This window comes from Nicotiana tabacum, chromosome 13 (genome assembly GCF_000715075.1).
Source record: "Nicotiana tabacum cultivar K326 chromosome 13, ASM71507v2, whole genome shotgun sequence".
Taxonomy (NCBI): Eukaryota; Viridiplantae; Streptophyta; class Magnoliopsida; order Solanales; family Solanaceae; genus Nicotiana; species Nicotiana tabacum.
In genome coordinates, this window is record NC_134092.1 from 1881433 (window position 1) to 1953521 (window position 72089).

Genomic DNA, 72089 nt, shown 5'->3' on the forward strand with positions numbered 1-72089 from the left:
TGTGTTTTCACCATGTGATAAAGTAACTGAGTCATCAATCATGCTAGATAGCATGTTTAGGCTTTATGTTGATATTGTTTGTACCCATAGTGGTCGTTTCTTGCTATCATCTCACTGATTTTCATTGATATTTCGTACTCAGTCATATTCATGTATTCATATCATATCTCAGTCTCGGTTGTTTTTTATTGATACATCCTATCATTGTTGTCAGGCTAGTTTTATGACATTGTGAGCCCATGAGTGAGATTGATGACTAAGAGCCTGATTATGAGTGACAAGTATTTAGATCGGGCTGCACGCCGCAGCAGTATTTGGATCGGGCTGCACGCCGCAATAGTTTTTGGATCGGGCTACACGCCGCAACAGTATTGGATCGGGCTGCACGCCGAAGTAGTATTGGGTCGGGCTGCACGCCACAGCAATATAGCGCTTGGGCTGAAGGAGCCCCTCCGGAGTCTATATTACAGAGCCCCTTCTGATTCTGGAAGTTGGAACATGTCCGTAATGTCGAATGTGACTTGTGTGCAAAATTTGAGGTCAATCGGACGTGATTTGATAGGTTTCGGCATCAGTTGTGGAAGATGAAGTTTCAAAGCTCATTAAATCCGAATTGAGGTGTGATTCGTCGTTCCGATGTTGTTTTGTGTGTTTAGAGGCCTCGAGTAGGTCCGTGTGATGTTGTGGGAGTTGTTGGTATATTTGGACGGGGTCCCGAGGGGCTCGGGCATGGTTCGGATTGATTTCGGATCATTTTTCTTTATTTTTGGTACTGCTCTGTTATGCTATTTTCTGGTATCTTGGTTCTTCATCGCGTTCGCATGGCAAGTGTCGCGAATGCGTAGTGCATTTGGATGGCAGCAGCAAATTGTTCTTCACGATCGCGAAGTATGTCTCGCGTTCGCGTAGAGTTGGGGCAAGTCCTCTTCGCGTTCGCGCATGGAGGATCGCGTTCGCGTAGTGTTGAGGTTGGCAGCTGGGAATTTGAGCGTTCTTCTATACGATCGCGTAAGGTTAGCCGCGTTCGCGAAGCTTTGGCAGCAGTGTTCATCGCGTTCGTGTGGGTTGAATCGCGAACGCGTAGAGTCTTTTGTGGCAGTTTGCATTTTGTTCATCGCGAACGCGATGGTTTGCTCGCGTTCGCGAAAGAGGAGGCCTGGGCAGATTATAAAGTACTCTATTTCGAGGGTATCAGCCATTTTTACATTTTGGGAGTTATGGAGCTCGGATTGAGGCGATTCTTGAAGCAATTTTTACCATATGAATTGGGGTAAGTGTTCTCTACTCGATTTTGGTTATATTCCATGAATCTATCTTCGATTTTAGCTTTTGGTTGATGAATTTTAAAGAGAAAATTGGGGGTTTTGGCCTAAAGTTTCATAATATGATTTTTTGAGTTTTGAACATCAAATTGGGGTCGGATTTGAGTGAAACTAGTATGGTTGGACTCGTAATTGAATGGGTTATTGGATTTTTGTAAATTTTGTCGGGTTTTGAGGTGCGGGCCCGGGTTGGGCTTTTGGCCATTTTGGACTATTGATTCAATATTTGATCTTTTTCGATCGGGATTGGTTTCTTTAGCATTGTTTGATGTATTTGAGTTGTTTTTGGTTAGTTTCGAGCCATTCAGAGGTCGGAACGCGCGGGATGGCATTTTGGAGCATCGTTTGGCTTGCTTGGTATTGGTATTGGCTTGTTCGAAGTAAGTAACTCTTCTAAACTTAGTGCTGAGGGTATGAAACTCCGCATTACGTGTTATGTGATTGGTATTGAGGTGACGTACATTCTAGGTGACGGGCGTGTGGGCGTGCACTCTATGAATTGAGACTCTGTTGTTCTCATGGCACTGTATAGTGGCCCCTATTTTGTTGATATTTGTGTTTTCACCATGTGACAAAGTACCTGAGCCGTCAATCATGCTAGATATCATGTTTAGGCTTTATGCTGATATTGTTTGTACCCATAGTGGTTGTTTCTTGCTGTCATCTCACTAATTTTTATTGATATTTCGCACTCATTCATATTCATGCATTCATATCTATCTTAGTCTCAGTTGTTGTTTATTGATACATCCTATCATTGTTGTCGGGCTAGTTTCATGATATTGTGAGCCCATGAGTGAGACTGGAGAGATTGATGACTGAGTGAGACTGAGAGCCTGATTATGAGTGACAGGTATTTGGATCGGGCTGCACGCCGCAGCAGTATTGGATCGGGCTGCACGCCGCAATAGTATTGGGTCGGGCTGCACGCCGCAACAATATAGCTCTTGGGCTGAATGAGCCCCTCCGGAGTCTATACACCCCTAGTGAGCGCAGTCGACTATATATATATATATATATATATATATGTGGATCGAGCTGCACGCCGCAGCAGTTATTATACAGCACTGAGTGATTTAGTATGTTGAGTATTGAGCCTAGTGAGAGAGGATGCGAGGCAGTGAGATTGAGTACTCTAAGAGTGTAAGTACATGATTTATTTCTGAGATACATGGCATTTACATGCACACATGACATACAGGCATAGAGATGCATTTTTTCCTCATGCTATATAGTATCACGTCATTCATGACTTATTATACACATTGATATGTGGGTACAGAGAGGTATTTTATACTTGTTATTTGGAAAGAAAATGAAATATTATTTTTTTATCATGGAAAGGATATTTAGAAAATTTTAGTTTTCAAACTTACTCATACTTTTGGCATTTTCGGTAAGAGATTTGGGATTTTCTTTCACTGAGATATTTGAAAAGCATGACCATTTTCTGGAACTGTGAACGAGCTGAGTATTTTTACTTTTGGGATATCTCTTTTATACTTGCATTAATGTTGTTATGAATTGTTGTGGAATATTGGTATTGGACCCGACCCGGTGTTAGCTCGTCACTACTTTCAACCTAAGGTTAGGTCTATTACTTACTCAGTACATGGGGTCGGTTGTACTGATACTACACTTCTGCACTTTGCGTGCAGATGTTGGTTGTTGTTGTTGCTGTGTTCGACGGTTGCGGGACTTGAAGATGTACCTGCGTCCCTGTTGTAGCTGCCTCTTTTGTTCGGGGTAGCCTTAGATTATAAAACTCTGTTATGTACTTTTCAAACATACTATGTATTTATTTTATTTTCTATTTGTAAACTCTACTCTTAGAAACTCATGATTCGTACTACCAGTTCTTGGGGAATGTATAATATTCAAATATTTCTTTATTTAATCGCTTTATTGATTGTTAATGGAATTGGTAAGAGGTTAATTATCTTACCTAGCGGGTTGGGTTAGGTGCCATCATGACTAGTGGATTTGGGGTCGTGACATTATAACATAATATAAAAGTTAGTTCCGAAATTTTTTTTACTTTTATAATGAATGATTATTATATAGGATGTTGTGATAGAGAGGTATAACAGTAAATAGTGTATATTTAATAATGAGAAAAGTTGGTCTATATTTTTCATGGCATAGGTGGGATCAACCAACCGTGCATGGAGGGAAATTTCTTAAGAAAAAGGTACTACCTCCTTTTCAAATTAGATGAGATACTTTTCTTTCTAATTTGTTCCAAAATAATTGAGACATTTCTAAATTTTGAAATAATTCAACTTTAAACTTTTCATTTTACATATTTTATCATTAATGAGAAGCTTTTATAACCACATAAATGTCATAGCCCCACAAAGCTTTTACCCCTTAAATTTTTAAGATCACAAGTTTCAAAAATTTTCTTTTTTTTTCTTAAACTCTGTGTCGAGTCAAACTACCTTTCTAAATTGAAACAAAGTAACAAATACTTTTGTCGCAGCTCGTTGTTGACTTATGAGTTATGACTATTCTCTCCTGCCAAGTCTTCCTATATTGTTTTTCTGTTCTTCTAGATAAAGGACCAAGTCTTCCTTTCAATTAACATGGCAATCTCCAGGGACTTTCTCAAAACAAAGAAAACACACCCTTATGTATACTTGTTCTAAAGTGGCAACTTTTCTCTTCACTCTCTTTTCTGCTAGTATAAGTTATTCTCAATTCCAATTTCATAACAGTAGGACTATGCAAAAACTATGGTTGTTTGTTTATTTAATATGTCTGTTTGATATATTTATCAAATTTTGGTTTTACTTCTTTAATATTAGTTCTTGAATCACAAGTTCGTGTTGCATGAAACATGATGACTTCTTGATTTTATGGTAGAAAAGATTGAACAATAAACTTGATGAGTTCGACTTTTAAGGTTTTCAGTACTGAATTATAGTGTATATTTTAGTGGATTTTAACATATATATATATATATATGCTTGATGCTTCGCGATGAAATTACTAGGTTCGAATGAACTCACCGCTAATTACAACTATATGTATGCTTGATGCTTCGCGTTGAAATTACTAGGTTCGAATGAACTCGCCGCTAATTACAACTTGAGATTAACAAGATTAAGCAACAACTAGCGGAGGAGATAGTTTGAAATGAAAGACTTAGGAGCAGCCAAGCAAATGCTTGGGATGAGAATGTATACGATCAAAATCGGGCCTACCCGATTTTGCTGTTTGATCGAGACAAGGGAGTTGCATCGGAGCGTAGCCTCGTAATAAATCGGACCAGGGCTCGAAGATGAGACATCAAGCCTAGAGATCGAAGCATATGTTGAGACCGAGGCCACCAACAATCGAGATCAAGTATGACAGACTTCGAGGGGAGCATAATAACGGAATGGCGAGATATCAGTAACTGGTCGAGAATCACGGCATGAATCTCGGAACGGATATCCGTGATCGGTCGAGGAACATGGCGTGAATCTCGGAACAGACCAAATCAGAAACGAATAACTAGTTGTTTATACGGTTTCCTTCTGTAAGGAGAGACATACCATAATTAGGTCTCCTCTACTATATAAAGAGGAGGTCCAATCATTTGTAGAAAAACAATTTTTGACTGATAAGAAAAGACATATACGCTGATTTCTTTGTTTATCATTGTTCATCGCGATTTGTTCTACCCTATATTGTTCTTATTAGCTAACCTCGAGACCATCTCGAACCGAGGTCGAGGCAACGTTTGCAGACCAGTTTGATTTATTTTATTGTCCAAGTTATCTATTTAAATCTTTGTTTATCAATTGGTGCTGGTTTAAATCAAATATCCTTAAAACCACAATATAAGTTTAATTGTTACTCAATTTTTAGGATAAACAGTTTGGCGCCCACCGTGGGGCTAAGGATAATAGTGATTGTTCAGTACTGATTCTGGTAAAACACAATATTTTATGCTTGTTCTTGTCAAGTATCTTTGCTTTCAGGTTAAACATGTCAAACTCACAAAACGCATCCATATACGGTGACAATGGCCTCGGATTCCACGATGAAAACGGAAATGTGATTGCTCCAGGAGTCGAGGCACCACAGGTTAATCTCGGGGGAGCACCGGTTGCCAACCCAGTCGATGTCAGTTCGCACGTTGCTCTAAATGCGGACCTAGGCACAAATCTCGATGGGAGCGTACGCAGAGAAGGCCGATCTAATGGCCAAGGAACACAGGGCAGAGGAGACAAAAGAATCAGTCTCCAAGTGATATTCGAGATGCTTCAGTCTCAGCAAGCTGCTATTGCTCAGTTACAAAATCAACATAGAGCTCCGAATAGGGTCGAGCCGGAAACTACCCGCCGTACCGAGCCAGTACCGGAAAGGTCGAATGATAACGAATCAGGGACTGATCCTGCGGTAATGAAAATACTCAAGGAACTCACCAAAAGAATTGAATCAGGGAGAAAAGAATCGAAGCCAACGATAAAAAAGTGGAGACATACAACTCTTGAGTTGATCAGATACCGAGGGCACCGCCAATCTTGAAAGGGATGGATTCGAAGAAGTTTGTACAAAAATCATTTCCTTCAAGTGCAGCTCCGAAGCCTAATCCAAAGAAGTTTTGTATGCCAGACATACCCAAATATAATGGGACCACCGATCCCAACGAGCACGTTACTTCATATACATGCGCTATCAAGGGTAATGATTTAGAAGATGATGAAATCGAATTTGTGCTGTTGAAAAAATTTGGAGAGACCCTTTCGAAGGGAGCAATGATTTGGTATCACAACCTACCACCAAATTCCATCGACTCATTTGCCATGTTAGCAGATTCTTTCGTAAAGGCACACGTCGGGGCCATAAAGGTCGCAACGAGGAAATCAGACATTTTCAAGGTAAGACAAAGGGATAATGAAATGCTGAGGGAGTTCGTGTCCCGATTTCAAATGGAACACATGGAGTTGCCACCGGTCATAGATTATTGGGTTGTTCAAGCTTTCACCTAAGGGTTGAACAAGCGGAGTTCGATAGCATCACATCAGTTGAAACAAAATTTGATCGAATACCCAGCTGTAACTTGGGCAGATGTGCACAATCGATATTAATCGAAGATAAGGGTTGAGGACGACCAATTAGGAGCCCCTTCCGGTTCATTACATCCAAATAGGCCGGCAGTTAAAAACCAGAGGGACATCGATAGGGAGCCAAGATCGAACAGAGACCGATATCAATCATATACCGCAGATCAAAGGAACAATGGTTCAAGACGCAATGCTGCCCGGAGCGATCGAAGAAGTGATCAATGACAGAATTCTCGAGGACTTATGAGCAAAAGTGGTTTTGACAAGTATGCCGATCCCATAGAGGCACCCCGGTTATCGGAATATAACTTTAGCATCGATGCATCGGGTATTGTATCGGCAATCGGAAGAATCAAAGATATTAAGTGACCTAGACCCATACAAACTGATCCTTCACAAAGAAACCTAAATTTGATGTGCAGCTATAATGGCACGTATGGTCACAAGCCCAAGGATTGCAGACAATTAAGGGAGGAGGTAGCCCGTCTATTCAATGAGGGACACCTTCGAGAGTTCCTCAGCGATCGAGCCAAGAATCATTTCAGAGAAAGGGACGCCAATAGGAAAAATAAACAGGAGGAACCCAACATGTCATTCATATGATCGTCGGTGGGATAGACATTCCATAAGGACCCATATTCAAACGCACTAAGGTATCAATCATTAGGGAAAAACAAACCCGAGATTATGTGCCCGAAGGCACTTTATCATTCAATGACGAAGAAGCAGAAGGCCTCTCTCAGCCCCACAACGACGCTCTGGTAATTTTTATCTTATTAAATAAAGTTCAAGTTAAGCATGTTTTAGTAGATCCAGGTAGCTCAGCGAATATCATCCGATCGAGGGTCGTGGAGCAGCTCGGCCTGCAAAATCAAATCGTGCCCGCAACTTCGGTCTTAAACGTCTTCAATATGGCCAGTGAAACAACTAAAGGGGAGATTATTCTACCGGTTAACATGGCTGGAACCATTCAAGATACCAAGTTCCACGTAATCGAGGGAGATATGAGGTACAATGCCCTACTCAGAAGGCCTTGGATCCACAATATGAGGGCAGTCCTTTCGACTCTCCACCAAATGATGAAATTCCCGACTACGGCCAGTGTAAAAAATAGTATACGGTGAGCAGCATAATGCAAAGGAAATGTTTGCGGTCGATGAGGTAATGCCGATATCGACACTATTAGCCTCAAAAAGGTCGAACATCAAAGATAAACAGGAAGTCAAATAGCAATCATAGCCACCAGCCTCGACCGAATCGGGGAAGCAGGAGATAGAAGAAGAAGACGAGGATTTTCTGACCCCTCGAACTTTTGTTATTCCCGAAGATACTGACGCCACCAAATCAACGGTCGAAGAGCTGGAACAGGTTGTATTGATCGAGTACCTGCCCGAGCGAAAGGTAAACCTGGGAACGGGATTAACCCCCGAACTCAGGAAAAAACTTATACAATTTCTTATTAATAACATAGATTGTTTCGCTTGGTCCCATTTAGACATGACAAGGATCCCACCGGAGATAACGACGCATCGGCTAAGCCTGGACCCTAGGTTCCAACCGGTGAAGCAAAAGAGAAGACCCTAATCCGAGGTAAAACACGCATTCATAAAGGACGGGGTAACTAAACTTCTCAAAATAAGGTCCATTCGGGAGGTAAAATATCCCGAATGGTTAGCCAATGTAGTTGTAGTCCCTAAAAAAGGGAACAAACTTAGAATGTGTGTAGATTATAAGGATTTAAACAAGGCATGCCCCAAAGATCCTTTTCCACTGCCTAACATCGATCGCATAATCGATGCCACGGCTGGCCACGAGATCCTTACTTTTCTCGATGCCTATTCCGGGTACAATCAAATCTAAATGAACCTGGAGGACCGAGAAAAGACTTCATTTATCACCAAGTATGGAACATATTGTTATAATGTAATGCCCTTTAAGCTAAAAAATGCAGGAGCTACATACCAATGCCTAGTAAACAAAATGTTCGAAGAATAAATAGGTAAATCAATGGAAGTTTATATTGATGACATACTAGTTAAGTCCCTGCGCGCAGAGGACCATTTGGCTCATTTGTAGGAAACGTTCGAGATTTTAAGGAAATACAACATGAAGCTCAACCCTGAGAAATGAGCTTTCGGGGTCGGTTCGGGCAAGTTCCTTGGCTTCATGGTATCGAATCGGGGGATCGAAATCAACCCCGATAAAATCAAGGCCATCGTAGACATCACTATCGTGGACAGTGTAAAAGCCGTGCAGAGGCTAACTGGACAGATAGCCACCTTAGGCCAATTCATTTCGAGGTTGCCGGATCGAAGCCACAGATTTTTCTCTCTGCTAAAAAAGAAGAACGATTTCGCCTGGACCCCGGAATGCCAACATGCATTAGGGGAATTGAAGCGATACCTATCGATCCCACCACTGCTTCACATGCCAAAAACATATGAGAAACTTTACTTGTACTTGGCAGTATCGGAAATCGCAGTAAGTGGTATCCTAGTTTGAGAAGAGCAAGGTATGCAATTTCCTGTTTATTATGTAAGTCGAACCTTAGGAGAAGCAGAAACTAGATATCCACATTTGGAGAAATTGGCACTTGCACTGATAAGCACCTCTAGAAAGTTAAGACCATACTTTCAATGTCACCCCATATACATATTAACCACTTACCCACTTCGTAATATTTTGCACAAGCCCGAACTATCGGGCCGATTGGCCAAATGGGCCGTCAAACTCAGTGGGTACGATATCTAATATCAACCCCGGACGGCCATCAAGTCTCAAATTTTAGCGGACTTCGTGGCCGACTTCACATCAACCCTCATACCCGAAATCAAAAAGGAACTCTTGTTAAAATCGGGTACATCAATGGGGGTATGGACCATTTTCACATACGGTGCTTCGAATGTGAAGGAGTTCGGGCTACGCATCATTTTGAAGCCGCCCACGAGTAGCACTATTAGGCAATCTATCAAAACTTCTAAGTTGACTAACAATGAGGCCGAATGCGAGGCCATGATTGCAGGTCTCGAGCTAGCTAAAAGCTTGGGAGCAGAAGTCATTGAAGCCAAGTATGACTATTTACTGGTAGTGAACCAAGTAAACAAAACCTTCGAAGTTCGAGAGGATAGAATGCAAAGATATTTGGACAAGTTGCAGGTAACCTTGCACCATTTCAAGGAATGGACTTTACAGCATGTACCTCGAGAACAAAACAGTGAGGCCGATGCACTTGCAAATCTAGGGTCATTGTTCGAGGAAGATGAGATCAGCTCGGGGACTGTAATTCAACTCTCGAGATCCGTGATTGAGGAAGGTCATGCCGAGATAAACTCTACAAGCTTAACCTGGGATTGGAGGAATAAATATATTGAATAGTTGAAGAACAGAAAGCTCCCATCAGACCCTAAAGAGTCGAGGGCCCTACGAACCAAAGCTGCTCGATTCACATTGGCTGAAGATGGAACATTATACAGAAGGACCTTCGATGGACCATTGGCAGTGTGCTTAGGACCAGGGGACACCGATTATGTTCTTCGAGAAGTCCATGAAGGCACCTGTGGGAACCACTCCGGCACCGAATCACTGATTCACAAAATCATAAGAGCAGGATACTATTGGGATAGCATGGAAAAAGACAGTAAGGAGTTTGTTCGAAAATGTGATAAATGTCAAAGGTTTGCACCAATGATCCATCAGCCCGAAGAATAACTTCATTCAATATTATCCCCATGTTCGTTCATGAAATGGGGAATGGATATCGTCAGCCCTCTACCATCGGCCCCAGGTAAAGCTAAGTTCATTTTATTTATGACTGACTATTTCTCTAAATGGGTTGAAGCACAGGCGTTTGAGAAAGTGAGAGAGAAAGAAGTTATAGACTTTATCTGGGATCACATCGTATGTCGATTTGGGATACCTGCCGAAATAGTGTGTGACAATGGAAAATAATTTATCGGCAGCAAAGTGACGAAATTCCTCGAAGACCACAAAATAAAAAGGATATTATCAATGCCGTATCACCCTAGTGGGAACGGACAGGCCGAATCGACGAACAAGGCTATCATTCAAAACCTAAAGAAAAGGTTAAACGACTCTAAGGAGAAATGGAGAGAAATTCTACCCGAAGTCATTTGGGCATATCGAACAACATCAAAGTCCAGTACGGGGGTAACCTCGTTCTCCTTAGTATATGTCTCTGAAGCCTTGATTCCAGTCGAAGTCGGAGAACCCAGTGCCAGGTTTAGACATATAATAGAAGAGTCAAATCACGAGGCTATGAATACTAGTCTCGAATTATTGGATGAAAAATGAGAAGCCGCACTCGTTTGAATGGCCGTACAAAAGCAATGAATCAAAAGATACTACAATAGGAGAACCAACCTTCGCCACTTCAGAGTCGGGGACTTAGTCCTGAGGAAAGTCACCATCAACACTCGAGATCCTAATGAAGGGAAGGTCGACCCAAATTGAGAGGGAGCCTACCAAGTCCTCAACATCGTCGGAAAGGGATCTTATAAGCTCGGCACGATGGACGGCGAACAACTGCCAAACAATTGGAACATATCGTTCTCAAACGGTATTATTGCTAAGGTACGACTTTATTCCCTTTTTCGTTCATATATTCGACACTAACTCACTGCAGGTGTTCGGTCGAAGACATCGAGACCTCAAGTTTTAAAGCATGCGTTACACTCTTTTTTTCCTTAGATCAATTTTTGTCCCAAGTGGGTTTTTCCGACGAGGTTTTTAACGAGGCAACAATTATGTGCTACCTGAGGACAATTCAACAGTATCCAAGGCTTCTTTACAATCAACCTCGAATACTAAGGGGCATCACCCTCAGATGTTACACTTTTAAGGAAAATACTTCGTGTCAAAGGGTCTCGATAGAGAAACTTTGTAATGGGCCAAACGGTCGAATGAACTGTATCCGTATAGAGTAGTCGAGCCCCGATGGTGAAATATGTACGCATTTATAAATTATACAAAGAAGCATTATTTTTATATTAAACATCTTGTGTCTCAAAGAAAAGTTTCTACTATACAAGCTCAATACTTATGATTTTGTGAGAAATGACTCAAGGGCCAAGTGCAAATATACCTCGTATACTCGGGGACTGTTGTAGACGATCGACAAATTCGAGTAATCTAAACTCGAATTCATAAGACCTCAAAGAGGCACCCCTCGATCTATAGGCCAAGGCCATCATTCTCGGGGACTAACACTTCAAACAAGTTCGAAGTGTTATTGGGAAATATGCCCAAGAGGCATACCCAAAGGTTGCGGCCAAATTAAGGCGGCTTGGAGACGTCCGAATCCTGCAATAAAAATAGGCCTTCGAATTCTTTGAAAAACCGGTTAAAAAAGGGCTACCCTCGGCAAATAATGAAAAGGGTTTCGATAAAATCAGCCCACGAAAAACCTTAAGAGGTATCAAATTATCATAACACAAACGTGATAAGGCACAAAAAGCAAAGGGGTTTCAATCGACATCGAACCCTCAAAATACTCAATGGGTGAAGAATATGTGTTAAGGCATAAAGAAATTTTTTACTAAGTCTTCTAAGCCGAAAACGGAAAAACATAGCCATCTTTTAGAGGCCATATCGGCCCAATCTAAAGAGCCTAAGGGCCAATACACTTAGAGTTCGAGATTTTATTCTCACTCAATTCAGACCTAAGGGTTCCACTATTCCGAGCTCAAATAAAATTAACTTGAACATAGCTTGAGGATTCATCATTATTTGATATTAAACCTTAAGGGGTTTGTTACTGTGAGTTCGAAACTTACTCGAACTCGGTGCTTTTTTTTAAACAGAACAATTACGGCTCCGATCAAGCCGTCCGAAATCAAAACCCCGAACATATTGTTGAGCTCGGGGACTCGCCCTCGCTTAACTAAAAAACCTAAGGGTTTGTTCTACTCTGAGTTCGAGCTGTTGCTCACTCGATTATAGAGGCTACAGCAACCCGATTACAACAAAGGTCTCACAAGACACAGGCAAAATAGAATTGATCATAAATCAGAAATCAGAGATGAAACGGAAAGAAAAGGAATCTTTCATATATGCAAACTACACAAAAAAACAAAGAGAGAAAAAATCCTTAGTGCCTAGTCCGCCTCGAGAGCTGCATCTTTGGGAGCTTCATCTTCATCTCCTCCGCTCTTGGATCCACTCGTAGAGTCTTCATCATCAGAAAGCAAAGCTCCGGCCTCGTCCTCCAAAACTTTCGCACTCTCGATATCAGCCGTGAGGTCGAAGCCACGAGCATGTACCTCGTCAAGAGTCTCTCTTCGAGACTGGCGCCTAGCATGATCGGCAACACGGGACAATCTAACCTCAGAAGCATCAGAAATTTCCTTTGCCCGAGTTTTAGCAGCTTCAGCGTCAGCTCGGTAGGAGGCCACAAGCACCTCTGCCTCGGATGTGGCCCTTGCAAGCTCAGCGGCCAACCGAGTCTCGATCACTTTAACCTTCCGGGCTCGGGCCAAGTTCTCCTCCTTTACACTTTGGAGTTGACGCTCAACTGAAGATAGTTGGGACCGAACCGCATCTTTCTCCGAGGCGAGATGGTCCATGCTCTGCTTCCATCCCCAAAGTCTCTGCCTCTTTCATCTTAGCTTCCTTACGAAGCTGCTCAACCAATTCGGCCTTCTGTTGAACTTGTAGAATCAAAGTCTTAGTCGCCAATATCAAGTTCATACATAACAAGCTCCCAAATATTGACATTACCTGCTCAATGAGCTCAGTCTGATCTTGATGAGCTCTTGTCAGCTCGGCTCGAATGCTCATGATATCCTCTTCTTTGTGCACATAGAGGAGTTTGAGAGCATTTCTCTCCTTCGTAAGCTTTTTGAGATCGGCCTCGCATCGAGCCAGCTCAGCTCGGTACTTGGAAGACGCTTCTCGATGGAGCATTGTAGCCTGTACAGAAAGAAAGGAAATCAGACTTAGAGAAATAAGAACAAACGCAAGCATGGTAGCATGGGCTAAAACTCACTTGGTTCAGAAGCCACCAAGCCTCATAAAAAATGAGTGATGTGTCAAGGGAGGAAACATCATCGACCCCTGCGAAGCAGCCATGAAATATGTCATCACCTTCAGGGACCGTCCCCACACCGGGGATCCCCATGGATCAGGCATCCCGAAATTGCCCCTCGGAGAACGTAGGGACGGGCGGCGAATCGTCAATATTAATTGCCTCGAGCGAATCACTTGGGGCATTTTTCTCTTTGAAGGGCCTTAGAACTAGACCCTTCAGGCACACCCACCGGTTGCTCATCATGGCAGGAGGCATCATCAACACCCGATGATTCGGGGATTCTTCTCGGACCTTTCCCCGGCTGAACCCCCTCGACCGTCACCGGCTCAGCAGATTTCAAATCTTCGATGCTTTCCCTCTTCCGAGCCACCAGCAGGCAGGTATCTTCTCCCTCATCATCCTCATATCGTAGCATTTGGACTACATCGACAGACAAAACGGCGAGATCAGTCTTCGACTTTAGAGCCCTGCTTTTCTTGGGCCTTGGGGTATATGGTGGCGAAGCCCTTTTCCTTTTCTTGTCTTTGGTCGGCTTCGGGACCTCCTCTTCCCCGAGGGGAGGCGGCCTCATAACGACGCTATCTTCAAGACCTGAATGAGAAGAAATCAAGTTAAAAGGAAGTATTTCACATGAAAGCATCAAACACGGACGGGGGAACTTACCATGATTTTTGGCCTCCCATCGACCCTTGGCCAAATCACGCCACGAGCGCTCAGCATACGAAGAAGTTGAAACCAGTTGTCGAATCCAACCTACAAAGTCCGGGACTGCACCAGGAAACCAGGGGGAAACTGCACCATTAAGAAGAATATAGATGAGAAGAGGTAAAGGAAACATAACAAGTAATCAAACGTTATCGGTGAAGTTTTACTTACGCTTCATGTTCCATTCTTGGGGGAATGGCATCTTCTCGGTGGGGATTAAATTGTAGGTCCTGACTCGGACAAACCGGCACATACATCCTCTGTTATTGTCCTCATCTATGCTCGAGAATAGCACCTTCGTGGCTCGGCGCTGAATCCTTATCAGTCCACCCCGATAAATACGGGGGCTGTATAGCCTAATGAGATGATCGAGGGTGAAAGACATCCCTCGATCTTGCTCGAGAAGAATCTAAGCAAAATGACAATGCGCCAAAAAGAGGGGTAGATCTGGCCTAGGGTTACCCTGTATTAGCGACAGAAGTCGATTATGACAGGATCGACGGAGCCCAATGTGAAAGGGTAAGTATATACACTTAAGAACCCTTTCACATGAGTGGTGATGTCCTCTTCAGGGGTAGGAATCACCACCTGTTTATTCTCCCAGTGGCAGTCCTTTTTCACCTGCTCGAGATTGCCTTCGGATATCGAATAGATGTATATAGACATGGGCTCGCATCGGCCAGGAACCGAAGAGGGTTTTTCAACTTTAAAATCGGAAGTAAGTTCACATGGCCCGGGGATGCACTCTTCGATACGTGGCTCCACCGGTGTTTTGTCATCGGCCAGCCGCAATGAGGAGGCTTTTTCTTCTTGAGGAACGGTCTTTGATGTTTTTGCCATTGATATATGAGGTTTAAGGAAGAACAAGGCGGAATTTGTGTTTTAATAAAATATTGGTAAACGAAAACCGCAAAATTGATGAACTTGAAGAAGATAGAAGAGCTTTTGAAGATTAGAAGAAGTTTGAAACTAAAGTTTGAGAAGATTATGAAGGTGGTCTATTTATAATAGCCACTTTGACAGTTTGAAAGCACTAGTGGCCGACCATCAACTGGTGTTAATTAATGACTTTGGGAACTGTGCAGATGCGACGCTTCAGTCGCTTATGTCGCTTATGTCATGATATTGACGTCATTAAATCGAAGTCTCAAATTCGTTTCTTCTTGTTACACTTAAAAAAATGAGGGAACTATCTGTATACAGTCAAAATCGGGTCTCCTCGATTTTGCTGTTTGATCGAGACAAGGGAGTTGCATCGGGGGATAACCTCGTAATAAATCGGACCAGGGTTCGAAGATGAGACATCGAGCCTAGAGATCGAAGTATACGTTGAGACCGAGGCCAGCAACAATCGAGATCAAGTATGACAGACTTTGAGGGGAGCATAATAATAGAATGGCGAGATATCAGTAACCGGTCTAGGATCACGGCATGAATCGCGGAACGGATATCCGTGATCGGTCGAAGATCACGGCGGAAATCCCGGAACAGATCAAATCAAAGCGGCTATTAGTGCCAATCATGGGACCTATTTCCGTTATTATAGTTGTATCATAATTAGGTTTCCTCTACTATATAAAGAGGAGTTCCAATCATTTGTAGGGCATCATCATTCACTGATAAGAAAAGACATATACGCTGATTTCTTTGTTCATCACTGTTCATCGCGATTTGTTCTACCCTATATTGTTCTTATTAGCTAACCTCGAGACCATCTCGAATCGAGGTCGAGGCAACGTTTGCAGACCGGTTTGATTTATTTTATTGTCCAAATTATCTATTTAATTCTTTGTTTATTAATTGGTATTGGTTTAAATCACATATCCTTAAAACCACAATATAAGTTAAATTGTTACTCAATTTTTAGGGTAAACAGAGAATTAGCAAAAACAGGTCTGAAGAAACCTTAAACTTGTCTCAAGAAAAATGCATACGGAAGGTACTAAGCAGGTTCAGTCTTCATGATGCAAAGACCAGAAGCACTCCACTCGAAAGCCATCTTAATCTGTCAAAGGACCAATCATCTAAGACAGGTGAAGAAAGGAAGTACATGTCCAAAGTTCCATATGTTTTAGCAGTAGGAAGTTTGATGTATGCTATGGTTTGCACTAGACCTGACATAGCCCATGCAGTTGGAGTTGTTGATGTTCCCAGGTGCAGATGCTAAGGCGATGCCTTGGCCAGACTTCACTGCTAAGGGTGCAAAAAAATACGATTTTTCCTAGGTTGGACGCGAAGCATCCACCCTCTTATCCTATATCTGGAGCACCTTTTCTTCATATTTTTGTACTCCAAACACCCTAAATCATTACACACAACTCAATTAAATATAACACCAATAATTAACACATGTTGGGCACCTTAAAGATCAGATAGCACCAAAACGCGGTTAAAACATGAGTAAAGTAACATTAAAACATATAAGAATATGCCCAACATCACTACCCCACACTTAAACCTTTGTTCGCCCTCGAACAAACCATCACTATAGTAGACGAAACAAAATTAAGCTCCTATCATTCAAAGCACACCACACCTATGACCATGGTTGATAGCAACAATTAATCTCTAGCATATGCATTCAACACACACTTCCCTTTAAATTATGCCATATTTCAAAAATATTCTAAACAAAAGCAACATGCTTTTTTCAATCCTAGCCTCAAAACCCGACTCAATGTCACAATGCATTCATGGCTTGAACACCCAACATCATAGAGAAGTCTAATAACGTAACCATCCCTTGTGAAACCATGGGCCCTCACAACAAAATCAAGGAGAGTGATTTGAATCCACACATTCGAATCTCATGATCAAATATAATTGAAGGACCTCACATATATCAAAGAAATCACTCACTCTCACAAAGAAGTCACATGCATGCAATTGGTACCATAAGCTTGCTCATAATGTAAATCTCTACTAATGTAAGCTCGCTCGATCTAAAATCAATTAGGACTTTTTCATTGTTGTAATGTGGGCTAAAGGACGAGTAGGATATATTTAGGAATAGTGGCTCACCCTCCTAAGCACTTTAACACATCACAAAATTAACTTTTAAGCGTAAATTTTTCAATCCCAACTTCAATTTCACAACTAAAATCACCCCCAAAAATGTTCCATCTTTCTTTAAGCACTACTTTAATTTATACCCCACTAGCAAGAACAAGACAACAATTTATTCACCTATATTTTTTCTTCTCTTTTTTTCAGATTTTTTTTCTTTTTTTTTCTTTTTCAATAGTGGTGTATTATTTTACAAAATAATTACACCCTTCTTTCTTTCATTGGTTCCACTCAAAAGTTACCCCACACTTAGTCCCTTCTTACTTCTTTTAGTGCTTATTTTACAATTAAAGTTCTTTAAGAGGTAAAAGGATCAAAACAATGTCAATTAAGAACAAAAAGGGTATAGGCTTGCAATGTGGGTGCCAAATAAAATCTATAGGCTCAAAGGGGTTAACTAGTGATAATTTTTATTTATGGTAAGAAATAAGATCAACAAGATCAAAGAAAGCCTAAAATCATTTTTCAAACAGGGCATCATCTAAAATTTCGCTTCAACTCACATACCGGGCAAGTTCTAGACACAAGTACAATACATGGACTACACAAAAACCTTACCATACATGGCACATGACTCAGTAAGGACGGTCACATTCCGACTCTCAACAAATGCAAGTATTCACAGAGCCACGAGATATTAATCATTAAGCACAAAGTGAACATAAGTCAAGTAAATAAGACACATGCGTCAATAACATGCTATCTAGTCTGTACAGGCATCATAGACAATTTTAAAATATAGGGAAGATACTACACATGTCAAAGCCTAAATATGCTACTATCAAACAAGTCAAAGGTACCTAGGTTCATCATTCTTCATTCATTTATTCCCTAAATATTAATCTACTCTAAAACAAAATATTATCCGGTTCAAACTACATCCCATTGAAAAGAACCGAGGCAGAAAGAAAAATCACGGGGTATTATTACTGCCTAAAGAAAAATAATAGACATGTTTTTTAATTTTTCTGTTTTTTAATTATTTGTTTTGTAATTTTTTTGTTAGACTTTAATCCCTCAAAAAAACTGTCTAGGAGATCTATCGTGGGCAAAAGTCTAAATTTTTCAAAAAAAATCAATTTTTTTTTTATTTTCCACATTTAAAAACAAATTTAGCTACTAAAACTACTACTATAATACTACACAACTACAAAAATAAAAATAAGAAGCTAAAATCAAAATAAGAAGTTAATATTTTTACTAACATACTACTACTAATTATCTAAAGGAATTCTCCCACCCCACACTTAAAAGAGTACAGTGTCCTTAATGCACAAATAAAGAAAAAATAATAAGAGTAGACAAGAAACTCCCTGAAAAGCCAAAGGCCGAAGCAATAGAAGCTCACGGGGTACTCAGACTTCTCCCACGGATAGTCCTTTGTGCGGGTACCTCACACTAGTTCCAATAATCTGGCTTGCTTTTGCACACTTTCAATGGTTTTCTTTCTATGCTCATAATCCTACAAAATAAAACAACACTACGAAAATAATATTAAAAAAACAAAAATAAAAGAAAACAGTAAAGTTGGGTTGCCTCCCAACAAGCACCTAATTTAACGTCGCGGCACGACGTGAACCACTTTTTCCTCCACCTTGAATTGTACCCCTAACATGACATCCAGTCTGCGGCTATGTTCCAGTGGAGGGACTACAAAGATAACCAGGCCAAGTAATAAATTTTTCACTCTGCACTTCTCGGCCTTTAGATGAGGAATGTAATTTTTGCTTTTTAGCATGATAAATTCAAGAATATAGATACTCTCATCCTCACTCTTTGACTCCCCCATAGGCTCAGATGGCTCGATTACTATCTTACTATCTAAACACAATGTGAAAAAATGATTGGATTGAGGTCTAATGCATCCAAATGATTGGATTGAGATCTAATGCATCCTAACTCAAGAATTGTACTACAATATATATCCCCATATATACACATACTCAATTCTCCAAAAGTAATATTATCTACTCTCTCACATGACTCTAGAGCACTCTTCTCAATATTGGCTTCATCAAAAAAAATATGATCTAATGATTGGTATTCTTGTTTTAGCTCCTCAATTTGGTCTAGAAGATTTTTTTCAGCTTCACACAACTCATTATTAAATTGTTGGGAGTTACACACATCAATCGTTGCACTCAAATCTGCATCCAAGTTATGCACAGCCAAGCCAAGATTGTCAATTTTATGTGCAAGCTCAACTCTCTCCTTAGACCAATTATTCACTAACTCTGTTAGAAGACAACGTCGTTCCACATATTTCATTAATCGAGAATATTCGTCACAATACCAACCCTTACCCCCATATTCAAATTCAGATTTCCAAGAGGTCAGGTTACGACAAGACCAAAAAAGTGGGCCATAAAAATCTTCTGTCAACCAAGCGTCTTCATCAATAACCTTACCTCCGTATATTTCATCCCCAGATGTCATGCTGAGAGAACTAGAAACACACTAAGAGAAAAATCAAATAGTTATAAAAATAAAAATATTTCCAAAAAGAATAAAAACAAAATCTGTAAAGATAAAAGTAAAAGTCTAAACTAGAAAAATAGCTAATTCTAAGTCCCCGGCAACGGCGCCAAAAACTTATTGCGGCCAAACACACACGCAAGTATACGCGGTCGTCAAGTAATAAAGTGATAAGAGAGTGTCAAATCTATGAGGACTTGTTATCAACTATTAACTAGATCAGACTATCCTAATTATCTGAACAAGGATTAAACCCAAAAATATTGACGCTAAAATAGTTAAACTAAAAAAAAATAACTAATGAACTTTAAACAGAGGAAGAACAGATTTTTATATTATCAATGTGATGAAAACGATCTAGGGTTATGGGCTATCTAACATTCATATTGTATTCTTCAATTGAATTGACTAACTAATTTATTTAGTTTATTGGTTAACAAGGTTAATATTGCTCATAAGAATCTGTCGAGTTCTTACTCGCCTATTCAAACTAACCTAACACCTATATGTCTATGGAATTATAACTAACAAGAACACATTTATAATTCCTATAAATTAACCAAGCAAGGCAATTAGGTATATGTCTATCCTAACTGCGAACCCATTACCCGATGCCCATGTTCAAGAACTTGTTCTACTCAATCCTATATGCAATCTAGAATTTTCACTTTCGAGTTTAATTCCATATTCATAGATAGTATTAAATTGGTGATCAAGCAATCAAATAATTAAGTGCAAGATTGAATAAATAAACTAATACAATAAACTAAAAATTAAAATCAATATTCGAATAACAATAGTCATGAAAGAACCACAACCCTAGACCGCGAAGTTTAGCTCTACATAGACATGGTAGCCAAACAACAAATAATACAAAGAAACATAAAAATTACTAAGTTTTGTAGAAGAAAGATGAAACCCGGCCTCCACGGCGGCTCTGTGCTCTCCCTAGGTCGAATCCCCTTCAAAAAGTATGTTCGATGCCCTAAAAGAGGCGTTTTTGACTTATATATTGCGTACAAAGGTCGTTGGCCAAAGCTTCACTTTTCCTTTTCCGAATCAGCTTCAGGGATTGATGTTGGGGTGGATGCTTCGCGTCCGCCTTAGCTTCCACTTCTTCAGCTTCGCGTGCTAGAGTGGATGCTTTGCATCCACTCTTTGTTCCTCCATCTCTGCTGTCTATGGAATTCTTTTGGTTAGACTTTGTTCCTCCATCTCTGATGTGCCCAGGTGCGGATGCTAAGGCAGATGCCTTGGCCAGACTTCACTGATTAGGGTGCAAAAAAATATGATTTTTCCTAGGTTGGATGCGACGCATCCACCCTCTTCTTCTATAACTGGAGCACCTTTTCTTCATATATTTGCACTCCAAACACCATAAATTATCACACATAACTCAATTAATCATAACACCAATAATTAACACACGTTGGGCACCTTAAAGATCAGATAGCACCAAAAAGCGGTTAAAATATGAGTAAAGTAACATTAAAACTTATAAGAATATGCCCAACATCAGTAGATACATGTCAGATCCAGGAAATGAGCATTGGGAAGTGTAAAATGAATATTATGATATCTCAAAGGCACCTCAGGTATGACACTTTATTTTAAAAAGAGTAATATTATCTTACAAGATTTTGCTGATGCAAATTTAGGCGGCGATCTGGATACTCGAAAAAGTACCACAAGCTACGTGTTCACCTTGGGTGGTACTGCTGTTAGCTGGATATCCAGACTTTTGAAAAATATTGCTCTATCTACCACTGAAGAAGAGTACATGGCGATCTCAGAAGGTGGAAAAGAGATTGGATCAAGAATTTTCTTAAAGAGCTGGACAATTATGAGCTTTTCAGCGATAGCCAGAGTGCAATTCATCTTGTCAAGAATCCAGTATTTCATGCAAGATCAAAGCACATCCAATTGAGATATCATCATATCCGAGAGTTGATAAGTGAAGGAACTTTTTCCCTGCAAAAGATACCAGGATCAAAGAACCCGTCAGACATGTTGACCAAAGTTGTCGGTATTGACAAACTGAGGTTGTGCACTGCCTCAGTTAGCCTTCAAGACTGATACCGTGAAGGCGCCACCAGAGAATAGCAAATCTTTTTTTAAAATTTCTTTTTTGATGTAACATAGGTTTGAGGGGGAGATTGATAGGAGCAAACATGTTGTTGTATGTGAAAGAAAGAAAAGTAGACAAAACAAAAGAAAGAAAAGTCAAAGAGAGAAGAAAAATGATAGGCGAAAGAATTCATCTTTGAATTCTTTTCTTATGACGTAAGTGCGTACGTCGGCAAGTTAAATTTTCTTTTCTTATGACGTAAGTGCTTACGTCGGCAAGGCATTCAAATGCCTATAAAAGGGGTCTGCATTTTAATTTGAAGATCATCCTTCAACTTCTTCTTTCTTTTCAATTAATAAAGAGTTATTCTTTGTGTGGCCATGGAGTAGGCAAAAATTGCCGAACCATGTAAATTTTGTCTTGTCTTGTCTTATCTTGTGTAATTTATTGCTCTTCTCTTTTATATATTTTTTTCCTTCTATTAGCCTGACACGCTTCCCGATAGCCACATTATTTGAAGGGTTGTCAATTGACCACCATCCGTTGAAAAATTATACTGTGTATATAAATAAAATATTAAATTTTAAAGATGCATAACATATATTGAACACCCTTTGTCAGAAAAAAAATTTCGCTTCTTTCAAACTTGAACACTCTTTCACTCTTGGTCCGAGCAAAATAGGTAATAATGCAAGATAAAAGGGTTAGGAAAAAAGATGGCTCCACTGTTACGTAAGATTAGATCATCTTGTTTGCTTCCTTGTGTTTTTGCAGACTCGTACACAGATATGTAATAGAAACACAATGTTAGTGTTCATTAATTGAGAAAAAATAGATACTTATTGTTTATATTCATCTTGCACCCCCTACTCAACCCCCCAAAAAAGGACACTTTTACCTCTGTGAGAATTTTGTACTTTGATTATTTCACCAAAAATAATCACCATAAAATTTGAAAAAAAAGAGTATAAGATTGTGTTTACAATTGTATGGTTGAAGATCGCTACACGGCTTTCTACATAATGTGGTAAAGTAAGTCTAGCCATATTTTAAGCCAAAAATAAAAGTCTAAGTCATGCCATTGTTGTTGTTGATACTTATTTTTCTTCCTTTTTAGATGGAGGCTCGGTCTTGTTTATGATATCATAAGTACGTTGAAACAAATGCACGTGTATATCCATATGTAACCCATGGTAAATACTTTAATTAATTTCATGATAACAATGATAAATAAATAATCAACTAATTAGAGTTCCAATTTCATTAACACAAAAAGAAATTGGAAGTAAACGAAATATGATTACATATTATAACGTGCCGTGCGTGAATACTAGTACTCAAGATTCTGCAATATTTCTTTTAAAATTCTAAACAAAAATCAATAAATGATATGCTTTAGATAAAAATACATATTTTTATGCTTAATATTTGTATGTATTTTAGTAACCATTAAAAGTCGTTGGGCATTAAATCAACGATCTGAATACTTTAATCAAATGAGATCTTCGGTATCAACAAGTTGAGATCAACTAATCCGGACACTAATCAATGTAAGAACTTGTAATCTCAATTACGTAGTCTTGATATTTACTCTAAATTGTATATTGATATGACTTACCGATCAATAGTTATACTAATAGACAATAAGGGTAACTACTCTTTCTTTAGACAAAAGAATCAATATTAATTAAACTACATATCTCCATGTTGTATTTGTATTTACTTATGTTTATATATGTATATTGAATAATATCCTTCATTAGCTTAGTAAATTCATCAATAATACATTGATAGAATAAAACCCTGCAAGTCCTTTTAAACGAAAGCTTTTATCTTAGATAATTTTACTTCACTATCCGTTTACCCTAGAAACGGATAACAATTAAATTTATAAGTGATTTTAAGGATAAACGGATTAATTCAATACAAATGATGAATTGCGTTAGATTAAACAGATAAAGGACATAATAAATAGTCAAACCAATTAAGGAGAGTGATTCCGGACTCAGCAACAGCTTTAATGAAATGTCTGCCTTCGATCCCGGGCTCACGTTAATGATGAATGGATGGACAAAAGTAAGTACTTTGAATAACAGAGAAAATAAAAGTAAATTGCCTTGATATGCGTGTTACAATATTGCTAATGAATAATCATACTCCCCTTTATATAGTAGGGGAGTTTTACCCCAAGTACAAAAACGGTAAAAATCTTCCGTTTTGCTAATCACCGATTTTCTGCCGAGATTCACGCCATGACACCCGGCTGGTCACGAATATCACGGCCCTTTGTTGGTCATGTTCGATTATCTGGTAATGCTCTCCGAGGTTTTTGGGATTCGAATCGAACCAGGAGGTCGTACCTCCGATGCTTCCGAGGGCAGGTGTTTTGCCCGTACCCCGACTCGAGAGCTCCTTGCCTCGATTCCGGTTCCTTGCAGTCACGTCTCTTGCTCCGTTTACTTCATCGAAAACCGAGGCGTCCCACGGGCTCGGTTCCACACCCGTATACACTATCAATCTGATTTCCGGGGGGGGGGATGAGAAATGCAGTCCAAAGACCAAAGATCCTCAGTTGAGCCTTTTATCTGAAATTTATCATTACTAGGATTAAAAAAGATACGAGGTATAACGCTCATGTTTGGCAGAGAGAAATCGCACATAATTAATGCGATTTATTAGTCCTGTTAACCAAATACGACTATGATATTTATACGGTCACAAAAGTCGGAGTTGTCAGGAAGTCAGAATTGGACGTGTTTAGTATTCAAAAGAAGTTGACCTTTTCTCGATCAAATGACAAACAATGGTTTCTTATCTCTAAGAATAGGATAAAAAAGATCCCTTAAATATATTTTTAAGCAGCTTTGGTCTTTCAAGTTTGTCAAAAGTAAGATCAAATATTTAACAAAAATTGGTTGTTAGATTTAACAAGAATGGTGATTGAAAAAAGATTTTACATGAAATCATATTTGAAGGTGCAGTTTTTGCAACTTCTGCTAATTTTGGTCTATTTTTAAGAATGGTACACCTTTTAGAGTTGCAGTTTCTGTTACTGCTTCCAATCAGAGGTTTTTTTCTTCTTCAACAGTTTGCATACTTATGTGAAGCGTATACTCAAGTGAGTAGGGCATTTTTTCACTCGAGGGCGAATGTAGCATTTTCGCTACTGAACGTTTGAACCCATAACTTTTGATATCGAGTATAAATTTATATGTAAAAATCTACTAAAATTTTAATAAATATTAGATTTGAACCCATAATTTTAACAGTACAATTAGTGCAATACTAAAAATCATAAAATTGAACTCATTAAAATTAAATTTTGAATCCGCCTCTGATTTGAGTCGTCTGGTTTCCATTGTTTTAGTGTAAACAGGTTCCAGAATAAGCATCATCCCTTTTCAAGATGTGGGAGAAGGTGATCTAACATAAATATACAGAGACTAATTGTAAGAGGAGTATCTTCTTGGACAATCCAAATGTTGCATTGTCTACTAATCAACCAAACTACATTTTTTAATACAAATACAGGGCTTGAACCAAAGTTGTTGGTACTACTGACTCGTAAATTCTAGGCCTATTTGATGTAACGTTCAGGGAAGTTGAGTCTCGCATTTTTCCCGTAGAATCTATAGGCGGCAGCATCGTAAGCCACAGCAGCATCATGAGAATTCTCAAAACTGCCAAGCCATACGCGAGCACGGTTGGGCTCGCGGATTTCAGCTGCCCATTTCCCCCAAGGACGCTGGCGGACACCTCTATAGGTGCACCTAGCATTTTCAGGTGCACTTTTAGATAAGGTAGTGAGACTAGTAGTATCATCAAGTAACAGATTGTGGTCTGAAGTTGGTGTGGAAATGAAATCGACACCTTTATAAGTGCAGCTCACATTTTCAGGTCCATCATTAAGTAAAGCAGTGAGTCTAGTAGTATCATCAAATGACAAAAAATTCCAATCTGGATGGGGTGAAGAAGTTGGTGTGGAAATGAAGTCAGAATTGGCGATGTTGAATAGTGAATTGGAATTGGAATTTGATGAGAATACAACACCTGTTGAGGAATTGTTGAATGAATTATTTGGTGTTGAAACCATATCAGCAATATCAGCAGATTCAGATTGTATTTCTGTTGTTAGCACAGGCTCAGGTAATTCTTCATTTTGGTTTTTGCTTTCTTGACCACAACTGTGACTTTCTCCATAAATAACTTCAAAAACTGGCGGCTCTGTGTCACTTCGCTTGACCATCTTAGTAGCAATACATTTAGATAAATGACGACGAGCACATCGATAATATTCTCTGCAGTGCCATAGAAAAATAATTGTTAGAAGTTAACCTGGAATTCAATGATCAATATGTGAAATTAACCCGGATAGTGTATTACCATCCAATCCTTTAGCCAATTCATGTCACAACAAATGAAGTGGAACTTCGTACACAGAGGCGGACCCAAGATTTGAAGGATGGGGATGTGCTGTTGGATTTAACTAAAATCTGCTTTGTATATAGGGTGCTCACCACTAATATATCACTATTTTCTAAAGATATACACGTATACATGGAATTTTTGCCGATCTTTACAGGTGTTGGTGACCCCTCTCTATATAGCATAGGTCCTCCTCTGTTCGTACATACATGAAGACAGAGATATCCAGATTTTGGTTTCTGCTGAGCAAGGAACATAGAGAAACAAATTCTCACCTGGGATAATTTGCTCCTAAAATATGTTTCTGTCCATATTTTCTCCAACTGTATCCATCCTCAGGTGGAACCTCTGCTCCAGATCGAGCATGTACGTACTCTGTCCTTCGCGAGATCATCTTCCTACAATGATTAATTGTCTCACAAATATAAAAGTTCCTAACAAGAACCTCCATCAAATGAAAGAATAATCCAATTTCATTCATATAAAATCTTTCTTTAAATCATCACTTAACCATATTATATCAAGATTAGCTAGGTATCAAGAGAGCCAGAGTTTCCAAAGCATTGAATTTACCACTAAGATCTAAAGCAATTCGCTACTCTTTGAATGTTCTAAAGATCTATAAGCTTAAACGTAGCACATATCACTTCCAACAACAACAACAACTAACCCGTTGTAATCCCACAAGTGGGGTCTGGGGAGGTTAGAGTGTACGTAGTACCTTACCCGTACCTTGTGAAGGTAGAGAGGTTGTTTCCGATAGATCCTTGAAAGCACATATCACTTCCATTTATACTAAATTTTGTACTCCAACCAATTACAAGTGAGAGGATGCGGTTGTGGATGGTAAAGGTTTCTCCACCCTTAACAAGAGGTCTTAGTTTAGAGCCCTCGAAATGGAGCTCCCTTTGGAACTCTCCATAGTGGGCTATCTACGGCACAAATCTGGATTAGTCGGGAAGTTGGTTCGGATACCAGATGATTAAACTAAGAAGAGGGGAAAAAAGAGAGGGATGAGAATACCTCTTCCTGGAGTTAGAAGGACGGTCAGAACTCTTCGTGCTACTATCAACCGGAAGATGAGGAGATACCAGCTTAGCAGTTGATGAAGAAGGTGCTGAATTGATAATCTGTTTTCCTTTGCTCATTACTGATAAAGCTGTGCCATTTAAGAGGGACAATGCTTTATCATAAGAAGAAAGTATTTCCACAGATAAATACTGGCATACATCCTGTTTCATTGGATTAAAGTGCTTTTGCAGCTGATACATCAATTCCCTCCCCTTGGTTAGCTCAGTGATTACAACTTCTCTCTCCCAACAATTCTCCTCTCCCATTTTCCGCAAAATCTGAACGCTAAGCAAAGTCAAGAAGCTGGCTGACTACGCTCGAGTAGAGCTCAAAACCAGAGATGATGGTTGAACTTAAACAAGGCTAAAAATATAGCCAACAGAAAACTTGCAGATCTGAATATGAATTTTAGCTTGATGAGAAAAAGTAATTTTGCTAGTGAGAATAAAAATGAATGAAAAGAGCATATTCAAAGAAATGGATGGGATGGTATACAAATTAGAGGAAATGAAGTGTGAAGACTTGCTTATTAGTCTTCATGCCCTTAACAAAGGTAATTGACAGAGTCAACGCACATTGCATTAGTTGACTATCAAGACATTCTTTTACATTCACGATAGGAACTCAGTTCTTACATAGTACCTACTACTTCCTTCTTCTTTTATTTTTATTTTTTTCAAAGGGAAAATAGTCAAATTTTCTTGGGCCGAGGGGCTACCGAAAACATTCTCTCTGCCTTCCTATAGGTAGGGGTAAAGTTTGCGTACACACTACCCTCCCCAGATCCCACTTGTAGGATTTCACTGGATTTGTTATTGTTGTTGTATTATATTTATCCTCCAAATAAGATTTCGAATAAATTTGCCTTTAGCCTTTGGATGATATATATCAAACTAATTTCCTTTTCAAATTAAAACTTTTAAACTACTATTACTTCAACATTCCAGACCTCATTAGTGGGATTTTACTGGGTTGTTATTATTGTAGTAGTATTACTTCAACATTCATCCATACCTGTACAAATCAAACTAATGATGTAAAATGAAATAGAAGAAATATTTTATTTCTAATTTTTTTTCCACTGAATGGAAACTCCATTACTGCCAACTCGAAATTGGAGATGAACCCTGTTCGAGACATTAAATCTGACCAAAAGTTAACTAGATAGAATTATACGATTCAAGCATCAGGTTTTTCATTACAAGAATGATCACCATAAAAATATTTTCCCTATAAAAAATGAAATTATTGATGCAAAAGACTACCCAAATTTCCAAGAATCTCCAATGCAAAGTGTAGTTCCACAGCAAATGGCACTGGCAACTGCTTCCTGTTGGAGCTTCTTTCTTCTTCAACAGTTTTGCACACTTAAGTACAAATGTATACTCACCCCCAATGGATAACCAAAAAGAATTTCTAGTCATGTGACTGACCAGGTACAACAACAACAATAACAACATACCCAGTGTAGTCTCACAAGTGGGGTCAATGTGACTGTTCAGGTAATATCCGCAAATTCCCAGAGCCTATGCCAAGTATAACCATCTTCTTGGGTGTGAAGTATCAATTCAATTGTTTTGCTCTGAATGTTTCAACTGTGTAGGGATTAATTCAATGTCTTGTTTCCACTGTTTCAGTGTAAATAGCATTCCAGAATAAGTATCATCCTTCTTCAAGATGTGGGAGAGAACATGATCTACCATAAACATATAGAGACTAATCGGAAGAAAGGGGTGTTTTCTTGACCGATTCAAATGCAGCATTATATACTCATCGAACAAACTGGATAAGAGAGTGAAACTCATGCAATTGCAGTAGTGAAAAGAGCCACGCTCAACAGTGCATGTTTACAAAATTAGACAACACCCGGGATTTCACCAAAGAAAGAAATATTCGATCACCCCTTGCTATTGACAAAAGAGAACAATTTTAAGATCCTCACTCTTCCCAAAAAAAAAAAAGGAAGACGGATCTTTTACAAGAAAAGTGCAAGTGGAGTGAAACTGGAAACATAGAGCTTCTATTGATGTTACAAATCTAGATTCAGAAACTAATCCGCAACAGATGTACCACCAAAGTTTCTTTCTACTATTCAATTAAACAAATGGAAATGTAAGACAAGGCAACAATGCCAAGTGAAGATTAAAATACTACAAAATATCAAAAAAGTATTCCGGACCTTGACCAATTTCCCAAATTGAAATGCCTGCCCCCCATGAAAGAGCTTCCTCAAGCCGCACTGCAAGTGACATGAGCGACGGGTAGAATACAGCATGCTGGACTTGCTGATTGTCAGAATACAAGAAGAAATGCTCAGCACTGTCCTCCTCCCACTGAATTACAGGCTTGTGTTGCTCCAACAAAGAGAGATACTCGTGTGCTATGATAGGCCCCCCGCCTAAATCTGTGCACGTAATGATCCTTCGCAAATGATGAACAGATACAAACAACTAAAGAATCATTATGCTCTTTACAAATTGTTATTAGTGCCACTTCATGGAAACCCACATAGGATGAAATAATCACCCAATCGTATGGTTAAATTATTTTTGAAAATTCAAATATTAGAGACGTTTAATCACTAATACTTGAATCGACTTTAAAGGTTGTTTCATTGCACTTGAATCATTAAAATTTATCCTTAAATATTCTGCTGATGTTACTCTCATAGGTCAAGATCTTGAAAATACATCCTTGCATTCACCCATAGCCAACTGAATATTTTAGTTGCATTTCCTTCCAGCAAAATATATATCCCAAGATTTCAACGGAGATGAGTGATCAACTGGAATCATTTAAAATAAAATTTAGCAGTCCTTTACATGACATGAATGTTAACTTGGTCTCTACATCTATAATTTCAGAACGTTCATATGTTCTTTGTCAAAACTTTACAGATTAGGGAAAGTTAGAATTCCATTTAGCTATTTGTTGGTAAATTTCAGTAAACCTTGCACTTTTAGCATTTTATATAAGGCAATCCTAGATATCATTAGAGGTTCTATTTCTTCTTTTTCCTCAGGGGGGAAGGGGTATTGTTACTACATATAGCACAGCAAGATAAATATATACATACCTTTTGACAGGACAAAATCATTGCCATAGAAGTTGAGCCCGACAAAGATCTTTTCAGCCAATCTCCTACCTTTGCAGCCAGCAGCGGCAAGAAGATGCAAGGTCGAGCGTATCCACTTCAGAGGTGCATTGGGACCTGGATTATAAGGACTTGAATAGTCATACGTCATAAGAGAGAAACCATCTACAGCATCACTCAGGGCTTGTAAATCTTCTGGTCCAAAATCATGCTCCTGCAGCTTATCTGTACGTGGTGGACCTATCACATACACTAACTGTAGATTTGTTTTGCCATTCCTGTCTAAGAGCACAGAATGCATAGCTTCTCCAAGTTGCTTTATAAATTGTAATGCCTACACTTGCAAACCATCAAAGAAGTTAAGAAAGACCATCAGCAATCTTGTAAACTCCTTTCTCTAAAAATCTTGTGAACTACTTCTCCATATAGCCAAATTACACTCACCCATGGAGAGTTCCTTAAGTTTAAGAAAAGAAATTATAAATTAAGAAGGTTCAAATCATCTTACCAAAAGGTCAAAAATGTATATTTAAATGTCAAACTCCCCTGATCCTCTAAAATCTTTTAACATACATCTCCGTGTCCATTTTGTAAATTGACTTATACGAACAAAGGAAACAACAGACAAGAGTGGGCTGCTCTAGCGGTGAGCACCCTCCACTTCCAACCAAGAGGTTGTGAGTTCGAGTCACCCCAAGAGCAAGGAAGGGAGTTCTTGGAGGAAGGGAGCCAAGGGTCTATCGGAAACAGCCTCTCTACCCTAGGGTAGGGGTAAGGTCTGCATACACAATACCCTCCCCAAACCCCACTAGTGGGATTATACTGGGTTGTTGTTGTTGAACAAAGGAAACAACAACTGACACCTGTTTTAATGAGGAAAATAATGTGTGCCTTTAGAACCTAAACTTCATTGTAGTTGTGTTTCACATCCAATCTTACCGTTGCAGTGCATGTAGCCAAACATCTTAGGCACAGACACCAAACAGAAACAGCAACTCGGGGATTTAGACTTTTAAATGTTTTTCATCATTTTTATTATTTCTTTATATAGAGAACTTAATTGTTCTTCCAGAAGGATGCACCACATTCTCACAAGCCAATTAGTCAAAATAAAATGGATAAATTACTACAATTGACTTATTGTATAATTATTTTTATGGACGAAGCTGACTTTTGTTTAATTTACAGCCAGAAGATAAAAAGTTATTGATAATAAAAGTAGAAATTTTATGACATAAAAAACGTTAGGAGACTATTAATTCTTTACAAGACCCATTATACACCAAAAGTAATGTGGGCTCAGATAATGCCAATTCGGACCTCCTCAATGAATGATTGTTCCAAGGACTGATTAGAACGGCATTGTTCAAAGGGGCAAGGCTCCTTGGCATATATTTGTAACCAGCATACTCACATAGCCATTTAACAAAATCAAAAGAAGAAAGAAACGGCTAACTATACCTATTTGAAGCAATATCAGTGGGCAACCTGAACCATTGTTAAGCTTAGATTTGCAAAGGAACTGATGGGCAAATATGTTTATTCGTAAGCGAGTGATACGTAAATAATATAATAATAATTATGGAGTCTAGTACATCTCCAAAAAAAAAATTTGATGAAGGAAATTTCATTAAATGGCATCAAGAAGATGCATAGCAAAAAATATATCTCCAAAACTTTAGGGCTTTTGATATTTATTTCCCAATAATTGAAGGCCTTTGGCACTTCAATGACAATTAGAGGGGTTGCGTAGATTGAAAGAGTTGGGAAATAATGTTCCACCTTGTATTTACTACTCCCTCCATCCCAATCTATATAGCGGGTGTTTGACTGGATACGGAGTTTAAGAAAGAAAGGAACACTTTTGAAACTTGTGGCCTAAAACAAACCATAGACATTTGTGTGGCTATAAATCTATTCATTAAGGGTAAAGTAGGAATTCTAAAGATAAATTGTTTTTGTATACAAAAAGGTGACATTCTTTTTGGGACTGACTAGAAAGGAAAGAATGTCATATAAATTGGGACTGATGGAGTAGTAAAGAGAATAGACATTTCTACATAGGTAATAAACTACTGATTTTACCGGAAAACCAGTATCAAGGTAGTGGCCTAACTGTAAATATTATGATACATAATGTTTGGCATTTACCTCAGTTGGGAAGGAAAAAATGATTCTCCCCAACCAAAAACAGAATGAAAATGTGAAGTCTTAGCGTTGCATATGCTCTGTTTAGTGTGACATTCTCAAATCACTGATGAAACCATTTTGCGATTAATGGGAAAAAACTTGCTTTCTTTAAGAGCACAAGTCAGTCAATTTTCCTTACAACTCTCTCTAGTAAATAATATTTTTCACTTTTGCAATCAAACGGCGCCTCAATACCAAATAAGTTGGGTCGGCAAGAGATACAACAAGAGGACTTCCCAAGGATGTCACATCATAGTACTCTTGGACAAACATGTATAATTCTGGAGTTATTATGGATCCGATGCAATCCAAAAATGAAAATTGAAAAGTATAAGATAGGATCTTATAAAAATTAGGGGTCAATTATTTTGGAGAAGTTAGAACCACACACCATCTTATAAAAACAACAAAGCGTGTTATTAGTTCAGGCTCTAAGTGTATTACTAAAAGGAAAAAGCCACGAAGTAGAAGAAAGAAGGTAAGCACTTAACCATATTTCTCTTATCTGAATCATGCAAGATGCCATAAGCTACCCATCTTGACCAGGATTCAAGCACAATACCATCATACTCCAGTTCCCTACATAAGATAAAAGGATCCCAAAGTATCTGGATGAAGAAATTGTATAGACAGAAAAGGTATAGTAAATTTGTAATTGCATTTCCAACCACTGAATGAAGGTTACTATTTGTAACAGTAAAGGAAGTCAGCAATCATTATTGGTAGGATAAAGATATTAAATCAGCTACAATATCACTAAGCAAATTTAACCAAAATAAGTAGGTAATAGAATGAAAATCATTAACAATCACTCACCAGATACACATTTGGAAAAACTTATCTCTATAGTCCAAACCACGAACAAAACTATCCGATAGAGCATACACTTTTTACTTCATAATACTATGCATAAATTATTCATACACTATATTTGTGCACAGCACAGGTGGCAGCAAATAGCACCAATTTAACTTATTCAACTTGCAAGAGTTGAGTACTCACACCATCCCCTTCCTCCCACCTTCAAGGAAAAAGTCAATAAAGATAAGAAAATTCAAGCAGACAGCTAAAACAGAGACTCACTTGCACTCCGTTATGATAAGGTTGATTGCTTTCTCCCTAAGCCTCTTCTTCTTAAGCAGGTCCACTGGAATTGCCTCCAGGACAACTCTAGGTAAAATCTATAAATTGAGAACATGAAAAAGAAGACCATTAGACAAGTTGGTGACCCAACTAAAGGTTAAAATTAGAGGATTAGTTAATTCTCAGTTGTTAGCATCATCTCTATAGGCTTCTCTATTGAGGGGACCTGTTAGGCAACGGCAAGCCGTACCAAGAAAAAAAGCTTTCTTGGGAGCAAGTGGTAGAACAAGTACTAAACAAACAGAATTCCAGATGCCTTTGACCCCCAGCCAACCCCAACCTCCCTCGGCTTATCAGAAATAAAATATAGTGGTAAAAGAACCAAGTCTAAGCAGTAAACCAACACTTCACCCTAAATTTGACTCCTGATGAAATCATGTTTCCCCCTTTTGTTCTCTTCACGGTGTTCCAGCTGTATGAGTGCCATAAATTACATAATATATCTGCAATAATTTACATTTCAATGTGGTTCGCTACCATACCAGAGAATTTCCTTTCATTCGAATGTCTGAAATCCATCCTCTATCAGCATTATGTCTTCCACTCAGAACTAATTTACTTCCTTCACTGGCATCACAAAGTACAAGAGGTAATGATATTAAACAGTGGAAATGCTTATACTACAAGCAGTTCTTTTGTAATCATAAGATATTGAAGAGTATTCCAGATATTGCAGCCCCTCGAAATCAGTACCCATTCCTATACTAATAAATTTTGATTCATTGCTTTCATTTATTTGATAGTAGCAAGGACCTGGTGTTTGTAGAGAAAAACAACAAAATAAAAATATATCTAACAGCTTAGCCTCTGTTCTCAAGAGAAAGATCAGGCTTTAAAAATAATCATCTCATGGAGAATGTCACGGAGCCAATTGAAAAGCATAAAAACACATAGTTTAAGATAACTGCATTATGCTTCAATGTATCCCCAAGGTACTTTGATTATTCGACAGTTAAGGTAATCATGAGTTCACTTACTTCTTCAGTTCATACCAAACAGGTGACAGATGTGTAATTTTAGAACTGAACTTCTTCGCCAGGTCATAGCCTTTTGAATTCCTGCACCATTGGTCATACCGTCATGAACTGTAGAATCCAAAGCTACATCTATCACTGTCAAAACAATTTCTTTTAGTGGGTAGTTCCGGCAGAGAAGGGGTATTGGAACATCTAAGAAATTTCTATTCAGCATTCTTTCATGCTAAAATGAACAGAAACAAGCTAATAAAAGGTTCCCCCTTCTCAAAGTTTTAATTTTTCCACATTTATCCATCACTTGAATCCTCACCGATTGAAGAATTTTCCTGTCACGAAATAACCCCTTTGCTTAAAACAAAAACAAACTACTACTATAACTCCTCCTCGATCCCAAAGTAGTTGGGTCGACTATAAGAATCCTCTATATCCATTCCACCTATGAAGACTCATCATAATTTAACTATTTTTAGATTAGCTATCAACCTACTGCAACCATCCTCCAGCTCAACAAACCTCAATAGCCACATAACTGGAGTTCTACACTAAAAATAATTCCTGTTCAAGTACATGACATTTTGAACATTACCTAGAGCAGGTATTATAATCTAGTACTCCCTCCATTCCAAAAAGGATGGAACTATTTTTGTACTAGTCTATTCCAAAAAAGAATGGCCCTTTTCCAAATTTAAAAACAATTCAACTTGAACTTCCCGACTAACCCTTAATGACAAAGCTTTTAAAGCCACACAAATGTTATGGCAGGTTTAAGACCACAAATTTCAAAAGTCTTATAAACATACAAACGTTATGATATATCTAAGACCATAAGTTTCAAAAATCTTCCTTTCTTAAATTTCATGTTAAGTCAAATAAGTTCACAAAAATTGAAATGGAGGGAGTAGGATTTAGCGTCTAAATCAGTTTATATTCTCTTATCCTTTCCAACCACCAACCACCCAAAAAGATTAAGAAACAGGTGGATTTGACATATACAAATTAATACTTCCTTTGTTCCAGTTTATCTGACACCATTACCTTATTATTCCATTCCAAAAATAATGACATATGTCTATATTTGGAAACATCTAACTATAAACTTCCCAATTATTCTTAATGAGAAAGCTTTTATAGAACACAAATATTATGGCATGTTTTAACATCACAAGTTTCAAATGTCTCCTTTGTTACTTACAACTCTGAGCCGAGTCAAATTATGTCATATAAATTGAAGCAGTAACAATTAAACATAATTCAACAAAGAGTTAAACAAATGCAAATACCATGGAGTAATATAAGCCAGGACATGATTCCTAAAATGCCGCTGACTTATATTTTCTGAGACTTTGGTATTCTCCTGCAATTCTTAAAATTCACCAAATAAATCAAAAATAAATAAATATTTTTTTTACAAAAGAAATAGAAATTGGCGGAGTAGAAAATGTACAGTGAGAATTTCACGGTAGGTTAAATCGGCTTTAACTCGGCCACGCTGGTAAACATAGGGTCTGTTACTATCAACATCACGAACAGTAGTAGAGAAATAGTAATTTTGACGGTAAATAAGTAAAAAAATTGCAACGAAGAGAATGCAGAAGGTGGTGAGCCAACGATGTTGATTTGTGTGAGATTTTACTGAGCCGTGGGTCCGGTGGTTCTGGGATGAGGACTCGACTCTTTCGGACCGGTGGCTCGAGCTCGGACCTACTCGTCTGCTTCGCTTCTTAGCCATTTGTGATCGACACTGATATAATTCGAATTGGAGTTGAAGGAGAGAGTTGATTAATAGAGTGGAAGTTAACAATTGCACATCAGTTTCTATTTTCACATTTTGGGGTGTGTTTGGTAAGATGGAAATCATTTTATGCAAAATGTTATTCAATTTTTTCATATTTTGTTGGTTTAAATGTTTTGTAAAATATTTTTTCTCACAAACTTATTTTTCTCTTTTATAAGAAAAATTAAATTATGGTAGATGTCTACTTTTCCTCGGTGATCTTCTCAAATGCTTAATGACATATTAAATGACATATTTCTATGCTTAATGACATATTTTTTTCACTTTTCATGCATATATAAAGGTCTTGTAATAGATAGAAAAAGACACACAATTGAAAAATAAAATCTCTTCTTCTCTCTATCTCCATTTCTTGTTCATGTTTTACTAAATTATTTTTATTTCATAACATGTCTAGTTCATGTTTTATTAAGTTGCTTTTATTTTATAACATGGTATCAGCACGAATTGCTCATTTCATGATCTTCTACGTCAAGACTATGTAAATTATAAGCAGACAATGAGATCAAGTACAATGAAAAATATCTTGGATGATAATACAAAGATAAGTTTTACATCTATCTAAACACATTCATACTTTCATATCTTTGCATTAACTTTATGTGCAGTATTTAGTTAAAATATTTTTTTTAATTGTATCCAGTGAAATAAAGAACTGGAAAGGTATGTCTTTATTTGCTACATCTCTTGTAGGACAAAGATAATATTCCAACGTATATATATGTTCTGACCTTTTACATATTATGATAGATAATTATTAAGGTAATTTAGTAATTATACTTTTACCATCACATGATGTATTTCATTGAAAGCAAAATTGGCATATATCCTAACTAGCATTTTTGTTGCAGAGGAACTGTTTCAAGATTAAAATAGTTATATATGTCTTCTTGAAAGTTAATTTACTTATGCCTATAATTATGAAGTAATAATATTTTAAAGGCTCGAGTGCGAGTCCTAGTGAATTTTAGCATATTATGCCAAAGATTGAGGGTAAGACGATGGGTTCACGTCCCAACGCACTATGTTGATGAAAAGACGTTGGATTCAAGTTCCAACGCATTATGGCCTAGCATGCCTTTATATGGGTAAGACATTGAGTTTGAGTCCTAATGTACCATAATGATAATAATAATAACTAAAGAAAAAATAATGTAATTTTCATGAAAAAGCATGAAGTTTGTCCCACTTGATTTGCTCTATTCTTGAAGTGAATGTGATAGCAGTGCATGATAAGTCTAAATAAAAACAAGTTGTTACCCAATGAATATGGACGTGCGAAAGGTCAAAATAATAATAATTATCAGTTATCACTATGTTAATTATAAAAAGGGAGAAATTCTTTGAAGAGAATGTGACTTGTGATAAACATTGAGATTGCATACTCATTCCTGAAAGTGAATGTGAAAATATATATGTGATAAAGACTATGCATAATAATGTACTTGTGCATGGTTGGATAAATACTACAATTTACCTCTAAGGGAGGTTTGAGACAAAGAAAGATAATAAATATTATTGTGTAGTTACATGAATATATCATTGGTCGCATACATGTGATACGCCAAAAATATTTTGTCATGCCTTATGAAAGTTATTAAAAGTAAAATTAAAGCAAGAAATTATTTTGCTTATGATGATTTTGAACATGACAATTATTATGATATGATTCTCTTTGTAAAGGAGACATTCATTATATGGACGATGTGACAAAAGATCTTGTAGTGCAAAAGCAGTTAAGAGCTCTGAAAGAACTAATTTGTTACTACCCGGATGAATGAAATTGTTCATGACATTAATATTGTAGTAAGTCTCAAAAGAAATATTTTAATTTACAAATATATTAGCCAAAGTGGTTGGCATATTGAGACTATAAATGAAAAGAAGATTGAATATCTTTATATTACTATAATCATACCGGGTAAATATGAAAGGTTACTTGACTTTTCTTCTATTTGTACTACACAAGTATAAGCATGATGATGCAATCACATGCCACAAGTAAACTAGAGGTTTACTGAAATAAATATTAGTTGGCATGACCGGTTGACCATCTCAGTTCAATTATGATGCGAAAAAATTAATTAAAAATTATATTGGCATATATTGAAGAAATATAAGATTGTTCAAGAATTCTCTTGTGCTGCTTATTCTCATGATATACCAGTTAAGGTTGGGATTGAATTCCTTGATCTCTGGAACGAATAAAAGGTGATAAATATATGGGCTCAGTCACCTTCCATGTGGACCGTTTACTATTATATGATTTTAATAGATGCATCTATTCTATGGTCACATGTGCATTTGTTATCAACTTGCAGTTTGGCTTTTGCAAGATTGATTGCTCAAATTATTAGAGCACAATTCCAGAATATAAATTATGATGATTTATCTTGATAATACTGGTTTAAATCCAGGTTGGTTTAGCAAAAATTGTATGCCTCCAATTATATCTAAACCATTGGTTATGAGAACAAAATTGCCAAAATAAAATTTGGTATGTGATGTATTATTTAATATACAACAGCACGTGTACGCATCTAGCCAAGTTATGATAAGTTATCCCTATCACAATCGGTTCAGGGTCAGGAACCAAATAATTTTCATCTAGAAATATGAATGTGATTTAATTGTTTCACCACAATGCACAAAGATAGATCTTTAAATAAGGCTAGGGATATGTGTTGGTGATCCCAACAATAGGGGAAGAAATGGGCAGCTTAAAAAGTAATGCATGTAATGAATTATTATGAGTACATCGAGATCCTCATACGAGAAAATGTGAACTTGAAGTTCAAGTGATAATTCATTTGCAAAATATTGTCAGGCATATTTGCTAATCCAAAACTAAATGTCATATTCAGCTGCTAATGCTCCAAATAAAATAAAGTTCATAATGAATAGAGTCTATGGCATGCATAAAGCATAATAGACTAATCGGTTCCAAAGATAAAACTCCTTGAAGCAGGAGAGGAGCAAATGTTCAATATGGTCATAATAAAGAGGCAAGTGCTCTAGAAGAGCACCACGACATAACACTTCATAAGACCTCATGGGAGAGGCTCAGGTACCTGAAAATAATAAGATAAAGAGATCTCAATAAGTTATGTCTTTATTGGGTAATAGTAGAACCGATATAAAATAATCGTCGGCGATATTGTTAATATAATGTAGTGCTCAATATTATTAATATTGACGAGGATCTTGAGTTCAAATCTGTCATGAAATTTGGACAGATAAATGATTGGCCAAATGAAAAATACGCAATGAAAATTGATTTCACCTGAAAAATATGAAGTTGGACGGATAGTCCCAACACCTGAAAGTATAAAGCTAGTGGAGGTATAAATGTGTTCTTGTGCGGAAAAATAAAGGTCAAGTCGATAGATATAAAGACGACTTGTGTCACAAGAAGATTTGTAAATATCCTAGCATTGATTATATAGAGACATGTTCTCCTGTGGTGGATGTCGCCATTTCGGTTATTAATCTGGCAATACAAGAAAAACGTGATATGCGTATAATGAAAATCATTGAAGGATTTAAATTGTTCTGAAGCATATTAAGATTTTCAAGAAATTTATTAAATAAAGCTTCAAAAATACTTATACGTATTGAAATAATCAGGGCGCGTGTGGTATAATCGCCTGAGTGAGTACTTGTTGAAAGAAGGGTACATGAATGATTCAATTTGTCCTTGTGTCTTTATAAAAAGATCTGGATCTAAATTTATTATAATCACCGTGTATGTTGATGATTTAAATATCATTGGAACTCCTGGGGAGCTTTCTAAAGCAGTAGACTATTTAAAGAAAGAATTTGAAATAAAAGATTTTGGAAAGACAAAATTTTGTCTTGGTCTACAAATTGAGTATATGAAAGATGAAATTTTTGTCCATCAATAAGCATACACTAAAATAATTTTAAAGCGATTTTATATGGATAAAGCACATCCATTCCGACCTCATGAAAATAATGAAGAGCTTCTTGGTCCCGAAGTACCATATCTTAGTGCAATTGGTGCACTAATGTATCTTTCTAACATTACAAGGTCTGACATAACTTTTTCAGTTAATGTCTTAACAAGATATAGCTCTGCTCCTACAAGGAGATATTGGAATGGAATCAAACACATATTGCGGTATCTAAAAGGGACTACCAATATGGAATTATTTTATGGCAATGATTGCAGTCCTGATCTTGTTGGTTATGCCGATGCTGGGTAATTATATGACCCACACAAGGCTCGATCTCAAACAGGCTATGTGTTTACATACGGAGGCACTACCATATCTTGGCGATCGACTAAGCAATCAATCGTGGCTACTTCACCTAATCATGCTGAGATAATTGTTATTCATGAAACAAGTCGAGAGCTCACCAAATCTCTACTGACGTCAACCTTCAAGAAACTAGTGTACAAGATTGGGATGCGAAGGCTCAATGATGTGAATTGATGCTCTCGTCAGGGGGAGTTAATACGCGTTGTACTCTTTTTTCCTTACAAGGTTTTGTCCCACTGGGTTTTCCTTGCAAGGTTTTTAACGAGGCAACCAAAATGCGTATTTCTAAACATGTATACTCTTTTTCCTTCACAAAGATTTTTTTTCTCATAGGTTTTTTTTTTTCCTCATAAGGTTTTAACTAGGCACATTATCTATGGACATCCAAGGGGAGTGTTATAAGAAAAATCAAATTATGGTGGATGTCTACTCTTCCTCCATGATCTTCTCAAATGCTTAATAACATATTCAATGACATATTTCTATGCTTAATGACATATTTATCTTCACTTTTCATGTCTATATAAAGGTCTTATAATATATAGGAAAAAACACACAATTGAAGAAGAAAATCTCTTCTTTATCTCTATCTCCATTTCTTGTTCATGTTTTACAAAATTGCTTTTATTTCATAACATGTCTTGTTCATATTTTACTAAGTTGCTTTTATTTTATAACATCTGCCAATTATTTGAAAAAGTTAAAATATTTTCCAAAACTCTTTTCTAACCTTTCTCCATTCTCCATCCCCATCACCCCCACCCCAACTCCACCCACCCCCAACCCAACCCTAAATAGAAATATTATTAATAATACTTTCTTTTCATGTTATAAATGAGCTATTTTTTTCATTTCAAGAAATGAATATTTTCTTTTCACGATATAAAAAAAATTACTTTCTTTTCATGATGTAGAATATTTTTTTTCATTTCAACAAAATGTAGTAAAAAGTATTTTCTTTCATTTCAACAAAATGATATAGTAAAAAGTATTTTTTTTTATTGCAACAAAAAGAGTATTTTCTTTTCATGAGACAGAAAAAGTATTTTCTTTCATTTCAACAAAATGAGTATTTCATTTTCATGATGTAGAAAAAATATTTTCTTTCATTTCAACAAAATGAGTAATTTTTTCATGTTGTCGAAATAGTACTTTCTTTTTCAACCAAAAAAAGAGTATTTTTTTTAGTTATGGAGCACAAATTTCAACGTTGTTTTTGCGTGAAAAAAAAAATTGCAATGCATTAGTTCCTTTGGGTTTGTGTGAATTTTTTAGAAGAATAATTAAATTTTTGAAGAAAATAAAGTCCTAAAAACATTGGGTATTTGGAGGGGGAGGAGGGGGAAGGAGATCACAAGAAACATGGGGACTTGGGGGTGAGAAAAGTAGCATAAAAAAATATTTTTTACTCTTTAACCAAATCCTAAAAACTTTTTCGGAAAAAGGTTTTCACTCACCAACCAAACAAGGGAAAATAAGTGACAAAATCACTCATTTTCTAGGAAAATATTTTCTTTCATACCAAACACACCCTTGGTCTAGTTACTTTTTTTAAAAATAAGTTATACTCCCTCCGTCTTGTTGACCGTGATTTTTCATATGACTTTTCAATATTTTAATTTATAATTTATTTTAACTTGTAGTATTTTTCACATAATTTTCAAATATATAAATTTTATTTTAAATAACTTAAAGATTCTTTATCTGATATCGGATGAAAAGTATTGGATTAGTAATTATCGGGCAGTGATCGAACGGTTTAATCAAATAAACAATAAAAATTACATAAGTAAGCAAGACAATAAACAATAGATAGACGATCCAATCACAATAATACTCCAGTAGGCTAATGAAGTTCTCATTGTTAATGGCAGATTCTTCTTCTTTAATTCTTTAACAATAAGCAAATTAAAATACAAATTGGGAATCCTTAATAAGTTCAGTTAACATAAATTCTGGATACAGTTTTGCTTCAATTATCAAGTAAAATGCTCATTTGAGCAGAAAGGTATCAAGAACTATCCACATCTGCCTAGTCCTACCCCCTCCCCTCAAACAAAAGTTATGATAACGCTGAAACTCAAGCTGCTAAGAAGTTACTTCATAACGGGTAAAAATATAAATAAATAATTTTTAACGGGTTAACGGTTTATCCGTTAAGAAAATTGAGTAATCCACCCCGAACCGATAAACCGTGAATTATAAAATTTCAATCCGTTCATCAACCGTTAATCCGATAACCAGATACCAATAAGCCAATACGCCACTTTTACGGTTCAGTTATCGGTTACAGTTCGATTTTGAACAACCCTAAATATAGCCTTTTAACCCCTACTTCAATAGTAAAATTATGACAGTGAAGCCATGTTTTTAAATTTCAATTAAAGAAACTTAGTAAATAAATGTATATATAATGAGAAAAGTTGATCTATAGTTTTCATGGCATATGTGGGACCCACCAACCATGCATACAGGGAAATTTCTTTAAACAAGTAACAAATACTTTTGTCGTAGCTCTTTGTTGACTTATGACTATTCTCTCTTTCAAAGTCTTCCTATATTGTTTCAAAGGACCAAGTCTTCCTTTCTAATACATGGCAATCTCCAGGAACTTTCTCAAGACAAAGAAAACACACCCTTATGTATATATACTTGTCCTAAAGTGGTAACATTTATCTTCATTCTCTCTTTTCTGTGTCAGTGTAAGTTTCTCTCAATTCCAGTTTCTTAACAGTTGGACTATGCAAAAACTATATATATGGTTTTTGATATATTTATCTAGTTTTGATTTTACTTCTTTAATTTCAGTTCTGAAATCACAAGTTCATGTTGCATGAAACACGACGGCTTCTTGATTTTGTGGTAGAAAAGATTGAGCTTAAGATTTCCTGGATAAACTGTTATCTACAATAATTTTCATTTTGCTGGTACTTGTACTGTAAACTTGATGAGTTCGACTTTTAAGTTTTTCAGTATTGAACTTATTGCGTAAACTTTAGTGGATTTTCACATAGATATATCTATATATCTATGCTTCGTATTGAAATTACTAGGTTTGGATGAACTCGCCGTGATAACAACTTCAAACTTTGACTATTGACTTTCACATTCAAGTCTCATTTGTTTTTTTTTTTTTTTTTCTTTTTCCCTTATATTTATTTTTGTGGTTAATGTAAGCTGGTTGATATTATGTTGCAGTAAAGAATGGGCTTTATGCTAGGAGACTAGAGAGAAAGGGAGGAAGGAAGTTCTTGTTGACCATTCTGTTAGAACAGAAAAGCTGAAATTCTGAGCATAAGTTTAAGGCTGAAGCTGAAATGATGAATCTCAAACAAGATAAATATGTAAGGTTAGTTCAATCAGCCTCCTATTACCAAGTTATAATGTGCAATTATTTTTATTTTTATTTTTTTGGGTTGTTAGTAAACTATGAAGGAGAGTCTTGGCGTTGGCAAGACTGATCGCTCTGTGACTAATAGGTCACATATTCGGGCAGGGAACCCCGGTGCACAAGGCATCCCGCGTTCACGCAGGGTCCGGGGAAGGGTGTGATGTAGACAGCCTACCATTATGCAAGCATTAGTGGCTGCTTCCACTGCTCGAACTCGTGACCTATAGGTCACACGGAGACAATTTCACCGTTGCTCCAAGTTTCCCCTTCAAATAAGTAACATGTTTAAATAATAGAAATAGCCTTATACAGAAATGCAATGAAACTAGTCTAATCCTTTTAAAGACTTGTGTATAGCCAGAGCTTAGTGCGTCGAACTGTCTTTTTTAGATGTAAATGATACATTTCTCAATGGCTCTACCTATGTTTCATTAATATTTTTCTTGCTTTTAACTTTTATAGGTTTGAGGACTGGAAGTCAGAAGAGTCATCTTTCAACTCTCCAAATAACAGGCCATTTCATATCAGAAAACCATCATTTAGTTTGTTGATGAGTAACATTAGAAGAAGGCTTGAGAGTGGTTCTGAAAGAATTAGTAGTTGGAGAAAATCAATACGCGTCCATCCTCTAACCGCTAAACCAACAAAAGATCAATCTATCTCGTCAAAGAAACAAATTCTTGATCCTCAGGGGCGATTTCTTCAGCAATGGAACAAAATATTTGTATTGATTTGTACAATTGCAGTGTCATTGGATCCACTATTCTTCTACATACCTGTCATTGATAACGAAAACAAGTGCCTTGATTTGGACACGACGTTAAAGATCACTGCTTGTGTTCTACGTTCGATCACTGATCTTTTCTATATCTTTCACATTATCTTGCAATTTCGTACTGGTTTTATCCCTCCTTCTTCTCGAGTATTTGGAAGGGGTGAGTTGATTGAAGATTCCTCTGCTATAGCCAAGAGATATTTGAAATCTTATTTCATTGTTGATATTTTAGCAGTTCTTCCACTTCCACAGGTTTGTGTCCTCAAAATCTTGTATTTTTAACATTCTCTTAACTTAAGAGAGTATGATATTAACAAATTAATCTTATTTTGTTGCAGATTGTGATATTGATTATCAGTCCAAGTGTGAATAGCCCGATTTCTCTAGCGACGAAAGAAATCTTGAAGATTGTCATTTTTGTCCAATATGTTCCAAGAATATTTAGAATTTATCCATTGTATAAAGAAGTAACAAGAACTGCAGGCTTATTTACAGAAACGGCATGGGGTGGAGCTGCTTTCAACCTTTTCCTTTACATGTTAGCCAGTAATGTAAGTTACTTTTCAACTAATCGATTAATTAACATCACCTAATAGATTAGTTGCAGGTAACTATCCATAATAAGTGAAATCAGTAACCTGAAAAATAATGTAAGCAACCAACTTCAACACGTTAAATTACACTGATAGTATAAATATACACTGTCAATATATATAAGTTATATTTCATCTTATCGCAAATGTGATATGGTTCTGAAGGATGAACTCGATATGGACAGTTCAAATAAGATTTCATTCTTGAACAAAAGTTCGTTTTAATAGATGCAAATGTGTTATCTCAGGTAGTCGGAGCCTTCTGGTACTTGATCTCAGTAGAACGCCAAGATACATGTTGGCGCGATGCATGTGATAAGATTGACTCATGTTCTTTAGACAACTTATACTGTGGAGGAAACAGAAACGGAAACGCTTTGCTTCTAAATTCTTCTTGCCCTCTCCTGAAATCAGAAGATATAAAAGATCCAAATGACTTTGATTTTGGAATATTTCTTGATGCTCTTCAGTTTCGGATAGTAGAAAAGCAAAAATTCTGGTCCAAACTCTTCTATTGCTTTTGGTGGGGACTGAGAAACTTAAGGTCTGTTTCCTTTTACTTATTTCCATATACATGCATTTGGCCTTAGTTTTGCTTATTCAATTGTTAATGACATTTTGAGTATTCTTGTATTTAAAAAAATGTCTTGTTTTATATTTCAGTTCTCTTGGCCAAAACCTTAAGACAAGCACCTTTGTTGGGGAGATTCTCTTTGCTGTCTTCATTTCAATTATTGGGCTAATCTTGTTTTCCTTGCTTATTGGCAATATGCAGGTTAGCACAGTTACACTTTATTATACAATCTTGAACAAGTGAATCCGTTTAGATTGAAATTTCGAATTGCATATGACCATTTATTTTGTTATACATTTTCATTTACAACAAATCTGCCTTCAACTAAGATTTTCAGTGGCGACAAATATAGTCGCCACTAAATGTTCTAATATATGTCGCTTAGATTGTATATTCACCTTTTTCGGTGGCGACTTTTTGTCGCAACCACTTTACTCGAAATATGTCGCTTTTGTCCTCTCCCCACCATTCCAACCTATTATTGATAGGGATTTTACGGATGCTGAAGCCTGTGTTTGTTCCGATATTTTTTGGATGCTATAATAAAGTGTTGTTATAGATAACATATATTATAACATAACATAAAAAATCGGTTCCTAGAAAACTTGATTTTTATAGTAAATGACTGTTATATAAGTATGTTATTATAAAGAAGCCTTTTCGACCTTCTGTGTCGCCACTAAATGTTGTGATATATGTCACTGAAAACTTTATTCCCTAGTGTCATTCCTCAAACAAGAAAAAACTGAGACCTCTCAAAAAGGACAACTTTTACATTTTAGAACTACGTTCAAGTGATTTATTCGCGTTTGTTGTTTGATACAGAAATATTTGCAGTCTATCACAGTAAGAGTAGAAGAGATGAGAGTGAGAAGGCGAGACGCAGAGCAATGGATGTCTCATCGCATGCTTCCTGATAATCTGAGAGCACGAATTAGAAGACATGAACAGTACAAATGGCAAGAAACCAGGGGTGTAGAGGAAGATTTACTTATTCATAATCTTCCTAGAGACTTGAGAAGAGATTTAAAGCGCCATCTCTGTTGGTCTTTGGTTAAAAGAGTAAGTATATATAACCACATTAAAAATTTTCCTTTCCAACTTTACTTGATTTTTTCACAGCTATTTGTGTTGTTTTTAAATAACATACTATTGGCACATATCATATGAACCTAAAGAATTTATAGCCTTAAATATGCCATGACATTTCTACGGCCAGAAGAGTGTATTGTTAAGATAAAATGGAAAGTTTCAAGTTAAGGAGTTCTAAACATAGAAATGTGTAGTCCTTCTTTTGAAACAGACTAAAAAAGAAAAAGAAAAAGAGTGTCGTATAAAATGGAACAATGAGAGTATTAAATCTGAATGAAACTTTATTGAACCACATTAAGTATTTTTAATCAATCAATCAACTATACATCAAGCTCAAACAAGTAGGTAACCACAGCAAGTCTAAAAGGTAGCTCGGTGCACAAGGCATCCCGCGTTCACGCAATGTCCAGGGAAGGGTCGCACCCAAGAGGTGTGATGTAGACAGCCTACCCTAATACAAGCATTAGTGACTGCTTCCACGGCTCGAACACGTGACGTATAGGTCACACGGAGACAACTTTACCGTTGCTCTAAGGTCCCCTTCGACCACAGCAAGTCTTGTAATATACAAAAACAAAAAGTTTGTTCTTTGTTTTTCCTCTAAATTTTGCATTGGTATGGTAATGCAGGTTCCAATGTTTGAGAAAATGGATGAACAATTACTAGATGCAATGTGTGGTCGACTTAAACCAGCACTCTACACAGAGAAAAGTTTCATAATCCGAGAAGGCGATCCAGTAGATGAGATGCTCTTTCTAATGAGAGGTACTCTAATAACTATGACAACAAATGGTGGAAGAACTGGTTTTTTCAACTCTGTATCACTCAAAGCTGGTGATTTCTGTGGAGAGGAGCTTCTTACTTGGGCTTTAGACCCTCACACTTCCTCTAGTCTTCCTACTTCAACAAGAACAGTTCAAGCTGAAACTGATATAGAAGCTTTTGCCCTCACTGCTGATGATCTCAAGTTTGTTGCCTCACAGTTTCGACGTCTTAATAGCAAACAGCTTCAACATAGTTTCAGGTATGTTGTTTAAGCCTAGTTCCATTTCATAACATGCTTCAATCTTGCTTTGTTTGCTTATTCGATATACTAAGCTAAACAAGCTTCGGAAGGGGAGCCTTGACGTAACTGGTAAAGTTGTTGTTCTGTGGAAACAACCTCTCGCAGAAAATGCAGGGTAAAGTTGCGTACAATAGATCCTTGTGATCCGGTGCTTTCCCGGACCCCGCATGCACCGGGCTGCCATTTAAGCTAAACAAGCTTCAAACAACAAACTGGTAGTATATATGTTTTGGAGGAAAGAATGATGCATAAGTTACTGGTATAAATTTTGGTGGTTAATTCATATATGGTCATCCAACTTTTAGTTTATTATACCAACGTCATAAAACTAATTTTTGTAGGAGAAGTAACTCCTATATCTGACGGAAAATTAAGGAAAAGGGCTAGAAAATGCTAAATCTGGTTGAAAACACAAATTGTCACTTCAACAACTTACTTTAATAACATCCATGTGGCGCCACTTAAAAAACATAATAGTAGCTTGTTTTCCGACCAACTAAAAAACAAATAAAATAAAAACCACGATATGACACATAAGGAAAGACATAAGATATATTTTAGGTTAATTGGATCAGAAAATGAGTTATTTTATTTTATTTTTTTAACTGGTACCACGTAGATAGGATGTAATATGAGTTGCTGGCATGACTATATATACTTACGTGACAATTTTATACATGTGACAACCTACTTGAGTTTCTCGCGACTAAATATAGCATTTCTTTTGGTATACATTTTATCTTCTATAACATATAACAATAGTTGAGCTATTGTATGTTCTATTACAAAAGTTTAATTTTATGACTTTGATACACTAATTTGAAAGTTGAGTGATCATCCGTGAAACTAACCCTACATAAGTTACTGGTGTATAATTTTGGAGGAAGCCATTAACACTTGGTTATTTCAGGCTCTACTCACAGCAATGGAGGACATGGGGTGCATGCTTTATACAAGTAGCATGGCGTCGACATTGTAGGAACAAGCTTGAGAAATCTTTAAGAGAGGAAGAAGATAGATTGCAGGTTGCATTAGCAAAAGAGAGTACAAATGCACCAAGTCTTGGAGCTACCATTTATGCATCAAGATTTGCTGCTAATGCGCTGCGCGCCTTGCGACGCAACCATACAACTGGTGCCAAATTATCTCCCACACTACCTCTACTGCTTCAGAAACCAGCTGAACCAAATTTCAGTGAGGAAAATCATTCATGAGTTGGGGAACTAATATACTAGAAATGCTGGAAGATGTTAATCCATGACACGTCGATCGATTTTTTTTTTTTTTTTTTTTTTTTGTAAAGCAGCTCTTTGCGTAGTACCTGGTGAAAGAGGATCATTGGCGTAACTGGTAAAATTACTTCCAGGAGGTCACAGGTTCGAACCGGAAACAGCCTCTTGCAGAAATGCAGAGTAAGGCTGCGTACGCAAAAGACCCTTATGGTCCGGCCCTTCCTCGAATCCCACGCATAGCGGGAGGTTAGTGCACCGGGCTGCCCTTTTAACTCCTTTGAGTAGTACATATGCTATGTACCTTGATTAATTAGGATTCTTGTATGTAGAAACATGCATACAATTCTGTTTTGATCTAAGTTTCGTTTGAATTCTTATTAGTTTAGCCACTTAAACTTGAATTCGTAAGTCTACTTTTAAGGAGAGCAGGGCAAATCAACCAAAAAAGTTACAAAGTTAGAATATAGTACTTGGAGCTGAATAAACATGTCAAAAGGCAAGTCAGGTCATTATCCCCTTACACTCAGTCCGGGTTGTTGCTTCCCTTTGATTATATTTTATTATTACATTAGTTCATGAATCATTGTTTGGATACATTATATTCTTTGTTGTGGCTGAATAATATATTTCTTGTTAGGTTTGATTGTAGCATAATGTAAATAAATGATAAAGTTTATGTTTTTTTTTTTTGAAGTTACAATTGTTTTTCTAATTTTAAAAACAACACGTGTCGTTCACTGATTTATCCATTTTACAAGCCATCTGTGTGAGTTCTGCTGGACCTGGGGTATCCACGAGACGACTTGTGCCAAGTAGAAGTTTCTATTGTTGGAAAACATGTCAGGCTAATAGAAGGGGAAAAATATTTGAAAGAGAAAAGCAATAAATTGCATAAGATAAGACAAAAGAAGATTTACGTGGTTCGGCAATTTATGCTTACTCCACGGCCACACAAAGAATAACTATTTATTAATTGAAGAGAGAAAGAAGAAGTTGAGGGATGATATGCAAATGAAAATGCATACCCCTTTTATAGGTATTTGAATGCCCTACCGACGTAAGCGCTTACATCATAGGAATGCCGATGTAAGCGCTTACCTCATACGAATGCCGATGTAAGCGCATACATCATAAGAATGCCGATGTAAGCGCTTACATCATAAGTTCATCTCTTTTTGACTTTTTTTTTTCTTTCACATACAACAACATGTTTGCTACTATCATCTATTTGGTTACTGTCATAGTTAAGGTGACGTCTAACTGGATTTTAATGCCAACTTTAAGCGTATCTATCTACGTTTCGCCTTAAAAAAAAAGACAAATCAAAAGAAAATAAGGTCTAAAATGAAACAAAACATTTATTTAGGAATGACAAGACAAAAAGAAATTAGGTGTTTACACACTGTTTAATTCATAGGATACATAGTATAATGAGTTTGCATAATAGTTAAGCAAAGTAGCGCAGCAGCTACAAGTAACGCGATAATTGACCATGGAGTGCTAAAATAAGTCCAGTAGCATTCTGCCATTGATGTTTTAGCTTTGCAGCTAACGTGGCTCTGAATATCTTTTATAACATCAACAAGAATACCGCCATGAGAGACCACATCATAAGTAGTAATATCTTGGAACAGTTTGGCTGCTTCTTCATCTGTTCCCAAGTGGTTACAGATTACTCCTTTTTCTCGTAGTTCTTTCACATCCTCTGGACATACTATAAGTGATTTCATAAAATTCACATAAGATGACACCTCATATCGAGTATTCGTGTTTGGACTCATCTCATAAGCTATCATGTTTGAATAGATTACCTTGCTATAGATGTTCATGTGTTCCTTTGGAAGATCGAGTTTCCCAAACAACTTGTAGGATTTGAATTTTATTCCATGGATAGAATTTATGCTACTCGACCGAAAGAAAATGCCCTTCTGTTTGAGGTCTCTAACTGATCGAAAGGGATAGATATGACTCTTCGATTCCGTTCTGAAAAAATTATAAAGTAGAGAAATGGATATAACTCATGCTCAAGCTTTATTAGCTATAGGAATGATAAGAATTATGCAAATTCAACAAGTTCAAGCAAATTATATCTAACGTATACTCCAAAAAGGGTATACTCCAAAAAGGGTAGCTCGGTGCACTAAGCTTCCGCTATGCGCGGGGTCCGGGGAAAGGTCGATCAGATCACATGGGTCTATTATACGCAGTCTTATCTTGTATTTCTGCAAGAGGCTGTTTTCGCGGCTTGAACCAGTAACCTCCTGGTCACATGACAGCAACTTTACCAGTTATGCCAAGGCCCCCCAATTGAAATCTAACAAGTTCAACTTTTCAAGCTTTAGTTATATTTGTATTATGCAGAATAGCCTGGTAGATACTTATACTTGTTCGCGTTTGTCATCCCGGTCCCCTTATACAAAGTTTCATCAAGACACTTATAAGTGTTCAAAGTCATTATTTTAAACCCCTCTAATTGTTGACCAAGTCTATGTGGCAACTTAACGACTGAATTTGACAAAATACGCGTATTGCACGCGTATAAGGAGCGTGAATGTTAATATTTAAACCGAAAATAATTAAAATAAAGAAAAAAAGAATAAGAAAATACAAACATTAGATTAAAAAGTGAAAGAAGAGTGCTTCTTTTCTTTCACGTTCTGTCGCCCCCCCACCCCCTTCACGTTATCCCTCCTTCATTTGAACCCAAAGCCCATTGCAACACAATCCTCCTCCACCACCTCTTCGTCAACCAATAATATCCCTAGACATCCGAAATCACCGTCAGATTGGCAGCATTTTCTGGAAAAATTTCTTTCCCACATCCCCATTCCCAAAATTTTTAACACGTGCTTTTGCAAAGAAAATAAATAAAAATAGTGGAAGAAGACAAGTGTGTGTAGAGAAATTTCAAAAGTTTTGGATGAAGTTTTTGGTGATGATAGTCTTTTGGGTGGTTATTTTCTAATAGCATGTTCTTTTGGTGGTTAGGCAATTTTTATGATTTGGGGCTAAATACAGAAAACTTTATTGTTTATTCTCTTGATTATTTTTAACATAACATTATTACTTAGTGGGCAAGGAGTTGGTAAAGATAAAGGGAATGATGGGGAATAAAGATGGTGAGGAGGAGGAAGGTGGTAGAGGAGATGGTGAAATGAATTTTTTTTTTTAAATATGAAAAATAAATTCATGATGATGTGTCAAAAAAATGTGACGGGGACACTGATGTGTTATTCATGACATGGATTTGAAGAACACGCGAGATAAGAGTGGTTTAAAACACATTTTGAACAACTATAAGTGTTTAGATAAAACTTCGTTGAGTACAGAGACCGGGATGACAAACGCGAATAAGTACATGTGTCTATCAGGTTATTCTGCCTTTGTATTATAAGAAATTCTTAAAATGCATGGTAAGCATAGTTGAAAGTTTTAACAACAATAATAACAACAACAACAACAAGTTCAGTAAAATCTCACAAGTAGGATCTGGGGTGACCTTACCCCAACCTAATGAAGGAAGAAGGCTGTTTTCGAAAGAGTCTCGGTTCAAAAGAAGTGAAAATGAAGTTATAAACAGACAATAGCAATAATAAGGTAATTAGACAGTTGAAAGTTTTATCACTACACCTTGAATTGATGGACTCGACTGTAAAAACTTAAATCGTTGTAAAAGAGAACAAGAACTGCACTTAATTTACCAAAATAAATTCTTACTTGAAATCCTTTTGCTGAAGTGTTTTTGGTTGAATTGGTTCGGAGATGAAGACATCCCGAAGAGTTTCAAGAAGATGCATAGGCTGCTCATCCTCACTATTTTTACCATCACATGAGCCCCTTACTTTTGTTGGCTGATAATCACAAAAAACTGCTGAACCACAAAACTTACCAAACAATTCTTTTTGCAAGTTTCCATCTTGATCATAATCACCATACTTTAAGGTAGCCAACATCTTGAGAACCCAAAGTGGAATTTGATTTTCAAGCAAAAATATGTCACGTTGTGCAGTAAAATATGTTACAAAGCCAAAATTTCTTACAAAGAAATCCTTAACTTGTGGATATAGTGTGAGGGATTCCATATAGCTCAAAAGAAAATTTGTATCGAGGAGCATAATACGGGCAAAATCAGGATCACTATAACAATCCGTAGAACCTTCAACATAACAATGCCTGATATCATTGATCACAGCACAAAAGATGTTATCATAATAAGTTATGTCAACACCAGAATATGAGAGCAACTGAGATTCCAAAACCTTATATTTGAACCCCTCCACGAACTGACACTCTAATTTATCATGGTGGTAAGGCCCGATCGAAACAACTTTGGGGTCATAGTCATGGCCCTTGTTATCTTCTCTCTTACAAATGCTGCAACTTTCTCAATCTTCACATTACTCGGAACATGAGAAAATTTCAACCTACACAAATCTTGAAAACTCCCTATGTTTTCCATGTTTGGTCTTTACTGCTCATTTACGTTTAAGTCATCCCTTGTTTATATATAGGCAAAAAGAAGTTGGCTTGATCATTTTCCAAGTCAACTCATCAAAACATTTACAAAGCCAAGTCTTTTTTAATACTTTATTAAGGACATAAAAGCATATGCGTGTTACCTTGGACAAAATGAAGTAAACGCTTTTATTCTATACTGGGCTGGAATATGTCACGCATATATTTTTTTAAAGCTCGGGGAAAGGGGTATGTGAATAATTCCTGATCCACGATCCGAGAAAACCGGGGCATCACATGAGATAAAATTTTAATAAGGAAAAAAAAAAGATCAAACTTATAATGTAGTGATATTGCCATGAGTTTCACACACAATATATGAGTGTGAACTCAATTTTCGCTACTAACCAAACGTTAACGGATACAAAGTCAAGTCTTCTTATATGAAGTACTTTATTGAGAGGGTCTAATGCGTATGCAAGATTAGTTGGACAGAAATATGAAGTGAACGCTTTTATTCTCTAATAATTAAGTGGTACTATTACTTTATTTTGGTTTTTGGTATCAAACTCCACATAACTTAGGCATAGTTTAATATCAGAAACCAGATGTCTTATTCGTAATACCGGTGAAACTTAAATGAGAATCTATGTATTATTCTACGAAATAGAATGTGAAATCAGAATAAGAACATTTAGCGGTGTTCACGGTTAAGGTTTGTTTACCCACAAAATTGGATAACAATTGAATTTGTAAGTGATTTTAAGGATGTATGGATTAACTTGACACAAAATGATAAATTAGATTGCAATTGAAATAAATGACGATAAAGTAAATGCAAACCACACGAATTGGATAATTTCAGCCTTGGAAGATTAGCTACCCTCGAGCCGAATGCACTCCGATCGGTATCAAGACACAGAAGAATAAGAGCTTCAAGAAAATAATAATAATGTATTGCTTTGGAATGCGTGTTACAATGTACTAAATGAATTATCAGACCCCCTTTATATAGTAGGGGAGTCCTACTTTAGGTACAATTCTATGAAAGATAAAAAATCTCTTGATTTGCTGATTGCCGGTTCCTTATTGATACGTGCCGAGATTTTTGCCGTAATATCCGACCGGTCACGGATAATTTGATCTTCTGTTGGTCATGCTAACAATGTTTCTTCGAGCTCGTTCGGGATTATGGTCGACTCCGGGATCACAGACTCAATGTTCTCGAAGGCAGGCGTTCTGACCCCGAGTTCTAGCCCGGTGGGACTTGGAGTTAAGGCTGGCAAGTGGGCCGGTCCAGGCCCGGGACCGCGGGCCAAACGGGCTAAACGGGCCAGGATCGTAGGCCCGGTTTTAGTGGACCTGGGCCGTTCTCGTGGGCCGGTCCTATGCTTTGGGCCCGCCAGGCCCGGGACTATTTGGCCCGCCAGGGACCGGCCCAGGACCGGACCGGTCCCTTAGCGGGCCAAACGGTCCCAACAGCTATATTTTAATAAAAAAAACAATATAGTCGTTGGGCTGTCAAAAAAAGCCGTTGGCTATTTATAAAATAACCATTTAACCCCCCAACTTTGTTTTAACCCCAAACTTTTTATAATTATATTTTTTCCCTATTTTCAACTATAAATACCCCCTCATTCTTTTATTTTTCTTACAAAATCATCAATCTATCACAATCTCTCTCTAATTTTCTTCTATAATTGCTACTATTGCTTACTTTATTGTTACAATTTGTGAAAAAATTGTGAAGTTGGTGAATTGAAGTCCGCCAGGCCCGGGACCATTTAGCCCGCCAGGGACCGGGACCGGACCGGTCCCTTAGTGGGCCAAACGGTCCCAACGGCTATTTTTTTTTAAAATATAGCCGTTGGGCTGTCAAAAATAGTCGTTGGCTATTTATAAAATAGCCATTTAACCTCCCCAACTTTGTTTTAATCCCAAACTTTTTATACATTTAATATATATACTATACTATACTATATATGACAGTTGGTGACCCCATTAGCCGAATAAAAGATGTACAATCTTATATCGTATTATACTATATATAATACGGCTAATGGGGTCACCAACTGCCAAATTCTCTGCCCGGTTCCTTCCTCTTCGTGATCACGAAAATACTGGTGTAGTTAGCCGATAAAGAGGATAATATATCTAAGAGTGCGAAATTAGTTGAAACTGTAATCTGAGTTGAGCTAAAACTTGATCTTCTATCATTCCATATTTATACCAGCTAAGAAGTACCATACTTTGGTCCTTTCATGTTACTACTAAAAAGTATATATATACTAAGTGTATAGTATATAAGCTATATAAGATGTACATATAGTATAGTATATAAGCTATATAAGATGTACGTATAGTATAGTATATATATAAGTTATATTCGATATAAGATGTATAAGATGTACGTATAGTATAGTATATATATATATATATATATATATATATATATATATATGTATATATATATATATATAAGCTATATTCGATATTAAATATTGAATATTAAAATTTAGGATGTTAAATAAAATTTAGGTCACAATTCTATAATAAAATTTACAAAGCATTGCCTTAGATATTTTTTTAACATCCTTTTGTCTCTAATATCTATTTAATTTTTTTAAAAAAAACATATATATGTTGGGCCCACTTAGCCCACTTAGCCCGTTTAGCCCGCGGGCCGGGACCGTTCGGTCCCGGTCCCGGTCCCGGACCGGTCCCTACAAAAAACCGTTTAGCCCCGAACCGTTTGACCCGTTTAATTTGGGACCGGCCCACTTGCCACCCTTACTTGGAGTCGATCTTCAGTCCTTCATTGCCAAGTTCCGAGCCTGACCTGCCATGTCGTAGGCGAGCTCGATTTCGACCGTATACAGATAGACCCCTCATTTTTTAGAGAGTAGATGACGAGAAATGACATGAGCTTTCGATTCTTACTTCGATAACCTGCGACAGAAACGACAGAATAAACGAAATGTCTCGTCAGTCAAGTCTTGGCATTAAATGCTTGTCAGTTATCGGTCGGCCACTCCTGGATGCGAACCGTCACTGGAAAATTATAAATACCCCCTCCTTTGTTCATTCAAACTTTACATCCAAACCTTTTGTCCTCGTATCTTAGAACTTGAGATCTTTGAGATCTTTTATAAGAACTTTTGTTCGTCTTCATCCCAAACTATCAAGTGTACTCCTTTAACTTCTTCTTTTTCCTCGTTTTTCCTCCATTTTCAAAGAAATGGCAAAGACTTCAAAAACCTTTCATCAAAAATAAACCCCTTCTACCTCATGGCCAGCTACCCAGAAGACCGTTTCGAGTACTGCTATCGATGAACCAGTACCGGAACCTCCCCTGAAAATGTTCATCCTCGGGGGGTGCCCGGTCAATGCTGATTTTAAGGATGCAAAGCCCTCTTCCGTACAAGGACGGTGCGGGGAGGTCTCGAGGTACATCTGCTCGATCACTGAGGATGTTCTCTCTGCGGTAAAAAAAGACTGCAATTGGGTCGACAAACATGTAGTGATTCCCGAACCCGACGAAGATATCACCACCCACATCGAGGGATATTTAAGTGTTTATCCCTTTACACTGGGCCCCTTGGATAGGGTCATTATCGATTTCTGCAAGAGATACAAGGTATGCCTCGGTCAAATTCACCCTTTATTCTGGAGGATCGGGATCCTTCTCCGTTTCTTTGTAAGCAAGATCAAAGGATGCCCGTTCACCATCGATCATTTCATGCGTTTATACAGTCCCCTACTCTATCGGGGGGACTGATCAAGCTCGCGCATTGGGCCAGTAAAGCCCCATTCTCGAGTATTGATGAAGATCGGGATCGAGGCTGGCTAGGCCATTTTGTTCGGGTGAGGACCTCGGACTTGATTCCAGCTGAGCATATGCCATTTCCTGAGAAGTGAAATATGTCACGTAAGTATAATTTTGCTTCCAAAATTTGATTTATCATTTTTTCCTTCCTTCTTATCGGTGTTCTGTTGTGGTGCAACTGTCGCTCGGGTCCCGAATGCAATTCCTCGACTCAAGGAGTGGGTCGAGGGCATCGTACTACAAAGGCCCTATTCTGAGAGTTCATGGTGTGAGCTTTCAAAGGGTCGGTGGGAGGCCCGTTCTCATGGTAAGATTCCTTTCCCGTGTAAGTAACATTTGAGTTCCTTTCGAGTCATTAAGTTTTCACTTGTTTCATTTCCTTTTGCAGGTTTATCCAAGGACGTCATACTGAGGCCTCCATCCGGTGGCGAGAACTTCCCCGCCGAGTCCCCTGTTCCAAGTCAGGGTGGCGAGAAGAAAATGAAGAGGGCCCCGAGCTCGGAGAAAAAGAAACCAAGGCGAAGGTTGGTGCGCAACTCCAAAGAGAGCACGAGCGCTCGAGCACCATCTTTGGATTCACTTTATCGGTTGAAGGATGAATACAAAGAAGAACAAAAAGAAGAAGCCTTCAATCTAGTGGCCCGAGTGTCGTTACAACTCGAAGAGCAAGGGGCCTCCGAACCAGAGAGAGTGAGGCCAATCTGCCTCAAGTTAAGGAGGCCGACGAAGAGGCCGTGGCCGAAGCTTCTCGGGATGTGGGCAACACCCCTAAGGAAGCACTTGGTGTGATAGACATCATCGAGTCACCTTTGTTCACTGAGTCCATGTACAACGAGGCTTAGACAGTGAAAGAACGTCCCAACGAGGGGGCCCACGGAGCGGACGACCCCTTCTATGGCTTTTTTGATGGCGTGGATTCTACCGCCACAGAGGACTTCACCGGGTTGGGTGACTTGGAGGTGCCTAAGAAGAGTCCGTCTTCGGGAACAAGCGGGCCTTCTTCAAGCCCGAAACTGGTCAACTGGTTCCCAGCTCCGAGTGTGGATCCCGATCGGAAATGGTCGATCATCATCTCCGTTACGGAGGGGTGCCAGCTACCTTCGGTGTTTGGTGACCGAGGAAGATCAAGATAAGATGAACGAGGTAGACGCGCTCTGCCTGTTCAATGAAGCACAACAAGCGCTAAATCGGGTAACTTCAAATATCTCTTGATGACTTTAATTCATACGTAGACTAATTTGTAGATAATCCTAACATTTTTCTTTGTGTCTACAGGCCTCGGTGCTTCATCATGAGACTTTTCTCCGATATCGGGATGAGCTAAACCAGTTTGAGGCCGAGGTTCGAGGTTTCACTAAGAAGAGAGATACTTACAAACTTCTCAGCGAGCAGTGTGAAGGGGAGGCTAAGAGCCTCCGAGCTGAGCTGGAGGTGGCTCGGAAGGAGCATGCCGACTTGGTCGAGCAGGTAAAAATATTTGAGGTTAGTGACGACGAGCTAGATTCGGTGACTAATGGTCGGAATCCGCAGGTCCAATAGAAAATCGACTGGATCACCCAACTTCGAGCTGAGATGGATACTGTCAAGGCCGAGACCGATGAATGGAAAGGCCGGATGGACCGTCTGGCCTCAAAAAAAGAGACTGCCCGAGCGTAGCTGACTTCGGCTGAGACCCAGCTTCAAGCAGCAAAGGAAACGGCCTAGGTGCAGGCCAAAAAGGTTGGGGAGCTCCAGTCTTAGCTAAGTGAGGTCGTCTCTGATCGAGAAAATCTTGCCAAGGAGCACGAAACAGCCAAGTCGGTGGTTTTGGTGTTTAAAGCTGATGCCGATGAGATGGTGGCCCAATATAAGGCCGATGCCGAGGAGGCCCATGATCGAACGAAGAATATTGTTGAGCATGAGAAGCGGCAATCCCGAATTGAGGCCCTCGAGGAGATTCAGGCTCGGGGTTTTGACTTGTCGATCGAAATTGATAGCGCTAAGGGGCTCGAAGCCGAGGCCAAGAAGTTGGCTTATCCCGAGGAAGACTCCGAGGGTTCGAGCGGATCCGGGGGTGGAGGGGACTCCGAAGACCCTGGCAACGAGGCGGGCTCCGGTGATGATCAGGCCGTTTAAGTGCCTTGTACATTTTTTTTTGTATATTTGTAATTTCTTGTCAAGGCCGTTTGGCCTTTGTAAAGACTTCATGTATATATAATATAAGGCTTCCTTTTCCCTTCGACAATTTTTGAGTTTTGTTTTTCCTTTGCTTTATTCTTTATATTCGCAAAGATCGAAATGCCTTAGCATGAACTAGTTAGGTCATGTTCTGTGGTTCGAACAGGCCTTGCCTTTGATATTATTTTGTTTAAGGCATCGTGGGGGTTCGGTATGACCAGAACCTTTCCCCAAAGTACTTATAATTTTTTAGATTATAGTTTGCCGAGGGTAGCCTTTAGAACCGGTTTAGTAATTTTTCAAGGCCTTGTTTTTTGTTACGGGTCTCGGACGTCTCTGAGCCGTTTTAATATGGCCATAGCTTTTTAGTTCGGGTGTTTCCCAGTGGGCTTGTCTCCTCGAGTTATCTGGACTTGCCTAAGATAACAGTCCACGAATGGGGATGGCCGTAACCTTATAGTTCGGGCGCTGCCTAATAGGCCTTGTGCCCCCAGGCTCTGATAGTCCGGGCCGTCCAAGTTTGTTTCTGGATGCCAGTCCCCCAGTGGGAGTAATCATTTGAACCCGGATAAAGGCGACCCTTGGGCTCGATACCTTTAGGGGATCGAATGTAGGAAATTCAGAAAGAATTTTTTTTAAGGGACGAGATGTTTATCCGCAAGGTAGAGACTTCCTTTTATTTCTATGCGTAATATATATGATTAAACATATGTACAATCTTTATGTCAGGGCTCGAGCAGTCTATGTGGGCACGGTTCATTCGACCGTTTGGCCCTTACAGTAAATCCTATCGACAGAGCCGAGACCATTCAATCAAAAGTTTCTTTCCTTGCTAAAGTCATTATCCGAGGGTGATGCCCCCTAGTGTTCAGGGCCAATTGTAGAGAGGCCTCGAATACTGTTGTCATGATCTCAGATATCGGTTCGCAACCGGCCTTCAATTCTATGTTAGCACGATTTACTGTTGCCTCGTTAAAAACCTTGCCGGAAAACCCATTTGGGACAAAATCGGTTCAAGAGAAAAAGAGTGCAATGCGTGCTTTCAGGCCTAAAAATTGTGTCGTTCTTTGACGGTCGCCTGCAAGTATTAGTTCAAAATACAAATAAGTAAAAGGAATGAATGGGGTCGTACTGATGTTTTAACTTCAATACCATACAAGGGGGGGGGGGGTGATTTGTGTGGTGTCCAATTTTTCGCTTAAACTGATTATGGAAGGACTTGGTTCTTCTAAGTTTTCCTTAATCTACTATTGCTGAAATAGTAAATGCGGAAAGTAAAGAACACAGGTATTTTACGTGGAAAACACCTGGCTCAAAAGGTGAAAAAACCACGACCTACTTCTCAGTAGGATTTTCCCAAACTCTCCACTAAATCACTGAGCCAAAAACTGCATTTAGAAAGCACTTTTATAAACCTAGGATTAACTCTAACCCCGTTGTGGCAACCAGCCCCTAACTACTGCGACAACTTCAAGTTAACTCTAACTTGAATACTCTGAGTACCTATTACAATTGCCTCTAGATAAAGCTGAAAGGCACAATATGAAAACACCTACTACAATTGAACTAGAATAAAAGACATACACTTGGAACTGGTTCTTCTATGTGGTTCATGTAGCTTCAGGTTTGCACACTTGAATCACACACGAATTGCTTGCAAAATGCCTTGCTATTTTGCTCTCAATTTACATTTAACTTCTGCTTTTGTGCATACCTGTAGAATGAGAACATCCTGCAATATATAAAGTTAGTAGATGAAGAAATAACTAGAGTTCTAATGCTACTCTTCCTTGGTGGAAGAGTTCTAGTTGATCTCAACTTCTAACTCCTCCCTTAACTTGGATAGTGTTCTCTTTGATAAAAGAGTCCTTCTCCTTATCAATTATGTAACCTTTTCGATCAGGAGATATCAATTATACCAAGTTAAGCTTATCTCCTTCTCGTGCATCCCACATGCTCTAATCTGCTCGTGTCTATTCACACAAGGGATGGATCTGGTTCATGCCTGAGCTTCCTTTGTCAATCTTCAAAACAAACCTTCACTTGGGCCAACAAATTCTCCCTTTTTGATGATGACAAACTCTGTGCTTTTTCATAAGCTTAGGCCCTGTTTCAACTTAGCTCAACATCAACACAATGTTAGAAATATTTTACCTTTTTATCACTTATCATCAAGGACCAGGTTCATCAGGTTATAAACATCACTGTTCAAAGTTAAAGCACAGCCTTTTTCCCCCTTTTGGCATCATCGAAAAGTTGCATAAATATGTAAGATAATCAGATTTTAAACTTACTCATGGCCACTGGGGCTTCTTCAAATGCAATCATGGGTTAATTATCATAGATCAAGCTAAGAATTTTAACCATCAAAGAAATATAAACAAACAGTTAGAGCAAAAGACAGTAAATTTCATTGATGATTGATAAGATCCTACCATAAAGCATAAGAAGAAATAAAGACACTAGAAACATGAGCAAAAGAAACAAAAAATCCCGAATTGGGTCACTGGTTGATCTATACTAGGCTAGGAGGCTTAAGGCTGGGAAGAACTAGGTGCTTGGTTTTTGGCTTGGAGGAGTCTTGAAGAATGCCATCATTCTTCTCCTTTTCTCTTGCCAGCTTATTTCTGAGAGCATCACTCTCAGTCTCCACCTCTGCCAACCTCTTCTTCAGCCTCTCAATCTCAGCATCGTTAACCACACTTTCTTGCACCAAGGCTCGCACCTTACTATTCACTGGTACCTTCTTGGATGAACCAGGTTCTTTAGGAGTGGTATAGACTTCATAGTCACAAGCAATCAGAGTATTTGCCCCAAAATGATCCTTACTTGTACCAACCTTCCACTTCTTCATAGGTACCTTGAAATGTGCAAGCACAGATGTGAGAATGAATCCATAGGGAATGGCATGAGTCTTGGTTCCATTTAGAACCCTATCAAGAAGTTAGATTATAAATCCAGGCCAATTAATCTGCCTCTTACTGTCTAAATACTCCATAAGGACCAAGTCCATGAAGTTTGCAATGTGTCTCCTTTCATGCCTTGGCAGAATTCATTTGTTGACAAATTCGAACAACACCTTGTGGGGTGGCTTCATCTCACTCTTGTACACAACCTTGGGCTCCACTTCCTCCTCATTGTCACTGAATTTTCTGGTAATGGTAAGGGCAGTAGGAAGATTTTCTAGGCTTGGCCACTTAAGCTTTGTATAGTCATTGTACCCCTCAGCAGGTACACCCAGAATTTCTCCCAACTCCTTCACATCGAAGGAGACTTGCACTCCTTTCACTATACTGGTAACCCTTCAATATTTCACCTAACCATTTTCCATAAACTCAATAATTTCATTCCTAGCCAACTTGCCATCCATCTGAAGGACCATGTCCTTCCAGCCTTGCAACTCCAACTTCTCCAAAAGCAACATCATTCCTTGCTCCTCCAATTCCCTGAGGAGTCTGCCCTTCAAAATTATCCTCTTGCCAAACTTGGCTATCTTGTCTTTCTCAGTGTCAGAATCATCTTCTTCCTCTCCACTCCATTCCTTTTCTTCAACATTTTTCACTTGTTTTGACTTCACAGCAGGCCTTGTTCTTTTTGCCAAGGTGGATGGTTCAACAGACTTTGACTCTGAAACAGACTTCTTAGTGGAAGTCTTGGCTTTCTTGGCTTTGGGAGTCAGAACCTCCACTTCTTCAAAATTATCTTCATCTCGAAGGACCAGGTCCATCTCATCAATGTCAACAGGCTCATCTACCTTCTTCTTCCCCTTAGCAACTGCTTTTCTTCTACTTTCTTCTAAGGTTTTCTGCAGTTCTGCCTCATTCTGCTTTAGCCGACTTCTTGTGGCTCTTCCTCTTGTGGGAGGAATTTCAAAAGTAACAGAAGGGGCAACCTTTCTTTTCTTATTAGCCCTAGCAGTGCCAGGGGTTTTAGCCTTTGAACTTCCTTTTTTCTTTGGATTATAACTCTCAGTCACTATTTTCAGTAGGTCTACGATGGTTTCCTGTTCAGATGAAACAGGTTCATCTCTATTTTTCCCAAGTTGAACCAGCCCTTTAGCAGCTTCGCCAGACCCACTTTCCCATATTTTCTTTACACTCTCCTCTACTTCAACAGATTTTTCTCCCCAAACAACCATTGCACCTGTGTCTTTGGTTAAACTTAAAGGAGTGGGTGAAGAATCAACCACTCTTTTACCCTTTCCCCTCACAGCACTCCTAACTCCCTTGCTCTCTTTTTCTTTTCCCTTTTTATTTTTACCACCAACTTCTCTAGACTCTGTAGTTTCAACACCTTCTATAGACCCTAACAACACAAACCTATTTTTCAAATTTGTATCCACTTCAGAAATTGTCTCAAGAGTAGCTTTAGGGCCAGAAGATACCTGTTCAGTTTCAGAAGAAACCGTTTCTTCCCCCTCAGTAGCATATTTAAATGAGTCTTCAGATTTTTGAGGTTCTTGGACCTGGCTATCCTTCAATTGTTTATCTAATTTCTTGGATAATGCGCTCCCTGCTACAGTTTTGCAAGCAAGCATCTTAGTTCTTTCTTTCTTAGACAGAGGTGTGGTTGAATATGTGATAGATGGTGTGGGTGTGATTTACTTGGGTGGGGATGAAGGATTTTCAAGAGTGCTAGCCATTTCTGTGCTTGGGTATTGATAAGTAGGGATTTTAACCAATTATTTGCTCTCTTTTACTTGTGTTTTAGGCAAAAAATGCTTGAAGGTATTCCTGGAAACTAATGAAATATGCTTGCTTGCAGGAATTATTCAAAATGAGCCAAAGAAATCAAAATCAACTCACAAAGGAGTCAAAAGTTGAACAAAAACCAAGGCTGAGCAAAGAGGTCTGAAGCGCGAACCGCACAAATATTGTGCGGCCGCGAGAGCCATGATGCAGCCGCGATCAAACTTATGCGCTCCGCAAGAGGGAGATTCAGAGAGTGTGATTTTGGGCTAAATGATGAGCGCGGACCGCACCAGAAATGTGCGGCCGCAAAAGTCCCTATGCGGCCGCAATTGAAATTACGCAGGCCGCGATGACTGAGATTCAGAGAGCTGACAACTTGAGCAAAAGAGAGAAGTGTTGACCGCACCAGAATTGTGCGGCCGCGGAAGTCCCTTGTGCGGCCGCGATCGAAATTATGTGGTCCGCAAGATAAAGAATCAGAGAGTTGATTTCAAGCTAAACTCAAGCAAGTGCGGACCGCATCACTTTTATGCCGCCACATAATCTGGAGCGCGACCGCACTTAGAATTATGCGGTTCGCAAAAGTTCAGCTCAACCCAGATCCAAAAGAGAAGAACGTGGACCGCATCAGAATTATGCGGCCGCGAAAGCAAGAGTGCTGCCGCACAACCTCCGCAGGGGCATTTTTGTCAGATATGTTCAGCTTAGTATAAATAGAACCTTTTGTCATTTTTAGGTTATATTATGTTTTGTATGAGCACTTGAGACGGCTGACTTTTCTGTTTTCGAATATTTTGCACTAGATTCACTTCTTAACATTAGATTTTCATTCTATAAATTAATATTATGGATTTTATCTTTATTTCATCCTTAATTTCTGTTATTTCCATGAGTAGCTAAACTCATAGCTAGGGTTGTGACCCAACCCTAGTATGGGTATTTAATGGGTATTTGATTTTAGGGCTTGAATGTGAATGGGTTAGTGATATTTAACCTAGTTGTTGCTAGAACTCAAGAATTAATGGTTGTAAACATTGATTCATGCCTTTATGACTTAGTCTCTACATGAGAAAGATGGACTAAGTCTAGGAAAACTAGGCTAACATGGAATTCCGGTGAACTCAAGAAATTGATAGCCCCAATTAAAGGGTTAAACCTAAAGATAGTGATACCCAACTTGAGCTAATATCACTTGATTTGCATGAATACCCATTTGGACTTGAAAAAGCCAAATTGGAAAAAATCACTCAAACTACCGAGAGGTATAGAGTGAGTACCCGGGTGTGATAGCTATATTACAATCCCAACTAATCAAGCTTGCCCTAGATTTTGCTACCCGTTAGATATCCACCTAGGTAGAATTCACTACCCTAGTCTCTTTAAACATTTGAAAAACAACAACAAAAATATTGTCCTTAGTTTCAATTATTGCAATCTTTAGAGTAAAGTTAGAAGTAGAAATCAAACCCAAACCCGTGGAAGTGTAATTAGATTCAAATCCCGCATCTAGCTTAGATATAAACTTAATTCCAAACATTAACTCTCTGTGGATTCTATCCCGACCTAGTTGGGTTAAAACTGCATCGACTACCCTCGCTACTCAATAGTAGTGTAGGCTTGGACTCGATCAATTTTTGGCACTGTTGCCGGGGAGTTAAACGGATTTATCTATATATCTAGGTATTTGTATGTTTTGTATTTCCTTCCTTCCGAGTCACTAATTTTGTTTGTGAATTGCTTTTAGGTACAAACTGGCCCTTAACAACGATCCCCTCGGAAATTTACCATTGGGGGAGGGGGGAAGGAGGTAGATGATGATCAAGTGGATGAGGTTCATCTCGAGCATCAAGTAAACAGGCGAGGCCGACCGCCTCAAGATAATGTCCCAAACCATCCCCCACCTCCACCAAGAGCAATGCACCGGGTGTTGCCGAATGAGGGCTATGCAAGTGCAATAGCCCCGCCCCGGATTAGGGCGGGCAACTTCCAAATTACCAACGTGATGCTTACATTGCTTGAGCAGCAGGGTTTCTTCGCCGGAGCTCCACACCAAAATGCCTACAAGCATCTCAAGGGTTTCGTAGATACTTGTTGGGGGAGCAAGCAAACAAATGTCACCGAGGATGCACTGCGGTTAAGGCTGTTTCCCTTTTCTCTACGGGGAAAGGCTTTGGACTGGGATGAGTTGGCCGAGAAGTTCCATCGACACTTGGGATGAGTTGGCCGAGAAGTTCATTGCCAAAGTTTTCTCTCCGGGGCACATGGCTACACTAAGGGATGAAATTATAGCTTTCAAACAAGAGCCCAATGAGCCATTGAGCGAGATTTGGGAAAGATATCGCACCATGGTCAAAGAATGCCCGAACAATGATATGACCGAGGCCATGATCCAACAGACCTTCTACAGGGGGATCAACACAACAAATCAGTGTGTGGTAAATCAACTTGCTGGGGGTAACTTCATAAACACGCCTTATTTTGAAGCTTGTGAAATCTTGGATGAGATGGCGGACACCTCTTCGGCGTGGAAAAGTAGTGCCAATGTTCCTCAGGGTGACCCAAATGTTATTCACCTACAAAAGGAGCTACATGATCATGGGAAAGCTATTGGGGAGTTGACAACCACCATGAACCAATTGGCCAAGGCTCAGCTTTAACAGGTTCAAGGGTCGAAACAGGTGAATGCTATGGAAGGGGTGAACATGATGGTAAACAAGAGACGGCAACGAGGTCATCAAGTACAAAACCATTCGGAACAATTTGAGCAAAGTAATAGTGGGTATAATCAAGGTGATTCATATGATGAGCAATATGAAGAGGTTCAATATGTCAATAATTATCAAGGTCAAAGAAGCAATGCTCCAAATCAACAACAATGGAGATCACAAGGAAACCAAGGAAACTGGAACAACCAAGGCCACCAAGGAAATGGGATGGTGGCAACAACAATAATCAAAGCAATTGGAGTAATCAAGGTAATCAAGGCAATTGGGGAGAAAATAATCAAGGTAATTGGGGTGGCAACAATCAAAGCAATCGGGGGAACAATAATAATCAAGGGGGTTGGAACAATTGCAATCAAGAAAATCGGGGGTCGGGCTTTCAGAGGCCCCCGATGTATTAATAACCAAACAACCCACCTCCATATCCGTCGCAAGGTCCTAGTTCTTCCAATAGTGAAATGGGACGGATTGAAAACATGTTTAAGCAAATGATGGAGAAAAACGCCGACTCCGATGCCCAATTAGCCTCCCACAACACTTCTATCAGCAACTTGGAGGTTAAACTTGGCCAAATTTCTCAAGCTTTAAATACTCATCTAAAGGGGGCACTACCTAGTGATACGGTGGTGAACCAAAAAAGTGGGAATACGGGGCATGCAGTGGCCGTGACAACAAGAAGTGGGAGAGGTGGAGTTACTAGTACCTCAAACCAAATAAGACATGTGGGTGATGATGTGTTGGTGCAAGATGATGATGAGACAAGCAATGATGTTCAAGATAATGAAGAAGTGAGGATTGATATTGATGAAAATGTGGAGGAGACGCAAGAAGAAGTGAACCCGTCTAGGGAGCACGTGACTAACATGCCGGAACCGGTAGTGCCAAAGGTACGAATGCCAAGGCCTCCTCCCCCATACCCTCAAAGACTTGCAAAGCAAAACAATGAGAATCAATTCAAGAAATTTATTGATATGATGAAAAGCTTGTCCATAAATGTGCAATTGATTGAAGCCTTAGAACAAATGCCGGGATATGCCAAGTTCATGAAGGATTTGATAACAAAGAAGAGATCAATGAACTGTGAAATGATCAAAATGACACATCAAGTGAGTGCTATGGTGCACTCCATGGCTCTAAAGTTGGAAGACCCCGGTGCTTTCACAATCCCGTGCACTATTGGGAGTGCTAATTTTGCCAAAGCTTTATGTGATTTGGGGGCAAGCATTAACTTGATGCCCTATTCTGTGTTCAAAACGTTGGGGATTGGGAAACTGAGACCCACATCCATGAGGTTGCAAATGGCGGATCGAACAATGAAAATGCCATTGGGGATAATTGATGATGTGTTAGTTAGGGTCGACAAGTTCATCCTTCCCGCAGATTTTGTGATACTTGGCTGTGAGGTTGACTATAAGGTGCTAATCATTATGGGGAGACCTTTCCTTGCTATAGGGAAGGCCTTAGTTGATGTGGAAGCTGGAGAGCTCACCTTCCGGGTGGGCGATGAAAACGTGGTATTCCATGTTTGTAAATCAATGAGGCAGCCAATTAGCAACGAAGTGTGTTCGTTCGTGGATCTGGTGACTGAAGTAATTGTTGATGACATAAGTGCTGTGATAAATGTGGAAGATACCTTGGAAATTGTGTTGTTGAATCATGATGAGGATGAGAAGGAAGGCTTTGTAGAATGTGTCAATGCTTTGCATGGAATGGGATCATATACTTATAAGCCCCGAAAACTTTCCTTGGATCTCAAAAACCGGAAGACTCCACCAACAAATCCCTCAATCGAGGAGCCTCCCACCTTGGAGTTAAAGCCTTTGCCTTCACACCTCAGGTATGAGTTTCTAGGCCCTTGTTCCACTTTACCTGTTATTCTTTCCTCGTGCTTAACTAACGTGCAGGTAGATGCCACCCTTGCGGTGCTTCAAAGGAGGAAGAAAGCAATAGGTTAAACATTGGTAGATATTCGGGGTATAAGCCCCGCCTTTTGCATGCACAAAATTATTTTGGAGGAGGATGCCAAACCCTCCGTGGAACATCAAAGATGATTAAATGAGGCCATGCAAGAGGTAGTAAGGAAATAGATCATCAAGTGGTTGGATGCCGGGGTGGTTTACCCCATTTCCGATAGTTCGTGGACCTCGCCGGTGCAATGTGTCCCAAAGAAAGAGGGAATGACTGTGATAACAAATGAAAAAAATGAATTGTTCCCCACAAGAACTGTCACCGGGTGGAGAGTATGCATGGATTATATAAAGCTCAACAAAGTTACGCGGAAAGACCATTTTCCGCTTCCATTTCTTGATCAAATGTTGGATAGGTTAGCCGGACGTGCTTATTATTGCTTCTTGGATGGATATTCTGGATATAACTAGATTCTTATTGCACCTGAAGACCAAGAGAATACCACCTTCACTTGTCCATATGGCACTTTCGCATTTTCGTGGATGCCATTCAGGTTATGCAATGCACCGACAACTTTTCAGCGGTGTATGATGTCCATCTTCACCGATATGGTGGAGGAATTTCTCGAGGTTTTCATTGATGATTTCTCTGTCGTGGAGGATTCTTTTGAAGAATTCTTGGATAACTTGGATAAGATATTGGCACATTGTGAAGAAACTAACTTGCTGCTAAATTGGGAGAAGTGTCACTTTATGGTCAAGGAGGGCATTGTCCTCGGTCACATGATTTCCAAGAATGGTATTGAGGTTGATAAAGCAAAAATTGAAGTGATATCCAAACTCCCTCCCCTACTTCCGTAAAGGGAGTGAGAAGCTTTCTAGGTCATGCGGGGTTTTACCGCCGATTCATCAAGGACTTTTCTAAGGTGGTAAACCCCTTGTGCAAACTCTTGGAGAAAGATGCCAAGTTCCTTTTCAATGAATATTGTATGAAGCCATTTGAACTACTCAAGTATAAGTTGACTACCACTCCTATTATCACCGCGCCAAATTGGAGCTTACCATTTGAGCTCATGTGTGATGCAAGCGATGTGGCAGTTGGTGCGGTATTGGGGCAACAAATTAATAAGATCTTTCATCTGGTCTACTATGCTAGCAAGACCATGAACGAGGCCTAATTCAACTATACGGTGTCCGATAAAGAACTCCTAGCCATTGTCTTTGCTATGAAGAAGTTCCGCCCATACCTAATGGGTACAAAGGTGATTGTTCATGTCGGCACTTCATTATTTGATGAGCAAGAAAGACTCTAAGGAAAGGTTGATGCGGTGGGTTCTTCTATTGCAAGAGTTTGATCTAGATATTCAAGACCAAAAGGATAGTGAGAATCAAGTGGCGGACCACTTGTCTCGATTGGAGGAGGAGGGGAGGCCACATGATGGCCTTGAGATCAATGATTCATTTCCTGACGAACAACTCCTTTCCATTTCTATGACTGGGATGCCCTGGTTTGCCGATATGGCCAACTATCTTGTGAGTGGCATTGTTCTGAATAAGATCTCCTCAAACCAAAGGAAGAAGCTCAAACGGGACTGCCTGGACTACTATTGGGATGAGCCATATCTCTTCAAAATTTGCACTGATGGTGTTATCCGAAGATGTGTTCCAGAAGAAGAGCAATTGGGTATTCTTGAAGCTTGCCATTCTTCGTCCTATGGTGGTCACCATGGTGGGGCGAGAACTACTACAAAGGTCCTAAGATATGGATTCTATTGGCCTACCTTGTACAAAGACGCTAGCTCGTTAAGCGTTGTGATGATTGCCAAAGGGCCGGTGGGATCTCCAAGAAAAATGAGATGCCTCTCACCACCATCCTCGAGATTGATATTTTCGATGTGTGGGGCATTGACTTTATGGGTCCATTTGTGAGCTCGTGTGGGAACACCTATATTCTTGTTGCTGTGGATTACGTTTCCAAATGGGTTGAAGTTATGGCTTTGCCCAACAATGAAGCACGGAGTGTGGTGGCTTTCTTGAAGAAAAATATATTCACAAGGTTCGGCACCCCAAGGGCCATTATTAGTGATGGGGGTTCACATTTTTGCAACAAAGCCTTTGACACTTTACTCTCCAAGTATGGTGTCACTCACAAGGTGTCAACCCCCTATAACCCCCAGGAAAGTGGACAGGGTGAAGTCTCCAACAGGGAGATCAAGATATTCTATCCAAGACTGTCAATGCAAATCGGACTGATTGGTCAAGGAAACTTGACGATGCTCTTTGGGCTTATAGAACAGTTTACAAGACTCCAATTGGTATGTCTCCGTATCGGTTGGTGTTTGGGAAAGCATGTCACCTTCTGGTGGAATTAGAGCATAAAGCCATGTGGGCGTTGAAGAAATTGAACCTTGAGTGAGATGTAGCTGCCAATCTTCGGTTGGAGCAATTGAAAGAACTTGATGAGTTTCGGTTCCATGCTTACTCCAGTTCGTCCTTGTATAAGGACAAGATGAGGTACCTACATGATAAGTATATCCGGAATAAAGAATTCAAAAAAGGTGACCTTGTTCTTTTATTAAACTCTCGGTTACGAATGTTTCCGGGAAAGTTTAAATCAAAATGGAGTGGTCCTTTTGAAGTAGTACATGTGACTCATTTTGGTGCTCTTGATTTGAAAAATAAGAATGGTGAGATCTTTAGAGTCAATGGGCACCGGGTGAAGCACTACCTTGGCAAGGTTGATGATGGCCACGTTGTGGCATTGCTCCATTTCAAATGAATGATGGTAACATGCGTCGTGCCGCGACGTTAAATCAGGCACTTCTTGGGAGGCAAACCATGTGCTTTTCTTTCTTTTGATTTTCTTGTTAGATTAGGCATTGTTTTGGACT

The 72089-nt window shown here is 38.5% G+C and overlaps 4 protein-coding genes across 6 annotated transcripts; 1 reads left to right on the forward strand and 3 right to left on the reverse strand.

Moving 5' to 3' along the window:
• Positions 1 to 25047: 25047 nt before the first annotated feature.
• LOC107817610 (uncharacterized) lies at positions 25048 to 27753 on the reverse strand. 2 transcript variants are annotated; one of them, XM_016643466.2, is made up of 3 exons: positions 27187 to 27750; positions 26439 to 26561; positions 25048 to 26036 (listed from the first exon to the last, which is right to left on the reverse strand). In XM_016643466.2, the coding sequence occupies exons 1-3, from the start codon at positions 27498 to 27500 to the stop codon at positions 25316 to 25318; spliced, it is 1158 nt and encodes a 385-aa protein (XP_016498952.1). In that variant the 5' UTR covers positions 27501 to 27750; the 3' UTR covers positions 25048 to 25315. The 2 variants fall into 2 exon arrangements, with proteins under 2 accessions (XP_016498952.1, XP_016498953.1); XM_016643467.2 differs by lacking the exon at positions 26439 to 26561 and having other exon boundaries at positions 27187 to 27753.
• A 1480-nt stretch (positions 27754 to 29233) lies between these two features.
• On the reverse strand, positions 29234 to 36479 carry LOC107817609 (uncharacterized). 2 transcript variants are annotated; one of them, XM_016643464.2, is made up of 8 exons: positions 36083 to 36479; positions 35919 to 35992; positions 34639 to 34719; positions 34144 to 34228; positions 33602 to 33699; positions 33010 to 33097; positions 30311 to 30662; positions 29234 to 29638 (listed from the first exon to the last, which is right to left on the reverse strand). In XM_016643464.2, the coding sequence occupies exons 1-8, from the start codon at positions 36365 to 36367 to the stop codon at positions 29385 to 29387; spliced, it is 1317 nt and encodes a 438-aa protein (XP_016498950.2). In that variant the 5' UTR covers positions 36368 to 36479; the 3' UTR covers positions 29234 to 29384. The 2 variants fall into 2 exon arrangements, with proteins under 2 accessions (XP_016498950.2, XP_016498951.2); XM_016643465.2 differs by having other exon boundaries at positions 29234 to 30019.
• Positions 36480 to 43313: 6834 nt separating this feature from the next.
• LOC107827918 (cyclic nucleotide-gated ion channel 1) lies at positions 43314 to 49819 on the forward strand. The gene is made up of 9 exons (XM_016655150.2): positions 43314 to 43418; positions 43915 to 44065; positions 44570 to 45134; positions 45221 to 45433; positions 45724 to 46019; positions 46139 to 46250; positions 46875 to 47111; positions 47771 to 48165; positions 49118 to 49819. Exons 2-9 carry the CDS (start codon positions 44034 to 44036, stop codon positions 49419 to 49421), a joined length of 2154 nt encoding a protein of 717 aa, XP_016510636.1. The 5' UTR covers positions 43314 to 43418; positions 43915 to 44033; the 3' UTR covers positions 49422 to 49819.
• A 792-nt stretch (positions 49820 to 50611) lies between these two features.
• LOC107827919 (putative UPF0481 protein At3g02645) lies at positions 50612 to 53907 on the reverse strand. Its single transcript, XM_016655151.2, has 2 exons — positions 53157 to 53907; positions 50612 to 51422 (listed from the first exon to the last, which is right to left on the reverse strand). Exons 1-2 carry the CDS (start codon positions 53552 to 53554, stop codon positions 50846 to 50848), a joined length of 975 nt encoding a protein of 324 aa, XP_016510637.1. The 5' UTR covers positions 53555 to 53907; the 3' UTR covers positions 50612 to 50845.
• Positions 53908 to 72089: the final 18182 nt, after the last annotated feature.

What these genes read in the sequence shown, in the direction of transcription:
- LOC107817609 (XM_016643464.2), bottom strand. Translation starts at nt 36,367, where the DNA reads ATGGCTAAGAAGCGAAGCAGACGAGTAGGTCCGAGCTCGAGCCACCGG. An exon ending in GAATGAAAGGAAATTCTCTG is followed by an intron (nt 33,700 to 34,143) that starts GTATGGTAGCGA and finishes CTCAATTTATAG; the next exon opens with ATTTTACCTAGAGTTGTCCT. An exon ending in CTTATCATAACGGAGTGCAA is followed by an intron (nt 33,098 to 33,601) that starts GTGAGTCTCTGT and finishes TATCTTATGTAG; the next exon opens with GGAACTGGAGTATGATGGTA.
- LOC107827919 (XM_016655151.2), bottom strand. Translation starts at nt 53,554, where the DNA reads ATGCTCCTCGATACAAATTTTCTTTTGAGCTATATGGAATCCCTCACA. An exon ending in CTTCAGCAAAAGGATTTCAA is followed by an intron (nt 51,423 to 53,156) that starts GTAAGAATTTAT and finishes TAATTTTTTCAG; the next exon opens with AACGGAATCGAAGAGTCATA.
- LOC107827918 (XM_016655150.2), top strand. Translation starts at nt 44,034, where the DNA reads ATGATGAATCTCAAACAAGATAAATATGTAAG. An exon ending in CAGTTCTTCCACTTCCACAG is followed by an intron (nt 45,135 to 45,220) that starts GTTTGTGTCCTC and finishes ATTTTGTTGCAG; the next exon opens with ATTGTGATATTGATTATCAG. An exon ending in TTTACATGTTAGCCAGTAAT is followed by an intron (nt 45,434 to 45,723) that starts GTAAGTTACTTT and finishes GTGTTATCTCAG; the next exon opens with GTAGTCGGAGCCTTCTGGTA.
- LOC107817610 (XM_016643466.2), bottom strand. Translation starts at nt 27,500, where the DNA reads ATGGGAGAGGAGAATTGTTGGGAGAGAGAAGTTGTAATCACTGAGCTA. An exon ending in CCTTCTAACTCCAGGAAGAG is followed by an intron (nt 26,562 to 27,186) that starts GTATTCTCATCC and finishes TAATCATTGTAG; the next exon opens with GAAGATGATCTCGCGAAGGA. An exon ending in TTAGGAGCAAATTATCCCAG is followed by an intron (nt 26,037 to 26,438) that starts GTGAGAATTTGT and finishes ATGGCACTGCAG; the next exon opens with AGAATATTATCGATGTGCTC.